Consider the following 72,089-nt stretch of genomic DNA (forward strand, 5'->3'; position numbering starts at 1 on the left):
AGGTGTATTATAATTTATTCTGTGAAAGCATATAATGTAAACAAATATATAGCAAGAGGCAATACTTTTTTACTATTATCTTTACTTATTTGCGCTTACAATTCTTTATTTTTCAGTTTTGCCTTTTTCTAGACAACAGCTGTTGTGTGGTTATTTCGATGTAACCACCCACTTTTGTGAGTAAAAATTATCCGGCTACTTTCGCAGGTAGAATACCAAAAGGGTGTAAAAGTTGCCACATGATTTCGTTACCGTGGTGAAGAATGTTGTTACCACACTAGAATCGGGGCGCAAATGCCATCTACCCGACAATGTTCTTGTAGGGTGCTCGTTGATTGTTTTCCGATTTCGAAATGTTTTTGATCAGCTGGCATTTAGTGATCATTTTTAAAACAAAAACACCTGTTTTCTGTTGTTTTTTGTTGAATGGTGGAATCACCATTTGTTGTTTTTGACTCTTTGATTTTTGTATCAACTGTTGATATATTTGGTCACTAAACAGCCGGTCAATTGTTTTTTGATTTCATTGCATAATGTTACAAATAAGACAAGCTATGTGTGCCCGGCTACTAACACCTTTAGCGAATTATACAACAATGCAACGCAATACGCACACCGAACGTAAAGTGGAAGTGAGGGGTGGCATTGCTCTTAATTACGTGCAAAGTGGCAGCGGTGACAAAACTGTATTATTAATGCCTGGTGCCCTGGGTTCTGCTTGGACCGACTTTAAGCCTCAAATTGAAAATTTGCCGCAGATGTTGCCTAACCACACAATCATCGCATGGGATCCACCGGGCTATGGAAACTCCAGACCACCAGCGAGACAATTTGGTTTAGATTTCTTTCAAAGAGATGCCCAACGCGCTGTAGATCTAATGCAAGCTTTGGGACGTTACAAATTTTCCATATTGGGATGGAGTGATGGTGGTATAACTGGGCTTATTGTAGCTGGTCGATTTGCTGAATGTGTTGAGAAGTTGGTAATATGGGGTGCAGGTGCCTATTTGAATGCTGACGAAGTAAAAGCTTTACAAGGCTAGTAAATAATCATGTACATTTAACTTACCATACCAGTAAAATGTAACGTTTTATAGCTATACGTGATGTGCAGAACTGGTCGCCTCGTATGCGAGAGCCAATGGAAAAGGTATATGGAATAGATGAGTTTGCTAAACTTTGGGCAGATTGGGTTGATGCCGCCGTTGCAATTTATAATGACGCCAAAGGAGATTTTTGCTGTACTGAAGTTAATCAAGTAAAAGCTCCAACTTTTATATTGCATGGGAAAAAGGATCCAATGATTGCTGCTGAACATATACCGTACTTGATAGAACACATACAAGGCTGCAAGTAAGAAACTAATTTAAGTACATAAGGGGTTACCAACGTTAGAAAACCAGTCACAGTGTACATCCAACTGACGACCAACATACGGCAGTGCTGAAAGTTGTTGCTAATGCAAAAGAGAGTCAGAAAAGGAGAATAATTAATATAATTGACCACCAGATAGCCATAAAAAAAAGTATTAAGAGATAGTATAAATAAGAAATAAACTCTAGGAAGCCACAAAAAGAAGTTTCAGAGCAGGTAACATGAAGACAAGTTTTAACAGCCATAATGCACGATACTTTGCGTACGCTTCCCAAGGCAGTCGGTTCTATGTACGGAGCGACTCGGGATTTTTCCCGACCAAGGACTGTCATTTCAGTGTGACCCCAACTAATTTGTTTCGTCCCTCCCACAAATTGTCATCTTCCCAGCAGCTCCTTGCAGCAGGACAGCTGCATATTCTCTTACTCCGGGAAGGCATCGAATTCACTCCGGGTCCGTCTCCTGACCCCGGTCCTGAGAAATGGGTTTGCTGCATCTGCCGGAAAAGAATCTTTTTAGGACGGTCATACTCTGTTCAGTGTGTCTCGTGCAAGGGATGGTTGCATCGGACAGGTTGTTCTGGGCTTGATCCCAAAACCCGACGACCACGTAACTTTTATAAATCTTTTGTGGCTCCTTGCTGTTCACGCCCAAGGGCGTCCCGTAGTCTACGTCTAAGCCCCCCCCCCCCCCCCCCACTACCTTCCAGCAGCCCTGCTGCTCAGCAAGCCACAACAAGTACCCGCTGCTGCTCGCGCCCCACGGCGCCAACAACTCAAACAGCTGCTACCACTCATAACTACAATCTTCGTAGTAGAGTCGGAAGCAATGCTGAGTAACAGCCCCTGCCCCCGTCTTCTCCCCCCTCTTCCGGCAGCAATCGTGTAGGTCAGGGAAACAGACTCTTAGTCCCTACCTCCGTTTGCACCGTTTGCCAGCACAGAATATATATGTTTGCGACATCAGCCCAATGCAGCTCCTGCCTTGGGTGGTGCCACTTCCCTAGATGTTCTGGTCTCCGCAACGGCAACCCCCCGACGGGTTTCATCGCGCCATGTTGCCAGGTCGCAAACCCAAATCATCCGGGTACCCCAATGCTTGCCCAAGGACGCCCAGTCCTAGGGCCACAACAGCAATTGCGTCCTGGCCTTCCCCAACCCAGGCGTAGTCACCCGTCACTTACCCCCAGAGTGGCGATGTCTCCCCTTATGCACTTCAGAATTCTGCAGTTAAACTGTAATGGACTAACTGGGAAGATTACGGAGATAGTCGATTTCATGAAGCGGCATAACATCCGCATTGCTGCGATTCAAGAGACTAAACTCACAGCAAGATCTGCATTGCAGACCTGCTCTGGGTATAACGTCCACAGGAAAGACCGCGAGAGCGGAAATGGAGGCGGTCTCGCGTTTATCATACACCACTCTGTGCAATATTGTATATTTGATCCTGGCATCGACCACAGGGACAATGTCTTAGAACGTCAAGGCCTATCTGTCCGGTCAGGCGATGCAAACCTAGAAATCACCAACTTCTACATCCCTCCTGCCACCTGTTGCCCCAGTGGATACCGCCCTAATATCAGGGCCTTACTCACTGGCAACAATCGCATTATCTTAGGCGATTTCAATGCTCACCATGATCTATGGCATTCAAACTTGCGGGCGGACAGTAGGGGTGAGATGTTGGCGGATCAAATAGAAGAAACGACGTTCTGCACAATAAACGGAGACGCCCCCACACGTATGGTAGGAAGCTGTCACAGCTCGCCAGATATCTCAATCGTGAGCGCAGAACTCGTAAACTGCGTCAACTGGCAGCCGATGGTAACATTGGCATCCGACCACCTGCCCATACTTATTTCGCGTGAGCGTAACGCCGACTTCATCGTCACTGAAAAACGCACTTTCATAAACTTCAAAAAAGGAAAGTGGGAAGCATATAAATCCTTTACAGACAGCCGCCTAGCTGCCCTCCCTATCCCGACTGATGCCCGCCAAGGGGAGCGTACCTTCCGTAGGGTCATCAAATCCGCCTCGGCACATTTCATACCCGCCGGGAGAATTTCCGAAATCCGGCCCCACTTCCCGGCGGAGGCCGCAAACTTAGCGAGAGAACGTGACCTTATAAGACAGCTTGACCCAGGCGACCCCCAAATAAGGGATATAAACCAACGCATCAGATTGCTTGTGGACGAACAAAAGCGGACGAAATGGGAAGAGCACCTAAGAGGTTGTAACCTCTCTACCGGTGTAGGTAAACTTTGGTCCACCGTAAAGTCCCTATCGAATCCGACTAAGCACAAAGACAAAGTTTCCATCGCCTTTGGCGATAAGGTGCTATCGGATGCGGAAAAATGCGCGAGCGCTTTCTGCCGACAATATATAATGCATCCTACGGTCGACAAAGATAGACGGAGAGCCAATAGACACGAACATAAACACAAATTCAGCGCGTCACCAATCACCATCACCGCTAGAGAGGTTGAGGACGCCATTGGTCGCGCTAAACCATCCAAAGCAGTGGGCCCAGACGGCATAGCCATGCCGATGCTTAAAAACCTAGGGAAAGAGGGTTTCAAATATTTAGCGCATGTCTTCAACCTGTCTCTCTCCACCTTTGCCATACCCGAGAAATGGAAAATGGCCAAGGTGGTCCCGCTACTAAAGCCTGGGAAACCAGCTAACGTAGGTGAGTCATATCGTCCGATATCTCTCCTATCGCCAGTGGCAAAGACGCTTGAAGCCATTTTGCTCCCTTATTTCCAAGCACATTTGCAGCTAGCCCCTCATCAGCATGACTTCAGAAAACTTTATAGCAATACCTCCGCGCTAAATGTCATTAGCACCCAGATAAATTGCGGTTTGAATCAATACCCCCACCATAGAACAGTACTCGTAGCGCTAGACCTATCAAAAGCCTTTGATACGGTCAACCATGGCTCATTACTGCAAGACCTGGAAGGGTCTACTCTTCCCTCATGTCTTAAAAGGTGGACCGCAAATTATCTGCGTGGTCGGCAGGCATCGGTGCAATTCAGAAACGAAACATCAAAACCAAGGAGAATTAAACAAGGGGTGCCACAGGGTGGTGTCCTCTCCCCACTTTTGTTTAATTTCTACATATCTAAGCTACCTTCACCACCGGAAGGAGTCACAATCGTTTCCTACGCCGATGACTGCACAATAATGGCCACAGGCCCAGGCCCAGAGATCGATGAGCTATGCAATAAAATAAACGGCTATCTCCCTGAACTATCCAGTTTTTTCGCCTCGCGAAACCTGGCATTGTAACCGACAAAATCTTCCGCGACCTTATTTACAACATGGACGCCCCAAATGCCGACGATATTGAACATCCACGTCGATGGCACTACGCTACCGACTGTGCTACACCCCAAAATCTTGGGTGTGACGTTTGATCAGGATCTACATTTTGGTGCGCACGCAACCGCAATTGTTCCGAGAATTCAGAGCCGTAATAAAATCCTCAAATCCCTTGCTGGCAGTACCTGGGGAAAAGATAAAGAAACGCTCATGACCACATACAAAGCAATTAGCCAGCCGATTACGTGCTACGCGTCACCCAAATGGTCGCCAAGCCTAAAAACTACCCACTGGAAGAAACTACAGGCCTGCCAAAATACTGCTCTCAGAATCGCCACGGGCTGTCTTCTTATGTCCCCAGAACACCATCTGCATAATGAGGCGAGAATAATCCCCATCAGGGAGAGAAATGAGATGCTGACCAAACAGTTTCTGTTGAATACCCAGAAACCTGGGCATCCCAACAGACATCTGATTGACGAACCAGCACCGCCTAGGGGCCTAAGGAGTCATCTCCGTAAGCATTTTGAGGAAATACGGCACCTGAGAACCCAGCCGTATGAAGCGAAAAAACACAAGCAGGTCCTTGGTGAACTCCATAGACAGGCGTCGGACCTTTATGTCGGGAATTGCCCGGTGAATCCAGTACTTGAAGAAAAATATCCAGAACTCGCGGAAGAGGAACGCATACTCCCCAGGGAAACGCGTGTCACTCTTGCTCAACTTCGTTCTGGATACTGTAACAGGTTAAACTCTTACCTTTCCAGAATCAACCCCGACATACAAAATGTATGCCCCGCTTACAATGTGTCCCCACATGACACCAACCATCTCTTTCATTGTAATGTGGAACGAACGCCTCTAACACCCCTTTCCTTATGGTCCACCCCTGTTGAAACGGCAAGTTTCCTTGGACTCCCGTTAGAGGATATTGATGACAATTTGTGATCGGTCGCGGCTATTAGGTGGGGCGAGCATTGCCACAACAACAACAACAACAAGCAGGTCCTTGGTGAACTCCATAAACAGGCGTCGGACCTTTATACCGGGAATTGCCCGGTGAATCCAGTACTTAACGAAAATTATCCAAAACTTGCGGAAGAGGAACGCATACTCCCCAGGGAAACGCGTGTCACTCTTGCTCAACTTCGTTCTGGATACTGTAACAGGTTAAACTCTTACCTATCCAGAATCAACCCCGACATACAAAATGTATGCCCCGCTTGCAATGTGTCCCCACATGACACCAACCATCTCTTCAATTGTAATGTGGAACCAACGCCTCTAACACCCCTTTCCTTATGGTCCACCCCTGTTGAAACGGCAAGTTTCCTTGGACTCCCGTTAGAGGATATTGATGACAATTTGTGATCGATCGCGGCTATTAGGTGGGACGAGCATTGCTACAACAACAACAACAACATACTTTGCGTAGTAGAATAACGTTTTAAATATTTTGAAACAGTAAATTGGGATGTTATTTCGAATTGAAACGAAAGAATGATTTTGTATACAACTTTTCGCTATCGACTTTTGAATTAGATTTAAAAAAGTCAAAGAAAACTATTAGGCAATTCACAATGTACTATGCTTTAATCAAATTTTATATTGCAAACAATGGATACAACTCAAATATTAAAATTGTACATGAATACGACACTCTTGTGAACTGCCCATCTATATTTTTTGTGACAAACGTTTTCTTGCTCTCCTAAAAAATGTAATTAATTAAAACGTTATTCACGATTAGTTGCTTTCGGAGGGCATCTAACTTTTATTATTTTCCTTTAGAAGTACTTCGACAGGGTAGTTGGAATCATTGGAAATCTAATTTTGCTAACACAGTTGATAACCTATAGACTACGAGTAATGGGCCGGTTTTTCAATGTCCTTATTAAAAAATAATAAAGATTATCATCTTCGATTATCTGTGAAGTGGGTTCCGGCAAGGAGCTTCTTAGGTCGCCTTTCCAATGTTTTTGTTGTTGTTGTAGCGATAAGGTCTCTCCCCGAAGGCCTCTTCTCTATTGCGTTGCAAACGAAGTAAGTCCACGTCAACCCCATTCACAACACTCACTATGAAGATGGACCCATCTTGATCTTTGTACGTCAATTGTCACGTTTTAACCGACTGTCGTCCTTACGTGATTCACCCGCAGGACTTGAACAAAAGTGCATAATTTACATACAACCTGATTTATGATCCACCTCTGATCTCTCATTATCAATCCTATACTTGCTTCATGTTTAGTGAAACTTAGAGCTCCAGGCACCTTTTTGAAGAAGAGACAAGCTTGGACGACCTTTTTTTATGACAAATTGTTCGGTCGACAGTGGGCATTCCTTAAAATACTTGGAACGTGTTTCAACTATGAGAACAACAACAAAAAACTTTCACTAACATATAATACTTTCATTCGCTATAAGCACTTTTTTAAATAAATTTTCTTTTGTCCTTTTCAGATATTACGAGTTTCCTAATGGCAAGCATAACATTCATTTACGTTACGCAGACGAATTCAATAAATTGGTAGCGGAATTCCTTTTACCAAAATCTTAAAGACTTTTATAAGACTAAGTGTAAGTGATCACGATTTTAGGAATAGTGTCATAGGTTTGTTGCCCATATTGACAAGCTACTCCAGCAACTCTCGCATTTAACTATCATAGCTGCATACAATTTTCTTTAAAAGCCAATCGCTGAATCTAACAAAAGTCTTTAAAGTATGTAATTAAGAATCGAGTTCATTTGGATGATATGACTATGTATATGTAGATAGAAAAGATTTACCGTTATTATGTAAGCGAATTGTGTATTACGTTTTGTAGAACTGCATCCACTTCCTAAATAAATTGTCTGTTTTTATAATAGTTTAAGCCGTTTCCCGGTTCGAAAAATTTACATGCATCTTTTGAATACTTATTCTTCGCCTCCAACATTTATAGGGAACTTATACAATGTAATTAGAATATTTTCCAAGTATGGTTTTCCAATGGTTCAAACTGATCACGTGCTGAGACCGCTGTAGTGTCCTAGATATGCCATCAGAATTTGGTCCAAATATTAACATGGCCATCCTCAGGTGGAAGCATATGCTTCTATGCAGGAAAGAAAGTGCGCACATTGCTGATGTTGGTCTCTGAGAGCAAGAATGGGTGAACATTGTACTAGAAAATCAGTCTGAGGGCGGAATATTTAAAGATCGAAGAAAAAAGAAAAACCGGGAAAACTTCTTACAGGACCAATAATGGCTCATGATAATCGATACATAGAACGTAATTAGACTTCACTAACTGGGACTATTAACATCAGAGCAGAATTATAGTCTCTAACAATTTAACATTGCATATTGTGGCATTTCTAACATCACTATGCCGTTAGTAAATAAACACGACGACAGTAAACCATTTACACACATGCATAGAAGACAACGAAGAATATTCCAAACCCATAATCAGCAGCTTGACGCAAAGAGAAACAATCATACATCACGTTAGCATCAGCTAAGAGCATAAGCTGTTACTCACCCACACACGCATATAGCTAGAGAAAAAAGTAAAGCTGCCTAAGTTCGGGTGTAAACGAACATTATATACTCAGCGTGAGCTTAATGCCCCTATTACCGTTTACAACTCAACTCTGGTTGGGTTGAAATTTCGCAATTTGGTATTACAGATTACAACTCAACCTGTCAAAAAAAATTTCGGTTGAGTTGTCTAGCCTTACAACTTTTTGTGGCATTGCCGTTTACAACCTTGTGTTGGTGTAGTTGTCAAAGACGTCAAAATCTTACAACTGCTTACTAGCAGTTGTCTCATACAATTTTGCAGTTGTTTTGAAAAAATGTTACGTTTTAGAAGACGGTTCACCACCTAATTTTTAACAAAAATTTTCAAAGTTGGTATCAAAAGACTCGTTTCGACCTCCGATTTAAGAATCCGAAAACAAAAATTGTAATTCTTTACGACAGCATGACACTGCTAATACGTGTCCAAAAATATCGAGAGAGGTGCCAAAAGACGCTATTAATCTCGAGAACAATTATCCGAAAGCGGAAAATAAACATTTTATCTCTGTCCGGAGATATTTTCAGTTGAAGTTGGCGATTTTCATGTGGTTGTTGTAATGTTGTTGTCTTTTTTCGGTTTGTGTTTAATATCTTTTGAACGAGTTAAAATTTGTATTTTCCGCCTTCGGATTATTAATACTGATGTCAAGACGCGTCGTTTAATACCTCTCTCGATATTTTTGGACACGTATTAGCAGTGTCATGCTGTCGTAAAGAATTACCACAAACATTAATTCTAATAAAATCTAATTTCATGTGGTTGTTGTATTTTGCCAGATTTTTTGTATACAGCAATGCAGAAAGGTCTTGGACCCAACCAGGATTATTTTTACGAATCGCGGCCAAAGGCTGCCAACGCAGAAAGATGTTCTTTGCAAAAAAACTGTGGACCGGGCCTCATATTTTGGACCCTCTCGGGCCATTTTGTGGGTCTTTGTAAATATCTTTCGAAAGAAATAAAATTTTTAATTTTCGCTTTCGAATCCTAAAAACGGAGATGGAAACCCGTCTTTTGATACCACCTTTGATAAGAGTTAGATGGTGCACGGGCTTATAAAACGTTACCAAAAAAAAAACAAAAAATTTAAAGCCGGTAGTTAAACCTTTTTTAATCAAACAATAATAAACAATTTTGTACACATTTCTAGAAAAACCAACGTTTAAACGAATTACATTGAATAACTTTTTGACTTTATTGATATTCCATAGTTGGACGAGGCTGGTCGCAGTTTGGATGCAGCCAAAATAGGTGAAATTATGCGAGTCCCATTGATACTAATCACTACTCCTGGGAATCCTATTTGAGTAAAATACAGTTTTTTCTGTTAGGGTTTTAAAGTACTTCGCACAAATACGCCTCTCAATTATATCTAATACCAGTCCAACACCAAAATCATTTCCACAGCATATTTGATAGCTGCCGTCAGCAAGGAATCGGAGTGTGGCGCATAATTTTAAAATACGAACGCGTATGCGGAAATGGTTCTTAATTTTGTTTAGTACTGATTAAAATGCTTCCTTTCCAATCTGCAAAATAACTTCATATGAAGCTCATTACTTGTCACTTAAACATTTTCTTACTTGGTGCTTGGTAGTTCCAAGGGATTGGAATGATCACGCAAATGTTTCCGTATTCGCGACATGTCAATCACCAACATTTTCGCCAGTTTAAAATAGATTTCATATAACATTAATAAAAAAATCACATTTGAAAATGCTTAAATTTCTGCCACAAATTGATCAGCTGTTCATTTATCTGTCAAATCATCACTTTCTTAGCTTGGCAGCACCAATTCAACTTCAACTGAAATAAGTTGTAATTCGTAATACCAAACAGGAGTTGAGTTGTCTGAAAGTTGAGTTGTTTTAATTACAACCCAACCAAGTTGAGTTGTGTACCGTAATAGGCCCTTAAATTGCACATTTCATTTCAGATAGACTACTTTTCTACATAACACGTGGCACCGCCCGTTTAAAAAAAATGTCTCCCCATTTCCTCTTACAATAAAACTTGATAAGTGAAATATCATTGATGCAAAACTTTCTTTTTATTATTCTAGTCTAAAACACTTTTAAAAATAAAGTGGGCGTGGTCTTTAACCGATCTCGTCCATTTTTCCAGCTATGGGGAAAATTTGTGTACCTAATTTTATTACGATCCGTTAATTTTTCTTCGAGTTATGGCTCCCGAAACAGAAAATTGCTTAGTCATGAAAGGGGCGGTGCCACGCCCATTTTTTAAAATGTGAAGCTTGACCTACTTATTATTATAAATCCACTTGGGAAATGAAATATCATTGATATAAAGCTCTTTTTTGCAAAGATATAGCTTATTTTATTTGTCCACGACCCTTTTAAAAATTTTTTATATAAAAGTGGGCGTGGTCCTTAACCGATTTCGTTAATTTTTCTTCAAAGCATTCCTTATAGTAAAGGCAACCTCTGATGAATTTTGTTACGAGTGGTTAAACGATTTTTGATTTATGATTAATAATATTTGTAAAAATGATTTTATCACAAATTTTTCACAAATTATTCACGTCAAATTTCAACATTCTAGGTGTATTATTTACTAAATAATCACGTTTTTTGTGTTTTCCAAAATGTTATATATATAAAAAGTGGGCGTGGTTGTCATCCGATTTCGCTCATTTTCAATACCAATCTATTCTGGATCCAGATAAGCTCGTGTGCCAAATTTGGTGAAGATATCTTAATAATTACCCAAGTTATCGTGTTAACGGACAGACGGACGGACGGACATGTCTCAATCAATTTTTTTTTTCGACACTGATGATTTTGATATCTGGAAGGAAGTCTATATCTCGATTCCTTTATACCTCTACAACCAACTGTTAGCCAATTAAAGTTAATATACTCTGTGTGCAAAGTACGCTGAGTATAATAAACTGCAGATATACGTGTAACTAAGTATGAGATACAACTGTTCCACAAGGCATGCTCGTGAAAGGTCTAGACCTTGGTGGAAATAGGTGAACGAGTCTAGAGTATAAAAGCAACGCTGTGCAAACGATAATCAATCAGTTTGATGTTAACACGCTTTTAGTGAAGTACGCGAGTAAATATTTTGTAAAGTAATATTACAAAAGTAGTATAAATAAAGCACAGTACCTGGGCGACCGAGCTTTGTTCGGCAATCTTCAAGTATGCCGCATAACATACTTTTGCCCCTATTACCGTTTACAACTCAACTCTGGTTGGGTTGAAATTTCGCAATTTGGTATTACAACCTGTCAAAAAAAAATTTCGGTTGAGTTGTCTAGTCTTAACAACTTTTTGTGGCATTACCGTTTACAACCTTGTGTTGGTGTAGTTGTCAAAGACGTCAAAATCTTACAACTGATTACTAGCAGTTGTCTCATACAATTTTGCAGCTGTTTTGAAAAAATGTAACGTTTTGAAGACGGTTCACCACCTAATTTTTAACAAAAATTTTCAAAGTTGGTTTCAAAAGACGCGTTTCGACCTCCGATTTAAGAAGTCGAAAACATTCATTTCATGCAGAAAGGTGTTGGACCCACCCAGAGTTATTTTTACAAATCGCGGCCAAAGGCCGCCAACGCAGAAAGGTATTATGTGCGCAAAAAACTATGGATCGGGCCTCATATTTCGGACCCTCGGGCCATTTTGTGGGTTTTTGTGAATATTTTTCGACAGAAATAAAATTTTTAATTTCCGCTTTCGAATCCTAAAAATGGAACGCGTCTTTTGATACCACCTTTGATAAGAGTTAGATGGTGCACGGGCTCATAAAACGTTACCAAAAAAAAAGCAAAAAAATTAAAGCTGGTAGTTTAACCTTTTCTAATCAAACAATAATCAACAATTTTGTAGACATTTATAGAAAAACAACGTTTAAACGAAGGATTACATTGAATCACTTTTTGACTTTATGGAGCGACATTCCGAAGTTGGACGAGGCTGGCCGCAGTTCGGATGCAGCCAAAATAGGTGGAATTATGCGAACGTGAGTCCCATTGGTACTAATCACTAATCCTGGGAATCCTGTTTTAGAGTAAAATACAATTTTTGCTGTTTGGGTTTTAATCCACCTCACACAAACATGCTCCTCAATAATATCTAAAACCAGTCCAACACCAAAATCATTTCCACAGCATTTTTGATAGCTGCCATCAGCAAGGAATCTGAGTGTGGCGTATAATTTTAAAATAGGGGTACAGCCTTTCCTCGAAAGCGTTTGCGGAAATGGTCCTTAATTTTGTTTAGTGTTGAGCAAAAAGCTTCATTTCAAATCTTCAAACTTCATTTGAAGCTCATCATTCGTCACTTAAACATTTTCTTACTTGCTGCTAGGAACTTCCAAGGGATTGGAATGATCACGCAAATATTTTCCGTATTCGCAACATGTTAATCACCAACATTTTCGCCATTATAAAATAGATTTCATTGTTATAACAAAATCACTTTTGCAAATGCTTAAATTTTCGCCACAAATTGATCAGCTGTTCAATTATCTGTCAAATCATCACTTTCTTAGGTTGGCAGCACCAATTCAACTTCAACTGAAATAAGTTGTAATTCGTAATACCAAACAGGAGTTGAGTTGTCTGAAAGTTGAGTTGTTTTAATTACAACCCAACTAAGTTGAGTTGTATACCGTAATAGGGGCATTTGTTCTACATGTCATCATTAATCAAACTCTATTTTTTTATGTACATATATTATATATTTTTACTTACCAATATTTGATTTCCTTAAAAGAGATTTTAAAAACATATCAAACACTAACCGCAAAATGAACTGGAATGAAAAATTTGAAATGGGTATTTCCAGCCTATAACAGTATAAGGGATTGTTATGACAATGAGTGAAATCGAAAACTAAGTTATTTAGGTCGAGTCACGCTGTGCCAGAAGCAAGTTTAATTGAAGGGTCAAAGCACAACCGATTTTCTCGTTGATTCTTATTTTATGGACCAAATTAAGTCAGAATCCAAAATTTAAGCTCCTTCCACCGAGCCGTTTTGAGAATATAGCAAAAAATCAGTACTAACTTTTTTGATATTTTTTGATTTGTGGTCCGATTTGGCTCATATTTGGAACACATAATACATACAAGAATAGAAATCGACCTGTGTAAAAAAATTGCCGCTAGGTGGCGCATGGATCGAGATATTCACAAAAATCGTATTTGTGGTCCGATTTGGCTCATATTTGGAATAAAATCGACTTATGAAAAAAATCACCGCTAGGTGGCGCAAGGATCGATATATTCACAAAAATCGTATGGAAAATTTTGAATATCTGGATCTTTGCGCCATCTAGCGGTAATTTTTTTCGCAGGCCGTTTTCTATTCATGTATGTATAATGTGTTCCAAATAGGAGCCAAATCGGACCACAAATACGATTTTTGTGAATATCTCCATCCATGCGCCACCTAGCGGCAATTTTTTTGCATAAGTCGGTTTCTATTCTTGTATGTATTATGTGTTCCAAATATGAGCCAAATCGGACCACAAATCAAAAAAGATCAAAAAAGTTAGAACTGATTTTTTGCTATTTTCAAATTTTAAATCGAATTTTCTCAAAAACGGCTCTGTAGAAAAAGCTTAAATTTTGGATTCTGACTTAATTTGGTCCAGAAAATAAGAATCCACGATCGGTTGTGCTTTGACCCTTCAATTAAACTTGCTTCAGGCACACCGTGGAGTATTTTCATGCGCCGAATTATTAATTTCAAACATTTTTTTCGTTATACACTATGAAAGTTTCACAATTTTATTACATTCCAAAAACTTGTTAATTTCACGAATGACAACTATCAGTTAGTTTAATTAAATGTCAACTTACTTCCCTAACCGTCATCTGTTGGTAAATAGTTCAATGGTTAGATGTCGTTTTCAAATTGAACATATGCCTCCAGTGTTCAACGGTAGCAAATTACCATGGTGAGATATCTTTTTGCTATGTGATAAAGCTTCTATTAGTAATCTGTAAGAATTTTGCAATTATTCATTTCATATTTGCCAAAAACATACATTTAAATATATTTAGCCACGGTGCCTTGATATTGCATTTCAATTTTATTAGCTGTGTGAAATTAAGAAAATTAAGTCGAATCATGTGTAAGATTTTTTTAAGAAGATTTTTAACTTTAATGTTCTCCTTTAAAGCTTTAATAGAATATGAGAAAGTAGCGTACTATTTCGTGTAACTACCCCACCCCTAAATGGCAACCCTACTCAAAAATGTCTCTATTGTAATGCGGAGTGAAATACCTTTCGTTTGATACCCATATCTGCACATCTCATGCAATTTTTTTTAAATTTCGAATAGGTGGCAACCCTACTCAAAATGGCCCTATTGTAATGCGGAGTGAAATACCTTTCTTTTGATAACCATATCGGCATATCTCATCCAATTTTTTTTAATTTGGAATAGGTGGCAACTCTAAATGGCAACCCTACTCAAAAATGTCCCTATTGTAATGCGAAGTGAAATACCTTTCGTTTGATACCCATACCTTATGCAATTTTTTTTTTAATTTCGAATAGTTGGCAACCTTGTGAAACATTCTGAATGGCAACACCTAGGTAGAAAGCCTTAGAAGGTGAAACATTATCTCTGTGCCAACTGTCATTTAAATCGGTTGAGCCGTTCGCGAGATCTTTCGGCTACACAAATATACAAGAAGTGTTCGTTTAAAGTTATAAGATTTGGCTATACTGAATATTTGAGTTATTTATCCGGCGGTACAGCGATTCGAACGTTAGCAGATTGTACATGCATAATTATCAGGAATTTCCCAAAATTCGTTACAATATGTAGATGGAAATAACACACCAAGCAAGAATGATCAGCATGTACTTTGTTCAATGCCAATGATATTAAATTGTCACCATGCACTGTGTATACATATGAATTAGAGGTTTACGCCGATCACTTTATCGGCGGCGGCGGCGTAGGCTCTATTATATACCGACAGCGCGCCGGCGTACGCCGGTAGTCTTACTTTAAAAAGCTTGATTTTTCGATTTAAAAAAATTATATTTAGGAAAGGTTTTTTTTGTATGTATTTAAGGAAATCAACGTTTTGGCCATTTTCGGTTTCCTCATTCGCATACTTCTAGGCGTTTCTTCTTCTAGAATTTACTACTTGTTTACCAGCTATAAAATCACCAGCTATAAACTACAGAGGCACGTTTACAGCTTCTCATATGCGCGTGTATATGTGAGTGATACTTCTACCGATGATTGCATACTTTTGTGAGTATCTCAGATGTATGCAAATGTTTGTGCATATCTCTCTGCTTCTTGTATGAACCTATGCGTAGACACAATTATTGATTTGTTTATGTCAATGGTTCCCAACCGGTGGTCCGCGGACCACCGGTGGTCCGCGGAAGCCAAAATATGGTCCGCGAATGATTTGAAATTTAACGGTTGGTAAACAAAAACTATCCACATATGGCAAAGTATTTTGTTTCTGTAATTTGAGCCTAATGCCAAATCGTATTACCAAAAAAGTTATTACGCCAAATTTCGCTGCTGTAGGACCCCCCTCCATAAAATAAGAATACATAAGTGAAATCGGAATAGCGATTGTGATTTTCTTAAAAAGTAACAGCTATTGAAGGTAGCAGTCACTCTCTTCACTGATACTGAAAAAACAGTGCGTCGCTCATAACTAACCCAGTCATTTGTTATATTTCAGTTTCTGTAATAGCATTTCGTATTACTTTACTGTGTGAGGAAGAGAATTGATCATTACTGATCGTTGTTCTTAACTTTATTTTTTGAATTTGTCCGTTAATGGTACAGGTAAGTAGACATTTTAATTAAATTGTTTTCGTTGGTCTAAAAAACTTCGATTTCTGGAATACCATGTACATTTTAAAAGCGTATATTTCTGTTTAAGTGAGCTCACGATTATGTGTAAATGGTGTTGAATCAGTGCATATCAAATTGCTGTTGTGATTTGTATATGATTTGATATGATATCGTAATTTTAATGAAACATCAATATAGGTATATGCATATGCACATGTGAAGTAACATGGTTCAATTACAAGGTTACCTATTCCATGCAAGGAAGAACAGCTGATGTTCCTTGTAAGAACACTATCGGTTAGATAACTAGAGGTCACGACTTTAAATGTTTATGAACTTCTAAAAGTCGAATTGATAATTCTAGTGCAAAGATTTGTTATTCGTGGGTTCGTAGTACATTTTTTTTTTGTTTTTGTGTATAAAAAATAAGCACCTCCCGTGACAAAACCAAAACAAGTAAGTATCGATTAGTTTTCCACCTGCTTACTTGGTTATGCATTTGTCACGAGAGAGCTACTTACTTGGATTTGTTGTGTCACGGGAGAAGCTAACTTAGGCTACGCGCACACTGCAACCGATTTTTGTAGTCCGGCACGGCCGGCAAATTCGAGCGCGTTCTATTTGCACGGACGAGCAAAAGTTTGTTTACATTCGGGTGAAATCGAATGAAACTTGCGAGCACATTTAAAACACATGTGTGCGGATGTGTGTTTGCTGATGGACGACAAAAGTCCGTTGCAGTGTGATCGTAGTGTAACACCAAGATAAATATTTTTTATAATGTCTGAACTTACGGTTTTTTTCCTAGTTTGTATTTAGCTCTATTTTTTTTTTAATTTTATTTTAAGGACAAGGCGCCCAAGAGAAAATACGACAATAACTACATAAAGTTTGGATTTACCTCGATAGAAAATAAGGGAGAAATAAAACCACAGTGTGTTATATGCTCAACTGTCCTCGCAAATGAAGCTTTAAAACCGGCGAAGTTAAAACGCCACTTAGACACGGTACATCCGAATTTGTCTGACCGTCCAGTAGAATTCTTTGAAGGAAAATTAGAAAACCTAAAAAAAATGAAACTCGGACCTAGTGGTACGAGATTTTCAGCATCACAAAAATCATTAGTAGCTTCGTTTGAGATTTCTAAATTGATAGCACAATCTAAAAAACCTCATACAATCGGGGAAACGCTTGTGAAACCCTGTATGATCAAAGCCGTCGAAGAAGTACTGGGATTAGAGGCCAAGAAAAAAATTCAGGATATACCTCTGTCCAATAACACCGTCAAGGCCCGAATTGAGCTAATGTCAAATGATATAGAGGAGCAACTTGTTTCAAAAATCCAAAAATCTCCATTTTTCGCTTTGCAGTGTGATGAATCGACCGATATTTCAAATTGTTGTCAACTACTGGTATTTGTTCGCTTTTTAGATGAAAACGTAATTAAAGAAGAATTATTGATTTCACGGGAGCTGGAAACAACATCGAAAGGTATGGACGTCATGAATTCAATAGCGGAATATTTTGGTAAGCATAATCTGATGTGGGATCACCTCGTTTCTCTCTGCACTGATGGTGCTCCAGCAATGTTAGGTTCACGTTCTGGTTTGTCGACTTTAGTTAAACAGAAAAATCCCAATGTAATAACGTCACATTGCTTAATTCATCGCCAGGCATTAGCTTCTAAGACTTTACCCGTATGCCTTAATGATACGTTGCAAATGGCCATAAAAGTTGTGAATGTAATTAAAAGCAGCGCATTAAATACACGCCTTTTCAAAAAGTTGTGCACTGATATGGAGTCTAACCATGAAGCACTTCTTTTTCACACAGAAGTTCGATGGCTTTCGAAAGGTAATATGTTGGCAAGATTGTACGAACTAAGGGCAGAGGTTGAGATATTTCTGGTTGATAAAAAATGAATGATATTTCAAAACAGTTTACTAATCCGACGTGTCAGCTAAATTTGGCTTATCTTGTGGACATTTTCGAACATTTGAATAAACTGAATATGCAACTGCAAGGTCCCGGAAATAAACAATTACAAAACGTCGGAAATATATTCATTTTTGAAGACAAACTTCGAGCTTTTATTTGCAAACTTCAGTTGTGGATAAGTAAACTTGAAGAAAAAAATTATTCTGCGTTTGCGACATTTAAAACTCTTGTGGAAGACAAAAAGTATGGCTCGAGTGTAGCAAATATCCAAAAAAACGTTAAAACTCATTTACAAATGTTGATTGATGAATTCAATCGTTACTTCCCAGAATATGCCGAAGAAGCTATAGTTTATCAAAAACTGATTCGTAGCCCTTTTACCATTAACGTAAGTGAAGTTGCTGAAGGAATCCAGGAAGAACTGATAGAACTCCAAAATGACAGAAACTGCAAGGATGCTTTTGAATCGAATTCAATAGAGTCGTTTTGGTGTAAAAAAGCTATTTTTTATAACAAACTTCGAGAAATTGCCTTGCGTTATTTGATATGTTTTTCAACGACTTATTTATGTGAGCAGGGATTTTCTGCTTTGTTGGTAATTAAAAACAAGGCAAGGAATCGTTTGGAAGTAAGTGATGATCTGCGTGTAGCTTTAAGCAACAGCATTAGTCCGAGGATCCACGAGCTCGTACAGAATATACAAGCTCAAAAATCACATTGATACAAAATTACCGAACATTTTTTAAATTTATTTTTGTGTACATAAATACCCATTGAGGTTTTAAATAAAGTTCGATTTGATTTTTAAATTTTTTTATTATACCTACTTAACTAGTGGTCCCTGGCACCAACAGAAAGGTAAAAGTGGTCCCTGGCCTAGAAAACGTTGGGAACCACTGGTTTATGTAGATACAAGTGACTGCCTAGTATCGGCTTAGAGATGATTTTATGCCTTAGTGTTGCTAATATTCGTCACACTGCCCTTCACCTAAGTCTGATCGTCCCGATCAGACAAATTTCCTGATCTAAACGCTGCTAGCATCTCCAAATGAACCACCCTTCTATTTCGTGGTTTCCCAATGGTTTGTATGCGGTAAAAGGTATCAGTGATCTTCTTCACAACTTTGTACGGGCTTTCCCAACTGCACCAAAATTTGGATGGTACACCTTTCCGCCGGTGAGGGTTATATAGCAGTACCAAATCTCCCTCCCGGAAACCTTCCGAATTATTGTTCTTGTCGTACCTGTGTTTCATCTTAGTACTCATTATCCTGATTCGTTCCCTCACACTCTGTTGTTTAGCCAATGAACTACTTCGTAGAGCTTGCGCTTGACGGATTGGCTTTGCATAATCAGTATCGTTCCCACGTTTCACAACAGTAGTGCGCCCTTGCTTGAAACTACCCTGGCATTCTTTCTGGGGAATTCTTTCCTTCGTTTTTGTGGGTCCATTTGGTTTTGTCAATGCCAGTGTTTCTCTCGCAGGTACCTTTGATTTCGTTTTATTTGGCCCATTCGATCCATCAACCTTTGCCCGATCTACTGCCTTTGACTTTGTTGGTATTTGTCCAATCGCCTCCACCAGTACTCGATTACTGCTGAACCCTTTCTCCAAACTGAAGTTAAGTGGTACATCCTGGTTCTTATAACGCATAATCCTTCTTCGCATGTCGATTCTTATGCCATGGTCAACTAAGAAGTCCACTCCCAATATGACTTCATCAACGATCTCCGCCACAACGAATTTATGTAGAACCATGACCTCCCCAATTAAGACTTCACATATCACTTCTCCCTGGACTTGGTTATACTCGCCAGTAACCGTACGCAACCTTGCTCCAGGTAATGGCTTTACTCTCCTGTTGGCCAAATCAGATCGGATTAAGGAATGAGATGCGCCCGTATCTACAGTCAGTACACGCTCCTTGCCATCCACATTTCCTTTGACGGTAAGACTGCTCGAGTTTCTTCCAATTTGCGAGATAGATATCGCAGGGAATTCAATAGCTGGGGCAAGTTTTCGATCTTTACATCGGACTCGCTCTTGCTTATCTCCTCCAGCTTTACGTTTACGACCAGCCAAGTTGGAACTACCAGGAACGGTGCTGCAATGACGTGCAATGTGCCCTGGCTTTCCACACTTAAAACATTTGATTGCAACATTATTCTTCTGTTGCGTTCCTTTTAAAGCTTCCAAAATTGCATCTACCCACTCTGGCCTTTCTACTTCCACACGGCGTGCTTTGAAAACTGGCTTACACAGAAGCGATGCTGTTTCCTGAATCAGAGCATGTGATACCGTTTCTGCGAATGTAGGTTTTGGGTTTGCGTATATCGCTCGCTTCGTTTCGACATCCCGTATTCCATTAATAAAGCCCTGGATTTTTACCTTTTCGGTGTATTCCACGGGTGCGTCCGCATTCGCTAAATGTGCCAGCCTTTCAACATCCGATGCAAACTCTTGCAATGTTTCACCAGCCCTCTGAAAGCGGTTCAGTAACTCCATTTGTTATATCTGTCTCCTATGCTCGGTTCCGTATCGTCTCTCTAGAGCAGCCCTCAACGCTTCATAGCTGTTCCGTTCGTACTCTGGAATAGTCTGTAAGATTTCGGCAGCTGGTCCTGTCAATGCTACGAAGAGTGCAGCAACTTTATCTTCAGCATTCCAGTTGTTCACTGCTGATGTCTTCTCAAATTGAAGCTTTAAGACCTGGAAAGGAACAGATCCGTCAAATAAGGGCTTTTTACCTTTGAATAACTCGCTGAAACTGCTGGGCGATTTAGTTGTAACTGCTCGATACGTGCTCTCAAAGCATCCACCTCGGCCCCGATTTTTTCCTCAAGCTGTAAAATTTTTGTACCCCGGGCCTCCAACTTCGATGATACCCTTATCTCCTGTGCCTCCAGCTGCGAGGCTGATTAATTCCTTCCATCTCCATAGCGTCTCGTAGCCGTGCTTGAAGTTCGATCTTATTGCCGGTTGTATTCAATCCACGCTTCTCCAACTCCTTTTTCAGTTGCTGGATCCTTAATTCACTTAACTTTGCCATGTCCTTGTTGTCCTCTGGAATTTATTCAACAATTCCTTTTCTGACACCAATTGTAACGAATTTAGGGAAATTCTGCTTAGTTGCAACTTCCTGCTTACGTTCGTATCGCTATACTGTTGAATAAATAACTCCAATATTCAATAATGCAAAATGGTCTTTATTAGAATACTTCACAATAACAGTTATACTTCGCAACCAATAGCGTGCTTAAATCAAACTGATTGCTCATGCATCAACTTATGCTGCTTTTATACTCTTCGGTTTCCTCGTTCGCATACTTCTAGGCGTTTCTTCTTCCTTACTTGTTTACCAGCTATGAACTCACCAGCTATAAACTACAGATGCACGTTTATAGCTTCACATAAGCGCGTGCATATGTGAGTGATACTTCTACCGATGATTGCATACTTTTGTGAGTATCTCAGATATATGCATGTGTTTGTGCATACCTCTCCGCTTCTTGTATGTACATATGTGTAGACATAATGATTGATTTGTTTATGTAGATACAAGTGACTGCTTAGTATTGGCTTAGAGATGATAGTATGGCTTAGTGTTGCTAATATTCTCGTGGCACAGGGCGCATCCAGTTTTTCGATATACAATTCCCGATGATTAAGGGCTACAATTCCCGATGTGCGAACAGTAGCAATCCCGACCACCAGTCGCTACCACGCCCCCTGACCCTCCCACTATATGCCAGCACAGAAGCTATAGGACTGCGACTTCGACCTCATATGTAACTTCGTCGACGTCATCTTCCTAGAAGCTCTAGGTGTAGTTCCGAAGACTTTCGAACTGATGTTTTTGTCGCGCTATGCTGCCGAGCTACACCAGGGAAACACCTTGAAAAGTTAAGGAGCGACTATTCGGTCAAGGATGCCGCCGTCGAAATCATAAGTAACCTAAGTGGATGTCATTGCGTAACTCATGGGTGAAAACCGTATAATCCTCGGCGCATCTACATAATTAAAATTTTACAAGGGCCCTGGATACAATTTTTAAAATGTTGACGAAAGTTTGCAGTCGTTTGTGTTCACAACATTGATTTCAATAGTCTTCATTAAATCAAAACCATATTTTATAATGAAATTCGACCGATTTTAAGTTGAAAGATGTTAAGGTTATACGCTCAGTCCAAACTGTTGTTTTCCCGCTCTTTGATACAAGAATTCATTATGAATAACCGCGTAGCTTCAGTTTTCAAACTAGTTCGACTGTCCACTGCGTTAGTCTAGTAGCACACCCGGCCATTTGTTCGACTGTCTGGGGAAAACTTTTGCTTCACCACTTTTAGTGTTCTTGCGAAGGACAAAGCCCCACCTGGTAAATATATGTATGTGCCTACGTATTCACATTTGTAAAAGGAGCCCTAACGTGTAGGTGATATTTAAACTTGGTTGATAGGCTATAATCAATGTGATTCACTCCAAGGGTCTAGTTTTGGATAGTGCCGTCAACTTTAGGAAATGTCAAACAGGGAGACTTGGGTATTGAAGGGTGAAGTGTGAAAATCAAAATTGACATTTCCGACGCTATTGTATAGTTTCGCAAATAAACAACAGGTATTTAAATGTAAGCCCAAGTGATTTTTCAAACCCTTCTCATACGTCTATATATCCTCAACTTAAGTATGAGGTAAGAATCATTTCAAAAGAGTGTTTATGCCCCTAGAACCTACCAAAGGAGTTTTCATCACTGATTTTGCTTATTCCTTCAGCCAATCGCAATGTAAATTTTTTTTAAATCGGCACCTTGTTTGGGTAATTTGCTTTTTTTTAACAACTTTATTATAAAACTTTCCTTTAGTGTTTTGTTTTAAGAACTTGGTGAACTGGGTGATGCAAAGTCCGTGTTAAGCTGACATCGAAAGGGCCCGTTTTTTTTAATAACTTTTGAACAGTTAGAAATAGTAAATTTTCGCAATTAGTTTCTTATAACTGGCAGTGATGCGCATGAACAATAAATGGCCTAAACAGTCTTAAACGAGTAGAAAATATAGTAACGCGCCGGACGCCGCCGCCGCCGCGCCGATATTTTTGACATTCGGTATATCTCGAATATGAATATCGTGGCTCCTTCGAAGTTTTCGATGCATAAACAATAACGGATTTGGATATATGTATCTCGAATGTGTACACATAAGTGGTCAAGAAGCTCACTAGTAGCATTTAGAATATCTCTTAGAAGCATGATGTTTGTAATGTATCGCAATTAGAATTTCAACTCTTGCTCATACAGTTAGATTGTAAATTGAAAGCACCTTTATGGTCTATTCCAAACCTATTCATCTGATGCGATTTCTTACCCCGATGTTGGAAAAGATTATTACATCATACGCCTAACCGTGGCGCCTTATTTTAGGCTTATTTATGCTACAAATAAGCCTTATCACTAAGGTAAACCAAACAAGTAAAGGTGTCTAAATTCGGGTGTAACCGAACATTATATACTCAGTGTGAGCTTCAATTGTACATTTCATTTCAGATAAATTACTTTTCTAGAAAACACGTGGCACCGCCCGTTTAAAAGAAAATGTCACCTCATTTCCTCTTACAATAAAACTTGATAAGTGAAATATCATTGATTCAAAACTATTTTTTGCTAAGTTATAGCTTATTATTCTAGTCTACGACCCTTTTAAAAATCTTTTATATAAAAGTGGGCGTGATCTTCAACCGTTCTCTTCCATTTTTTCGAGAAATATTTAAGGAGAATATGTGTACCCAATTTTGTTACGATATGTAAATTTTTCTTCGAGTTATGGCTCCCGAAACATAGAAAATTGCTTAGTCATAAAAGGGGCGATGCCACGCCCATTTTTTTTGAAGTTTTTCCTATTTATTGTTATAAATCCACTTGGGAAATTAAATACCATTGATATAAAGCTCTTTTTTGCAAAGATATTGCTTATTTTATTCGTCGACGACCCTTTTTAAAAATCGTTTATATAAAAGTGGGCGTGGTCCTTAACCGATTTCGTTAATTTATCTTCAAAGCAATCCTTATAGTAAAGGGAACCTCTGCCGAATTTTGTTACGATAGGTTGAACGATTTTTGATATATGATTAATAATATTTGTAAAATTGATTTTATTACAAGTGGGCGGTGCCTCGCCCATTAAAAAAAAATTTTAATTTTTATCCAAGAGCCCATGGCGTAACGGTACAAGGTGGCAGCATGGAGACATACTTACAAACATAAATAAAAATTTAATGTACTTTGTTTTTGTAAATTCGATGGACAAATGTCAAAATCGTACTGCGCCGGAAGTTGATGTATCAAATCAAATAAAAAAAGTTTATAATCAGCTGTCCCATGCTGCTACCTTGTATCGTTGCGCCATGCAAGAGTCTCAATATCAGTTCACACGTCAAATTTCAACATTCTAGGTGTATTATTTACTAAATAATCAGGTTTTTTGTGTTTTCAAAAATGATATATATCTAAAAAGTGGGCGTGGTTATCATCCGATTTCGCTCATTTTCAATACCAATCTATTCTGGGTCCAGATAAGCTCGTGTACCAAATTTGGTGAAGACAACTCAATATTTACTCAAATTATCGTGTTAACGTACAGACTGACAGACGGACGGACGGACATGGCTCAATAAAATTTTTTTTTCCACACTGATGATTTTGATATATGGAAGTCTATATTTTTCTCGATTCGTTTATACCTGTACAACCAACCGTTATCCAATCAAAGTTAATATACTCTGTGTGCAAAGCACGCTGAGTATAAAAATAAATGTTTCATAGACTGAAAGGATACACGATAAATAGAACCTTTCTTTAGTCGATAATTTTGGTAATATTTTTAGGAAACTGAATTTTCTTTTTACTAGGTCATAAGCCTTTTGGCCACATGAAGTAAGGCTTATATAAGGTTAAGTTTTGCTGGATAGTCTTAACAAAAGCGTTACGTTATCCGTACTTGAATTACTGTGGTGTTTATAATTGAATTTCGTTTAAAGAAAACAAACTCTTCTTTGAAGCTTCAATTAAGAAGATGACCATAGGACTAAAAGTGAACAACAGTATGATGTGTTGCATGATCATTTTTGTATATGTTTTTTCGCTCATTATTATATATGTATGTATGTATATATATAACACTCCATTGATCAAAACCTTCGTTATTTGAACTGTGCCTTTAATATTGGCACGTAGTCATCGTATTGCGCATAGTAAAAATTACCAGCAACAGCTGCTCCCAAATTATATTTTGCGATGTAATTTTTTGTCTTCACATTGATTCGGCCCTCACGCGACCTAGTATAAAATAAAAAAAAAAAAACACATAGTTAAATTAAGCATTTATGTACTAATTTTTTTAGGAAACAACATAATTACGTTTTCGATATAAATTTCGTTGTCTCAATCTTGCCCTCTTGCTGAAATACTAAAAAAATATAACGATGCAAACCCGTACCCTCTGGTGGACCACAACCGATTTATTGACCATTAGTAACGTTGTTTCCAGGCACATTAACTACAAGCCAATGTAAAATCTCCCCTGCCGTTGGCTCGGCTCGTGATGGTGCATCGGGGTCTACCATTATCAAGGTATATAGTGCATCGCTATCAGCTTTCCAAGTAACTTCAGGTTGATCCTTAACCTGTGTTGGCGTAAGCTCTTTGCCCGCTTCAACTTTTACGCCACTTGAATATGAAACCTGGTAAATAAAAGGAATGCAGTTAGCTTTGCGAAAAAAAAACTTTAAATTAAAAATGTTCACCTCCACCAAACCAGTTGGCCTCGTATCAATAACGTCTGGAATAATACTGGCAAAATCCATTGCTAGTTTGTTTCTATTGCTTTCAGTTCAGCACTGTATACCGGTTATGATAAATATATTCTTTTTATAGCTTAGTTGTTATCAATCAAAATGTAATGTACATACTAGAGGTTAACGCCGGTCAGTTAATCGGCGGCGGCGGCGTAGACTCTATTATATACCGGCGGCGGCGGCGTGACCGGCGCGTCGAAAAAGTGATCGGCGTAAACCTCTGACTTGAATGGCTGGACTTCAGAGTATCACATTGTCCACAACTAATGAATATGGAAACAAATTGCTGACGTCAATGGTATGTTTGACGATCTGGAACAATATCATTAACTTGCGGATGAGTATCTGGGAGGCTTGTAAAGCGAAAATTAAAAAAAAATAATATTTGGAAAGGTTTTGTTTATATGTATTTAAGGAAATCGACGTATCGGCCATTTCGGAAAGATCCGCGGTTTTTGCCTCCAAATCTCGCGGATCGTTCAAAACATTTCGGGAATAGAGAGGGAGAAATACTTAAAATGGTCAAACTTTTGTAGTTTAGTTTCACCGAAGGAGATGTTCTGCGCTAACTCTAATACCCTTCGTCGGCACGATTTCTTTAAATAATTTGTGGCTAAATGCTGGTCGCGTACAAAGGCGACTTACGGTTGCTATCAATTATCTACTAATAGTCATGACTCTAGTGACACAGTTTTAACGATTAGCGTCAATGCTGGCTTATCCTTGATCGCGCTTTCGGCTGTTTCTAGGAGCTACAATTCCCGATGTGCGAACTGTAGCAATCCCGACCACCAGTCGCTACAACGCATCCTGGCCCTTATACCATATGTCAGCACAAAAGCTATAGGGCTGCGACTTCGAACTCATACCTTCGTCGACGTCACTTTCCTAGAAGCTCTAGGTGTAGCTCCGAAGACTTTCTGTCGCGCTATGCTTCCGAGCTACACCAAAAAAACACCTTGAAACGTTAGGGAGTAACTATTCGGCCAAGGATGCCGCGCTCGAAATCATAAGCAGTCTAAGTGGATATCATTGCGTAACACATGGGTGAAAATCGTATAATCCTTGGCGCATATACATAATTTAAACTTTACAAGGACCGTGGATAAAAGTTTTAAAATGTGGACCAAATTCAATAGTCTCAGTTTTCGGCGTTATGATATAAGAGCTCATATGGATGACCGCCTTCAGTTTTTAGACTAGTTGGACTATCCCCTATGTTAGGGTAGTAGAACACCCGGTCATTTGTTCGACTGTATTGAGAAAGCGTTTGCTTCACCACTTTCAGTGTTCTTGCGAAGGACAAAGCCTAACCTGGTTAAAAAATGTGCCTACGTATTCATATTTGTAACAGGAGCCGTCACGTGTTGGTCATATTTAAACATGGCTGATAAGCTATATCCAATGTGATTTACTCCAAGGGACTAGTTGGGGATAGGGCCGCCAACTTTAGGAAATGTCAAACTGGGAGACTTGGGTGTTGAATGATGAAGTCTGAAAATCAAAATTAAGATTTCAGACGCTATTTTATAGTTAAGCAAATAAAGTGATTTTTCAAACCCTTCTCATACGTGTTGAAGATATATGCAACTTAAGTGTGAGCTGAGAATCATTTCAAAGGAGAATTTAAACCACTGGAGCCTACTAAAGGATTTTTGCATCACTGATTTCGGTTATTCTTTCAGCCACTCGGGATTTAAAATTCGGCACGTTTTTCGGGTAACTTGCTTTTTTAACAACTTGAGGACAATTTGAAAATATGTTCGATATTTTGGGACATTTTATTTAAATTCATTGTTCTTTATTCATTTTTTTAAAGAAATGTGCGAAGTGAGCATTTTAATTTATTATATAACTTGTCTTTAAGTGTTTTCTCAAATAACTTTTGAATGGTTAGAAAGTGTTAAATTTAGCAATTGGATTTTTATAACTGGCAGTGATGCGCATCCCTTGATACCCCTTTCGACCATATCGGACCAATTTTCGAGATGAACAATAAATGGCCTAGACAGTGGTAGTAAATATAGTAACGCGCCGAACGCCGCCGCCGCCGCGCCAATATTTTTGACATTCGGCGGCGTTTATCGGCGGCGTATATCTCTAGTACATACCCCTGACTCGCCTTGCTTTGCAAACGATTTGATAAATAAGCCGAAGCAGCACACTTAATACTTCAAATAAAAAACCTATACCAAGTAAAATTATAAGACTACCTTTATACAAACGAACCAAAAGCAGCAGTTATGATAGATTTTGATATTATGACGTTATGATGTTAAAATTCACCAATATCGCCCCTCTGTTTAAGGGAAAGTATGCAGCTGGTCTTTGGTTTTTATTAATTTGTGGCTAATATTAGCATTTCGGTTCAACACTATGCTATCACTAAATAAAGCAAGCAGCCACACTTATGTACATGTAAACATCAAAGTAACCCTGCAAACATCGTTGGATCATGTAGCCTGCAAAAATCGTTGGATCATGTGGTCCATTGGAGTACTTACTAGTATACTCCACTGTAATGCAGCAATGGACCAACTCTTGTTTCTGCACGAACATATTGTAAGCCGATCATTGCTCGTTTTTAACGATTGTAATCACTACACGATGTTTAGTGGACTGTGGGTACTCCAAGGATTACTCTGATGTAATGCTGAGCTGGAGTATATGGTCCAGTCCTAGGACATCGCAATGTTAATTGGACCATATTTTTTGTAAGAAGTGTGGTTAATTCTGGAGCACTCGGTTGGTCCATAGCGAGTACTCCATACATGCATGCATGGAGTACTCGCGATTTTTGCAGGGTAAGAGCAGAATTTATTCAACACACATATATACACACGCATATATTTAGAAGCTAAATACCAGATACATAAAAGAGAAAAGCATCTGTTCTAGAAGGCTGTTCGAGAAAAGTCTAGACCCTAGGAGAAGTATGCGAACGAGGCAACAGAGGGTATAAAAGCAGCGCAAGCTGAGAAAGAGTCAATCAGTTTATTTTCAACACGCTTTTAGTGAAGTACGCGAGAATTGTGAAGTACTACTGCTACAGTAGAGTTGTAAATAAAGGATATATTGCTATAATGAATATTTGAGTTATTTATTCGACAGTTCAGCGATTCGAACTATAACGGAAGCTGTAGAATAATCAGGAAATCCCCAAAATTCGTTACAATATTTTTATATTCTAGTTTTTTCTATGGCTTATTTAAGTTCTGTATATGAGTTGAATCGGACCATAAATATGTATTTCCCCACAAATAATCCAATATAGAATGCATTTTCTAAATATCTTGATAAGTCATAGGATTCTGAAACTCCCTAATTCTGCACTGAATATAGGAGTACTAATTGGAAAGTGGCGACCACCGTGGTGTGATGGTAGCGTGCTCCGCCTACCACACCGTATGCCCTGGGTTCAAACCCCAGGCAAAGCAACATCAAAATTTTAGAAATAAGATTTTTCAATTAGAAGAAAATTTTTTTAAGCGGAGTCGCCCCTCGGCAGTGTTTGGCAAGCGCTCCGGTTGTATTTCTGCCATGAAAAGCTGTCAGTGAAAACTCATCTGCATTGCAGATGCCGTTCGGAGTCCCGTCCGGCCAATTTGTAGGGAAAATCAAGAGGAGCACGCGCAAATTGGAAGAGAAGCTCGGCCTTAGATCTCTTCGCAGGTTATCGCGCCTTACATTTATTTTTTTTTTAATTAGAAAGTGACTTAATATAGAGGTAGTAATAACAAAAAAATGTAGCAGTAGCAATAAAGAAAAGCACACATTAAGTGCTTATTTATCAGCTCACTCTGCACAAACTTATCGATATCAAATCGAACTGATAATCCGACGAATTACTGTTCCTATAGGGATACTTATAAGTATAATATTTCTATACATGTCCAAAATTAAACGATATTTTGTAGTCAATTGTACTTAAGAGCCATTCTATACTAACTTTGATGCATTTTCGCTGAAAAGCTTTTCATAGCAGAGATACAATCGAAGTCTTTGCCAAATCACTGCCGAGAGGCGAACTTGTTTGGAAAAACTTTTTAAAATATTTGATGTTGCTTTTCCCGGCAATATATGTAATTCAGAACCTTTGGTGCATAAATCAAAAAAATGTTAGACTAGTAATCTGCCACCTAAATGACCTCGCTTTATACCACATTAAACTTTGTATATGTCCCGTCATATAGGCATTTATAGTAAACTAGTCTACCCGGCAATCTTTGTCCTGCCCGAAAATTTATTCTTCATTTTTTATACCCAGCTGTACTTGTACCTAGAGTATTATAACTTTGATTGGATAATGGTTGGTTGTACAGGTATTAGGGAATCGAGATAGATATAGACTTCCATAAATCAAAATCATCAGTATCGAAAAAAATTATTTAGCCATGTCCGTCAATCCGTTAACACGATAATTTGAGCAAGTATTGAGATATATTCACCAAATTTGGTATAAGGGCTTATATTGACCCAGAAGAGACTGGTATTGAAAATGGCCGAAATCGGACGATAACCACGCCCACTTTTTCGATATCGAAAATTTAGAAAAATGCAAAAAATTAGATAATTCAAAAACGAATACCTCTTAGCTAATGAAATTTGGTAACATTTAAAAAATAAAATTTGGAAGTTTAACTAGCTATAAATCAAAAGCCGTTAAAGATATTACATTGAAGTTTGCCAGAGACACTATCCTTGCCAAATTATGTAGACTGAGTGAAGATAATCAAAATCGGTTTAAGACCAAGCCCACTTTTCCTAAAGGTCTACCCTTAGCAAAGTTTGCAATAACTATGTGGAATTTAAATACATTTGACAGATATTCTACCTGAGTATAGTTGAGCTGTTGAGCTAAGAACAAAACTTAAACAAATTTTGCAAATGGGCGTGACCCACGCCTTTCTTGTTACTCTTTCCAAAATACTTTTAATGCCATAAGTCGAACAAAAATCTTCCAATCCGAGCGAAATTTGGCATAAACATTTTTTTCATAGCTACAACTTCATAGCTACTGAAACCGAAAGAGGCCAAATTTTGGTTTTGAAGGAACAAAATTTAAAATTAGTGAAATTCCAAAAAACATTGATCGGAGTTGCAGTGGCGTAGTGAGGTTTTCTTGCGCCCGGGACAAATATTTTTTGGCGCCTTCGCCCTCCCCCCTTATATTAAAAAAAAATTTTATTTAAAGTCGTAGGCTGAATATATCATCTATAATAGACTCAAATACATATTTAATAATAATATGATTATAATACATTAGTAAACCTAATATCTATGTGCAAAGTTTCCTTTCCTTTGAGGAAAAAAATTACTTACTTTTTATACTCAGTTGAGCAGAGCTCAGAGAGTATATTAACTTTGATTGGATAACGGTTGGTTGTACAGGTATAAAGGAATCGAGATAGATATAGACTTCCATATATCAAAATCATCAGGATCGAAAAAAAATTTGATTGAGCCATGTCCGTCCGTCCGTCCGTCTGTCCGTTAACACGATAACTTGAGCAAATTTTGAGGTATCTTGATGAAATTTGGTATGTAGGTTCCTGAGCACTCATCTCAGATCGATATTTAAAATACAACAATATCGGACTATAACCACGCCCACTTTTTCGATATCGAAAATTTCGAAAAAACCGAAAAAGTGCGATAATTCATTACCAAAGACGGATAAAGCGATGAAACTTGGTAGCTGAGTTGGACTGATGACGCAGAATAGAAAATTAGCAAAATTTTGGCCAATGGGCGTGGCACCGCCCACTTTTAAAAGAAGGTAATTTAAAATTTTGCAAGCTGTAATTTGGCAGTCGTTGAAGATATCATGATGAAATTTGGCAGGAACGTTACTCCTATTACTGTATGTATGCTTAATAAAAATTAGCAAAATCGGAGAACGACCACGCCCACTCTTAAAAAAAAAAATTTTTAAGTCAAATTTTAACAAAAAATTTAATACCTTTACAGTATATAAGTAAATTATGTCAACATTCAACTCCAGTAATGATATGGTGCAACAAAATGCAAAAATAAAAGAAAATTTCAAAATGGGCGTGGCTCCGCCCTTTTTCATTTAACTTGTCAAGGATACTTTTAATGCCATAAGTCGAACAAAAACTTACCAATCCTTGTGAGGTAGGGGCTTAGATTCTGGAGCAATAACTTATTTCTGTGAAAAAGGGCGAAATCGGTTGAAGCCACGCCCAGTTTTTATACACAGTCGACCGTCTGTCCTTCCGCTCGGCCGTTAACACGATAACTTGAGTAAAAATCGATATATCTTTACTAAACTCAGTTCACGTACTTACCTGAACTCACTTTGTATTGGTATAAAAAATGGCCAACATCCGACTATGACCGCGCCCCCTTTTTCGATATCGAAAATTACGAAAAACGAAAAAAATGCCATAGTTATATACCAAATACCAAACAAGGGATGAAACATGGTATTTGGATTGGTTTATTGACGCAAAATATAACTTTAGAAAAAACTCTGTAAAATTGGTGTGACACCTACCATATTAAGTAGAATGATATGAAAAAGTTCTGCAGGCCGAATTAAAAAACCCTTGAAATCTTGGCAGGAATACTGTTCGTTGTATTACATATATAAATAAATTGGCGGTATCCAACAGACGATGTTCTGGGTCACCCTGGTCCACATTTTGGTCGATATCTGGAACACGCCTTCACATATACAACTACCACACTCACATATACATCTACACACACTTTTAAAAGCCTCATTAATACCTTTAATTTGATACCCGTATCGTAAAAACAAATTCTAGAGTCACCCCTGGTCCACCTTTATGCCGATATCTCGAAAAGGCGACCACCTATACAACTACCACCACTCCCTTTTAAAACCTTCATTAATACCTTTAATCTGATACCCATATCGTACAAACACATTCTAGAGTCACCCCTGGTCCACCTTTATGGCGATATCTCGAAAAGGCGTCCACCTATAGAACTAAGGCCCACTCCCTTTTAAAATGCTCATTAACCCCTTTCATTTGATACCCATATCGTACAAACAAATTCTAGGGTCACCCCTGGTCCACCTTTATGGCGATATCTCGAAACGGCGTCCACCTATGGAACTAAGGATGACTCCTTTTTAAATACTCATTAACCCCTTTCATTTGATACCCATATCGTACAAACAAATTCTAGGGTCACCCCTGGTCCACCTTTATGGCGATATCTCGAAAAGGTGACCACCTATACAACTACCACCACTCCCTTTTAAAACCCTCATTAATACCTTTAATTTGATACCCATATCGTACAAACACATTCTAGAGTCACCCATGGCCCACCTTTATGGCAATATCTCGAAAACTATAGAACTAAGGCCCACTCCCTTTTAAAATCTATATATTAATACGCTAACAAAATTTCCATACAATCAATTGACAGGCTGTTCGGCATTCTTAACATACGTAAAATCATATAAAAGTTATATGAATCGATTCGTATTGATCAGCCGCAGTGCATATGCCTATTTTTGTTAACAAGTCTATTTGTTTATAATTAATAGAAAAAGTTTTTTGTAAATTCGAACAATTCATACAAATATCGTAATTCATTATCGTGCACAAGCGCGCCATCTTTGGGAACAATTATCTAAGTTGGCTAATGCGAATTTGAAAGACCTAAACCTTTATGCACAAGCGCGCCGTCTTTGGGAACAATTATCTAAGTGTTTAATGTGAATTTCAAATTTTATGTTTCCCCGCTAAATTCGAAGGCACAAATGTTTCACCTGCATACAAATATGGTTTCCCATTGTTGCCGCTTACCTATAATAGCTTCTACCAAAATCCTAAAAAATTGTTCCAAAATAATTTATAGCGTACCAAAAATCTTAAATAGAATTAATTTTTGACCGGCCCATTTTTTGTGGCAAATTTTACCTACACGTAAATACATAAGTCTTTATTTAACAGATTCTTGGTTTTTTATTTTAGTTGTTTTCAAAAAAAACATGAAATCACAAATAATGAGTTAACTTTTGTTGAAACTAACTAATTTATGCGGCCACCGTGGTGTGATGGTAGCGTGCTCCGCCTATCACACCGTATGCCCTAGGTTCGCACCCCGGGCAAAGCAACATCAAAATTTTAGAAATAAGGGTTTTCAATTAGAACAAAATTTTTCTAAGCGGGGTCGCACCTCGGCAGTGTTTGGCAAGCGCTCCGGGTGTATTTCTGCCATGAAAAGCTCTAAGTGAAAACTCATCTGCCTTGCAGATGCCGTTCGGAGTCGGCATAAAATATGTAGGTCCCGTCCGGCCAATATGTAGGGAAAATCAAGAGGAGCACGACGCAAATTGGAAGAGAAGCTCGGCCTTAGATCTCTTCGGAGGTTATCGCGCCTTACATAATTTTTTTTTTTTTTTTAACTTATTTATTTATAAGAATTAATGGCAAATTTGCTCGAAAATGTTGTTGCATTTGCAGATTTAATCCTCATTTTAGATAAAGTACGTCTTATACTGAACAAAAAAGAAAAAGCTACAAAAATATAACATTACATTTTTTATATTGCCTTTTATGCTAATTAAAAAAAAAAAATTTATTTAAGGCGCGATAACCTCCGAAGAGATCTAAGGCCGAGCTTCTCTTCCAATTTGCGTCGTGCTCCTCTTGATTTTCCCTACAAATTGGCCGGACGGGACCTACATGTTTTATGCCGACTCCGAACGGCATCTGCAAGGCAGATGAGTTTTCACTGAGAGCTTTTCATGGCAGAAATACACCCGGAGCGCTTGCCAAACACTGCCGAGGGGCGACCCCGCTTGGAAAAATTGTCTTCTAATTGAAAAACCTTTTTTATAAAATTTTGATGTTGCTTTGCCAGGGGTGTGAACCCAGGGCATACGGTGTGGTAGGCGGAGCACGCTACCATCACACCACGGTGGCCGCAGATAAGTACCGTACGTAGATAAAGTACGTCTTATACTGAACAAAAAAGAAAAAGTTACAAAAATATAACATTACATTTTTATATTGCCTTTTATGCTAATTACGAAACAAAAAAACGTCCCAAAAACTTTTTTGATTTTAGGTCAGAGCGGCAACCGGCATCATAGCGGCCGTCTTGCATAGGCAGTATATTACCCACTATATTTATTATTAGGCTAACTAATTGGTTATGTCGCTTAAAGTTATGAAATCAATTTTATTTTAGTAAATATGATTGCGTGAATAATTTCAATGTTTTTGTTTGTTTTTCCTTTCTTCCTAATTTATTCTGCTCTGTTATATCTTAGTATTATATTGTTCACAAACGATATTTTATGGTAGATATGGTCATATATATTCATGAAATGGAGTGTTTACAAATTTAATACAAATTAATTACGTACATAGGATTCCAAAATTAAATATCCGAATATTAGAATCTTCATATTTCCACAAAGATCACATTAAAACCCGGAAAAAAAGTATAAGTGCACTTATTGCGTTTTTATATGGAACTGTTTGTTCACTTCACTTAATTTTTCGCAATTTAAGTACTTTATTTTTTTTCTTTAATTTTTTAGTAAACTCTGCCTTCTTTCTCATTACAGAATTTTTTTATATTTTTATTTTATTTTTTATGAAGGTATCCTCTATTTTACTCGAAATTTTTGTTTTACATATTAGATATGTATTTATACCAACTTCAACGGGTGGCGTGAAATAGGCTAAATTCCTTCAGCAAATTTCTTAATTTTTAACTAAAAGTTCGTGTTTTTTGAATTATGACACTATTGACGTAAATGGGCGATATGTGTATATGGGTGATATAGGCCTACTGGGAACCGTGCTCCCAAAACTAACTTCGGTAGCGCGCCAACGGGGACCTTCCGGGTGGTGTGGAAAAACCTATTTTTCAATTCAATTTCAAGTAATTTCACCATAATTCTATGTCAATTTCATATGATTTTACATAATTTTTATATTTTTGTTTAAGGAGCTCCATACCAAAACGTTATAATTACATGTGAAAAGTTTGTAGAAAATTTAAGAAGATACAATCAAAAAGTACGAAGTCTTAGATCAAATTCAAAATTTTAAAGAAAAAGTTAAGTAAGTTAGACCAGTTTTCTATATTTCCAACACTTGATGCATAGACTGAGTTGAAAAAAACACACGTTGGTCGAATTTCGACCACAGGCGATACTAGTACTCATTAACACCTTTCGTTTGATACCCATATTGTACAAACGCATTCTAGAGTCACCCCTGGTCCACCTTTATGGCGATATATAGAAAAGGCGACCACCTATACAACTACCACCACTCCCTTTTAAAACCTTCATTAATACCTTTAATCTGATACCCATATCGTACAAACACATTCTAGAGTCACCCCTGGTCCACCTTTATGGCGATATCTCGAAAAGGCGTCCACCTATAGAACTAAGGCCCACTCCCTTTTAAAATGCTCATTAACCCCTTTCATTTGATACCCATATCGTACAAACAAATTCTAGGGTCACCCCTGGTCCACCTTTATGGCGATATCTCGAAACGGCGTCCACCTATGGAACTAAGGATGACTCCTTTTTAAATACTCATTAACCCCTTTCGTTTGATACCCATATTGTACAAACGCATTCTAGAGTCACCCCTGGTCCACCTTTATGGCGATATATAGAAAAGGCGACCACCTATACAACTACCACCACTCCCTTTTAAAACCCTCACTAATACCTTTAATTTGATACCCATATCGTACAAACACATTCTAGAGTCACCCCTGGTCCACCTTTATGACGATATCTCGAAAAGGCGTCCACCTATAGAACTAAGGCCCACTCCCTTATAAAATATTCTTTAACACCTTTCTTTTGATACCCATATCGTACAAACAAATTCTAGGGTCACCCCTGGTCCACCTTTATGGCGATACCTCGAAACGGCATTTACCTATGGAACTAAGGATCACTCCCTTTTAAAATACTCATTAAAACCTTTCATTTGATACCCATATCGTACAAACAAATTCTAGAGTCAACCCTGATCCACCTTTATGGCGATATCCCTAAATGGCGTCCACCTATAGAACTATGGCCCACTCCCTCATAAAATACTCTTTAATACCTTTCATTTGATACACATATCATACAAATACATTCCAGGATTACCCTTGGTTCATTTTCCTACATGGTTATTTTCCCTTATGTTGTCACCATAGCTCTCAACTGAGTATGTAATGTTCGGCTACACCCGAACTTAACCTTCCTTACTTGTTTTATTATACCTTTCATGAACATGAAATGGTATATTAACTCTGGTCCGATGTTTGTAACGTTGAGAAATATAGAAGGTAGACTCACCATTAAGTATACCGAATTGATCAGGGCGACGAACTGAGTTGATATAGCCATGTCCGTCTGTCCGTCCGTCTGTCTGTTTGAACGCAAACTAGTCCCTCAAATTTTGAGATATCTCAATGAAATTTGGCACAAGGATGTATTTTTGTATTATATTAGACATTTGTCGGATCCGGTAGGATCGGGCCACTGTAACATATACATCCCATACAACCGATCGTTCAGATAAGACGATTTTGGTCATTCCTGCCGCAATTTAGAAAGTATAAACGTGAAACTCTTTGATATATATTCTAATATATCATAGAAGATATCCTGAAAAAATCACTTTGATCGGAGCTATATATAGTATATATCACATACAACCGATCGTTCAGATAGAAAGATTTTTGGCAATTTCTCCCTTAATTTCCAATATAAAAACGTTAAACTTGGTGATATTTATTCTAATATATCATAGAAGATTTCTTGAAAAATCATTTCGATCGGAGCTATATATAATATATATCCCATACAACCGATCGTTCAGATAGAAAGATTTTTGGCAATTTCTCCCTTAATTTCCAATATAAAAACGTTAAACTTGGTGATATTTATTCTTACATATCATAGAAGATTTCATCAAAAAATCATATCGATCGGAGCTATATATAATATATATCCCATACAACCGATCGTTCAGATAGAAAGATTTTTAGCCATTTCTCCCTTAATTTCCAATATAAAAACGTTAAACTTGGTGATATTTATTCTAATATATCATAGAAGATTTCTTGAAAAATCATTTCGATCGGAGCTATATATAATATATATCCCATACAACCGATCGTTCAGATAGAAAGATTTTTGGCAATTTCTCCCTTAATTTCCAATATAAAAACGTTAAACTAGGTGATATTTATTCTAATATATCATAGAAGTTTTCATGAAAAAATCATTTCGATCGGAGCTATATATAATATATATCCCATACAACCGACCGTTCAGATAGAAAGATTTTTAGCAATTTCTCCCTTAATTTCCAATATAAAAACGTTAAACTTGGTGATATATATTCTTCTATATCACAGAAGATTTCATGAAAAAATCATATCGATCGGAGCTATATATAATATATATCCCATACAACCGATCGTTCAGATAGAAAGATTTTTAGCCATTTCTCCCTTAATTTCCAATATAAAAACGTTAAACTTGGTGATATTTATTCTAATATATCATAGAAGATTTCATGAAAAAATCATTTTGATCGGAGCTATATATAATATATATCCCATACAACCGATCGTTCAGATAGAAAGATTTTTAGAAATTTCTCCCTTAATTTCCAATATAAAAACGTTAAACTTGGTGATATTTATTCTAACATATCATAGAAGTTTTCATGAAAAATTCAATTCAATCGGAGCTATATATAGTATACATCACATACAACCGATCGTTCAGATAGAAAGATTTTTGGCAATTTCTCCCTTAATTTCCAATATAAAAACGTTAAACTTGGTGATATTTATTCTAATATATCATAGAAGTTTTCATGAAAAAATCATTTCGATCGGAACTATATATAATATATATCTCATACGACCGATCGTTCTGATAGAACGATTTTTAGCAATTTCTCCCTTAATTTCCAATATAAAAACGTTAAACTTGGTGACATTTATTCTAATATATCATAGAAGATTTCATGAAAAAATCATTTCAATCGGAGCTATATATAGTATATATCACATACAACCGATCGTTCAGATAGAAAGATTTTTGGCAATTTCTCCCTTAATTTCCAATATAAAAACGTTAAACTTGGTGATATTTATTCTAATATATCATAGAAGTTTTCATGAAAAAATCATTTCGATCGGAGCTATATATAATATATATCCCATACAACCGATCGTTCAGATAGAAAGATTTTTAGCAATTTCTCCCTTAATTTCCAATATAAAAACGTTAAACCTGGTGATATATATTCTAATATATCATAGAAGATTTCATGAAAAAATCATTTCGATCGGAGCTATATATAATATATATCCCATTCAACCGATCGTTCAGATAGAAAGATTTTTAGTAATTTCTGCCTTAATTTCCAATATAAAAACGTTAAACTTGGTGATATTTATTCTAATATATCATAGAAGATTTCATGAAAAAATCATTTTGATCGGAGCTATATATAATATATATCCCATACAACCGATCGTTCAGATAGAAAGATTTTTAACAATTTCTGCCTTAATTTCCAATATAAAAACTTTAAACTTGGTGATATTTATTCTAATATATCATAGAAGATTTCATGAAAAAATCATTTTGATCGGAGCTATATATAATATATATCCCATACAACCGATCGTTCAGATAGAAAGATTTTTAGCAATTTCTCCCTTAATTTCCAATATAAAAACGTTAAACTTGGTGATATTTATTCTAATATATCATAGAAGATTTCATGAAAAAATCATTTTGATCGGAGCTATATATAATATATATCCCATACAACCGATCGTTCAGATAGAAAGATTTTTAACAATTTCTGCCTTAATTTCCAATATAAAAACTTTAAACTTGGTGATATTTATTCTAATATATCATAGAAGATTTCATGAAAAAATCATTTTGATCGGAGCTATATATAATATATATCCCATACAACCGATCGTTCAGATAGAAAGATTTTTAGCAATTTCTGCCTTAATTTCCAATATAAAAACGTTAAACTTGGTGATATTTATTCTAATATATCATAGAAGATTTCATGAAAAAATCATTTTGATCGGAGCTATATATAATATATATCCCATACAACCGATCGTTCAGATAGAAAGATTTTTAACAATTTCTGCCTTAATTTCCAATATAAAAACTTTAAACTTGGTGATATTTATTCTAATATATCATAGAAGATTTCATGAAAAAATCATTTTGATCGGAGCTATATATAATATATATCCCATACAACCGATCGTTCAGATAGAAAGATTTTTGGCAATTTCTCCCTTAATTTCCAATATAAAAACGTTAAACTTGGTGATATTTATTCTAATATATCATAGAAGTTTTCATGAAAAAATCATTTCGATCGGAGCTATATATAATATATATCCCATACAACCGATCGTTCAGATAGAAAGATTTTTAGCAATTTCTCCCTTAATTTGCAATATAAAAACGTTAAACTTGGTGATATTTATTCTAATATATAATAGAAGATTTCATGAAAAAATCATTTCGATCGGAGCTATATATAATATATATTCCACACAAACGATCGTTCAGATAAGGGGTTTTTGCCATTTTTTATTTTATATTTATCTTAAAAATTGTTTAGGTATGTACATCTGTTCACTAAATATTTCCTATCTTATACATCCGATTATTTGGAGATTACGAACGGGATAAGATTATTGTTCAGCCCCATTCATGAAAGGTATGAAGTCTTCGGCTGTGCCGTCCTTACTTGTTTTTTATTTATTTTATTTTTCTGTACTTAATAATGTTAGCTCAATTAGATGACCTTGCCCCTCGTTGATCGCAAATATGTCAAAATCAGTTTTAATTTGCTGAATGAACGTTCGCAGCTAGCAATTGATACTGAGATAGTCAAGAATATTTGAAGTACCATTCGCCTACCACACCGAAGATCCTGGGTTCACGCCCCCGGAAAAGCAACATCAAAAAAAAAACTTTAGAAAAAGTTTTTTTCAATTAGAAGACAATTTTTCTAAGCGGGGTCGCCCCTCGACAGTGTTTGGCAAGCACGCCGAGTGTATTTCTGCCAAGAAAAGCTCTCAGTGAAAACTCATCTGCCTTGCAGATGCCGTTCGGAGTCGGCATAAAACAAGTAGGTCCCATTGCGCCAATTTGTAGGAAAAAAAATAGAAGCACGACGCAAATTGGAAGAGAAGCTCGGCCTCAGATCTTTACAGAGGATAAGGCGCCTTCCATTTTTTTTAACTTCTAACGGAGTTTTAAGTTAAATTTCTTTTCTACTGCGAAGTAATATTTTGCAGGCACATATTTCGATAAAAATTAAGGTCATTTAGTTGTGTAAATCTTGTACGTATTTCTTGTTAGATACGATCGAGAACACTTTTCTTAACGCGAGAAATTTCACATTCTGCGCAAAGACCAACACCTCTTGCCGATTCTCCGGGCATTTTGAGGCGCCTTCTTACACATTTTACTATATCAATGTCCCATTTTACACAAAGAGACTTCGCTTTTTCTATTGCATCTTCACAGATAGTGTCCCGAATTTCGGATAGTTCAGTCGCTAATGATTGAAGATGCTTCTCTTCTCTTCTCTTCACTCCCCTTCTCTTCACTCCTCTTCTCTTCTCTTCTCTTCTCTTCTCTTCTCTTCTCTTCACACGATCAATCCTTCTTAAGATTTCATACCAGAAATGAACTAATGTTATGAAATTAAAATTTAGTATAATTTGCAACAGAACTGTAGCTTCGCTTTTGGTGTCACTCTTGGTGTTAGTGTCCTCTGCTAATTGTTCTAAGTATTCTACTACATTCTCTAGCCCATCCAGGATAATGCTAACCGCTTGTATTCTGGCGCTCCATCGTTTTTCAGATTCATGTTTGACAGTTTTTGTTAAAGCATTTTTTAATAATTCCCAGCATAACGTTGAACGTGAGAAAAAAGATATATGCTTTCAAGTATTCCGCAACCTGTCGTGCTCCGGATATATGCGTGCATTTTTTAGTATAAAAACCTTTTTCCAGAAATCAGTTATAATAAAAAGTCAAATAATTCAGGAAGTTCTGCTTTGCGAACCATTTGGAACTCTCCAGTGAGTAGTGTCCGGGGCAATATGCCTTCCCCTCACTACGCCACTGCTCCTCATGGAACATGGGGGTGGGGAGGGAGGGATGGCCTGAAGGTTTAATGTGGCCACATAAATCGTCCCCGAGATGGTCGGGCCAGCACCCTAATGGTGCTGTGTTACCGGAGCGTACCGGATCTGTATCCGGCAAAGGACCAATCACATCGATAACACTCCCCAAAGCCTTCGGGGAGTAACCTTATCGTTACAACAACAACAACAACAGGGCAAGCGTAAGCAAATCAACGATATGGATGGTTCTCCAAGAAGCTCAAAATATTTGACACCAATTATTGGAGACTGCTCCTTCGCCAAGAAACATATGAAAATGGACCGGTCTCAAGTAGGGAAGTTTAATTGCTTTTTTGAACTCATATTTATGTCTCGCCTTTTGTTTCAGGTTATATTTTCAGATGAAAGAAAATGGAACTTAGATGGCCTGGGAGAAAATAGAGATATTGTGGAGATTTTAAGGAGCCCCAAATTTTTTCAAAGAGGAATTTTGGAGTTGGGTCGTTAATGGTTTGGGGAACAGTTAGAGGCGACGCCGTACTAGAGATGCAGTTTGTGAGCTCAAAAATTAAGAGTTCACAATACTTCAATGCAGTCTTCGTACCATTTTAGGAACAAATAGCAAACGGTGGACTTTTCAGCAGGACAGTGCACCCATACATGTCAGTCGCGAGACAAAAAAATTGATTTCTGAAAATAGAGTTAATGTTTTGGATTGGCCAGCTTGTTTGCCCGATCGTTATCCCATGGAAAATATATTGGGACTATTAGCGCGTAGACTCTATCCCGAAAACCATTAATATAGCTCCACAAACGAACGGAAGTGTGTCATTGTGGATAAATGGGAGCACCTGGAGGATAATTTACTATTAAATTTAAAAAATTCTATGTATAATAGTTTTTAAATGTATTCAACAAAATTGAAATCTAATGAATTGAAGGTATCAATCAAAAAACTCGAATTTTAGACAATTCTTGAAATGTGCTATAGTTATGAAACTATTTCCTTGTAGCAGTGCTTCGCCCCATCCAATAGGTGTGACCGATCACAAATTGTCATCAATATCCTCTAACGGGAGTTCAAGGAAACTTGCTGTTTCAACAGGGGTGGACCATAATGAGAGGGGTGTTAAAGGCGTTGATTCCACATTACAATTAAAGAGATAGTTGGTGTCATGTGGGGAGACATTGCAAGCGGGGCATACATTTTGTATGTCGGGGTTGATTCTGGATAGGTAAGAGTTTAACCTGTTACAGTATGCAGATCAAAGTTGAGCTAGAGTAACACGTGTTTCCCTAGGGAGTGTGCGTTCCTCTTCTGCAAGTTTAGGGTATTGTTCTTTGAGTACATGATTCACCGGGCAATTCCTGGCATAGAGGTCCGACACCTGTTTCTGAAGTTTACTGAGGACCCTCTTGTGGTTTTTGGCTTCATACGGCTGTGTTCTCAGGTGCCGTATTTTCTCATAATTCTTACGGAGGTGACTCCTTAAGCCCCTGGGCGCAGTTGGCTCATCAATCAGATATCTATAGGGATTCCCAGGTTTCTGGGTATTCAACAGGAACTGTTTGGTTTGCATTTCATTTCTCTTCCTAATGGGGAGTATTCTCGCCTCATTATGTAGATGGTGTTCTGGGGACATAAGAAGACAACCCGTGGCGGTTCTGAGGGCAGTATTTTGGAAGGCCTGTAGCTTCTTCCAGTGAGTAGTCTTTAGGCTTGCCGACCATATCGGGGACGCGTAGCATGCAATCGGCTGGCCAATTGCTTTGTAGGTGGTAATGGGCGTTTCTTTATCTTTTCCCCAAGTACTTCCAGCAAGAGATTTGAAGATTTTGTTACGGCTCTAGATTTTCGGTACAATTGCGGCTGCATGCTCACCAAAATGTAGATCCTGATCAAACGTCACACCAAGATTCTGGGGTGTAAGACAGTAGGTAGCGTAGTGCCATTGACGTGGATCTTCAAAACTGTCGACATTTGGGATGGCCATGTTGTAAATAAGGTCGCCGACGAGTTAGTCGGTGATAATGTCAGATTTCGCGAGGTGAAAAAACTGGACAGATCAGGGAGGTAGCCGTTTATTTTGTTGCAAAGCTCATCGATCTATGGGCCTGGGCCTGTGGCCATTATTGTGCTGTCATCGGCGTAGGAAAGGATAGTAACTCCTTCTGGTGGCGAAGGTAGCTTTGATATGTAGAAGTTAAACAAAAGTGGGGATAGGACAGCACCCTGTGGCACCCTTGTTTAATTCTTCTTGGTTTACGAAAAGTTTCTTATCTGAACAATCGGTTGTGGGGGATATATACTATATATACGACCGATCTCATCAATTTTTTCAGACAACAATATGTGCAATATATGAAAGTATATGGTGAAGTTTGAAGCTTCAATCTGTTAAATTGAGGAAGATATGAAAAAATCCTCTTTTTCTGAAAAATCGGTTGTATGGAGGATATATGCTATAGTGGTCCGAACTGGCCGGTTCTGACAAATGTCTAATCGGACACCCAAATACACCCGCTCACCAAATTTGATTAAGATATCTCAAAAATTGAGGGACTAGTTTGCATACAAACAGACAGACGGACATGGCTAAATCAACTCAGCTCTCCATCCTGATTATTTCGGTATACTTAATGGTGGGTCTATCTATTTTCCTTTACGGACTTACAATTTTGGGTTTCGTGAAGAAATTAATATACCATTTCATTTTCATGAAAGTTATAATTATTATTTAGATACATTTCCTCATGGAAAAGAAAAACGAAAACATTTTAATAGAAATATATCAGCATTTTATTTATAACAACAATTCATTCCTTCTCATTACATCTTTTATAAAATAAAAAGCAGGAGTTCCAGGAGATAAATCTATATAAAACGGTGCAGACGAACCGATATAATTTGATGCCACAGCACAAAGTCCTCCCTCCACAACGCCCGGTGCTCCAGAATCTACTTCACTTGTTGCAGCATATCCAGAAATATGTGTTATTTCGTCATAGAAATAACAAGAAAAGAAGCTCCTTTCTGGTAGAATTTCGACAGTAGAACGGATTTCATTACTAAGTCGTGAACACCATCCACTAACATGCATTTCCATGCCCGGGTTTAATTTAGTTCCGCAAAGTTGTATTGTTCCTACTGTATCTCGGTTAAACGGGGGGAACACTTGAATTATACCTATATATACATCGTTCTCTCTCTTGTCTTCTTTACAAATAGTAATATAGCGAACTAGCCCTTGCTTCGTTTGAGATAAACTGTTTACACCAGCCTTAACTGCGGTGTACCCTTCTCTCTTCAGGCATTCTAAAGCTGTAATCACGTATTCGAAAGTGATCAATGATCCAACGCAAACATATTCAAAGTCTTTATATATTGCCACCACATGCGATTTATCCTTTGTATTCACAGAACTGCTACCTCCGCCGCGAAATTCCGCATTCGTGTAGGTGAAAGGGACGCTAAGCGCGAGCAACAAGAGCCCGAAATTATTTCTCAAATTCATTTTAAATTATAACTAGTTCAGACGTTTGTTAAATATTAAATAAATCAAGATAAGTTTTGTGGGCGTATTTATACATTATTGGACTGTGTGAATAAAAAACAAGTAGAAACTTCCAGACATCAGGAAATGGGCACAAAGAAAATATTTGGCTGTTTTCAAAAGAAAATTTCCTTGCGGTTGCTTTCTATATTTGCACAGCTTAATTGTGCTATTGAATTGAGAAAATCTATGTGATATAATGTTTGTATTTTTAATGAATAAACACAGAAAAGTACAAAAGGTACACTAATTAGTTTTATCTGTTTCCAAACTGCTAATATTCCTAGTTTATACCGCCACAAAACCAGAGTTGGGAGCAGTGCACCTTGTTTTGAGCAGCACCATTGTTCCAAGTTAAGTGGTCTGACATAATCAAGATCCTGTGTTAGGTGTTAATGAGACGGTAATTGTTTGTGGACTTAAGCGTCTTTTCTTCTTTCCCATATTCGTAAAATTTGGTGATTTCTATAGGCTCATTCCATTTCAAGACAATCGGTACGCGCAGGACATGATTTTTGATTTCGATAAATTTTAATAAGTTGTTCTTTGGTCAAAATAATGAACACGTGGTTTTTTTTTTGCCTCAAAAAAATTTTTTTCCGATTTATCGGCAATTGAATTTCATAAAATGCAATCGGTGTTTTATTCACCTATTTTTTCAACAGTCAATAACTTTGTCAAAAATTAACTGATTCTCATGATTTTTTCTTTGAAACGTTCGTTATTACTTTTAATTTTATATAAATTTATAAACAATTGCATATAGTTAAAAAAAATTACTTTTTTATTATTTAGTAAAAATTTATGACTTTTTTTTAAATTAATGTTTCAAAAAAGCGGTTATTGTTTTTTGTTTAAGCTTTTTCTATATCGAGTGAGCAGTTTATGTTTCAACTTGGGTAAATATCCATTAGCAAAATCTCGTTGTTTTCGAAATATGAATTTTTGAATATTAAACTTTTTTTCGTCATATATTGATGCATTACATATCAGCATACAAGGCGATCAATGCCAAATGATTAAAATTAATTAAAATGTCACATTTATTATTGAAAACATTCATTTCTTATTATTTTTCAGAATTACAGTGATTTTTTACCAGGACATGGCAAAGGCTCTTGTGACGGTATTGGAGGTTTAGTGAAATATTTTGCCATATTCCGAAAAATAATAACAAACGAATGTTTTCAATAATAAATGTGATATTTTAATTAAGTTCAAGCATTTGGCATTGACCGCCTTGTATGCTGATATGTAATGCATCAATATATGACGAAAAAAAGTTTAATATTCAAAAATTTTGTTTTAAACTATATGCTATTTTTTATAAATTTATAGAGAAGCAAATGTCATAACGAACATTTTAAAGAAAAAATCATGAGAATCGGGTAATTTTTGACGAAGTTATTGACAGTTGCAGAAATAGGTGAATAAAAAATTGATTGTATTTTATCGAATTCAATTGACGATAAATCGGAAAAAAAATTTTTTTTTGAGGCAAAAAAAAAAACCACGTGTTTCATTATTTTGACCAAAGAACAACATATTAAAATTTCATCGAAATCAAATCCGAGTGTCTTGAAATGGAATGAGCATATAATAATTTCACACAGAAGGTTAATGAAATAATTAGACAAGTTTTCCACACTAAAGCGCTTAATAAACCCAATGTTCCATACAAAATACAAATTCTTAATTATCTCATTATTGTTTTATTGAGTGCCCAATGGAGTCAAAAATCTAGACGGTTTTGTGGGCGTTATTTATACGTTAGTGGATTGTGTGAATAAAAAACAAGTAGAAAATTGTACGTATCAGGAAATGGGCACAAAGAAAATATTTGGCTGTATTCAAAAAAAAAATGCCGTGGGATTTGTTTATATATTTGCACAGCTTAATTGTGCTATTGACTTGAGAAAGGCTATGTGATATAATGTTTGTATTTTTAATGAATAAACACAGAAAACTACAAGAGGTACAGTAATTAGTTTTATCTGTTGCCAGATTGCTAATATGCCTAGTTTATACCGCCACAAAACCAGAGTTGGTAGCAGTGCACCTAGTTTTGCGCAGCAACATATCTCGAATTAACGTGGGCTGACTTCTTTCCCATAACGCGTGGTTTAAAATTAAATAAAACTTTGTGGTGAAATTAAAGCTAAACTATTTTTTGGTTATTTAAAATCTACACGTAAATATATTAATTTGCAAGTGTTCAAAAGTTTTTTGGTGCAGTATTTTTATACTCAGCGTGCTTTGCACACAGAGTATATTAACTTTGATTGGATAACGGTTGGTTGTGCAGGTATAAAGGAATCGAAATAGATATAGACTTCCATATAACAAAATCATCAGTATCGAAAAAAAATTTGATTGAGCCATGTACGTCCGTCCGTCTGTTTGTTAACACGATAACTTGAGTAAATTTTGAGGTATCTTGATGAAATTTGGTTTGTAAGTTCCTGGGTACTCATCTCAGATTTAAAATTAACCACGCCCACTTTTTCGATATCGAAAATTTCGAAAAACCGAAAAAGCGTCATTACCAAGACGGATAAAGCAATGAAACTTGGTAGGTGGGTTGAACTTATGACGCTGAACAGAAAATTAGTAAAACTTTGGACAATGGGCGTGGCGCCGCACACTTTTAAAAGAAGGTAATTATAAAGTTTTACAAGCTGTAATTTGGCAGTCTTTGAAGATATCATGATGAAATTTGGCAGGAACGTTACTACTATTACTATATATGTGCTAAATAAAAATTAGCAAAATGGGTTGAAGAACACGCCCACTTTAAAAAAAAATTGTAAGTCAAATTTTAACAAAAAATGTAATATAAGTAAATTATGACAACATTCAACTCCAGTAATGATATAATAAATAAAAAAGAAATAATAAAAAAAATTTCAAAAAATAAGCCGAACTTAGCCTTCCTTACTGGTTTTTATTGGTAAATTTAATAGCTGGTTTTTACTAAATTATGAGTTTTTTAAAGTGTGTTATTTTTGTGCTAGAAATATATAAAACCGTGAAAAGAAAAGCCTGCCAAAAGTTTGGACCACGTTGTACCACAATAATTTTTAAATTTCTACAATAATTCAATATTATTACATATAACTCAAATGATTCTTCATCCCCGTAGGTCACTGTTTTGATATAATAACGATAACAAAGAGGAAGTTGTATGAGGTGTGGGTTGCAGAACGTGGCAAAAAGCAAAAGGATAAAGCCGTTTTAGATCACGTGTGTACTATTTTAAGTTTGCTCTATAGTTAGAATTTTTTTATCAAATCTTCGTATGAGATAGATTCAAGTGAATTACACTAAAGAGAATTTTCTCGCAAAGTTTGCTTCATGGCTTGAAGAAGCTATGGATTTTCCAGAGCAGCCAATTCCGAAATACCCAGGTAGGCCGAGGAAAAGCTTCAATGATCTCTCCCATTCAGCGAAACGAAAGAGGGTAGCACATTTGGTATGTACTTATACTTACGCAGAGCTTGCTTTTGTTACCAAAATGAGCTTAAATGCTTCTGGACTGGGAGATGTTGCAAACGTGGTTAAAGAAGTTACTGAATCTTTACCTGTAAAGGCTAACGAACTAAAAAAAAAATATTATTAACCCTTTAGCTGATCAATCCAGGTAATATACAGGCGAAGAAGCATTGTTCCATATACGCGCATTTATCAAAGTATTCTTTTATGCTAGTGCAACAAGGGGCCAAAGAAAAGAATGCAAATATCTACCAACCGTACAAAACACTCATCTTAGCCAAAAAAAAGTGCTATCCAGAGTGAATTCTGCAAGCGGAAAGTAGTGTTTTAGAGCGAAACATAGACCAGGTAAAGCAAGGTCTAACTCTCTTAGTTAAATGGTGATGTGACGAAACTTCTGATGACTATGCATATAATCAATGATTTGAAGATGAAAATCGAGACTTTAGTGACAGAAGTTTGTACGTTATTTGCTTGGTTCCACTTCAGCTAAGAGCAAAGGAAGGCAACGCAATCATTTGGAACAATGACAAACCATCTTCTACCCGACTTTGTCGCCCTATAAAGCTTTTATTTGAAAGCGAAACATATGAAATTATTAACAGAACTCATGCAAATGCAAGAAAAAATGACATGAAAGTAACCATGATAGATGGAAAGACGTTTATTAGTGTCGTTAGTGATACATCAGTACAGACATGTCCAATCTGCAAAGCAACACCTAAAAAATGAATAACTTAAATAAAGTTTTCAAAAATCGTGCCGATGAATCATACTACCAATATGGTTTGTCAACTTTGCATTCGTACATACGACGTATATTACGTTTCGTCTCAAAGTAAAAGTGTGGCGAGTTACTTCTAAGGAACATAAGAAAATATTTAAAACGAAAAACGTTAGATTAAAAAAAAAAATAAGAATTGCTTCATCTAATTGTAGATATGCCAAAACACGGCTGCTAGTCGTTTTTTTGAGCAGTATACCTTAGCTGCTGAAGCAACTGGCATTGATGAAGAACTTATCCGTCGATTTGGCATAATACTGAATTGTATGTCTAGTGGGTTTGAAATTTCGTATGATAAGTTCGAAAAGTACTGCAAAGAGACAGCTCATCAACCTTTATGGATGGTATCCTATGCCATCTAACGTGCACAGAATATTAATTCATGCAGCAGAAATTATAAAATCTTGTCCGTTACCAATCGGCATGATGTCGGAAGAAGCTTTAGAGGTTCGCAATAAAGATATTCGTAGGTATCAAGAATTTAATACAAGAAAAAGTTCACCCTGTAATACAATTGAGACTTAATACACACGTTATTATTTACTTAGGATCAAATTATAACATTTTTATCAAAACCTCGTAAACGAGAATTCGAAAGCGTAATTGATACAAACGAAGAAATGCGTTCGCTCCTTCAAGAGCCTTATATTGTGTGTTGACTTCATTTTAAATACATAATTGCTATACTTAACTTTTGCGTTGATTGCTTGTTTTTATTATGTCACAAGGGGGGAGTGGTCCTATATTAATTCCAACAAAGTTTGATATATATCCAGAGAAATTATATTAACATACAAACTTACTTTGAAAGAAATTTATTCCCTTTTTGTGGAATTAATTGATCGCCTCTAGATTACACACAAGTAAGATCTAAACAGTTTTAAGTGTACATTTTAAAACTCACAGTTACTGAATAGGGCCTCAGGTATTTGATCCAGAATAGCTGCATTTATACCATTGACGTCTTTATTTTCCCAGCTAAAATTGCTCTATCGCTGAGCCAATCATAGTTTTTGTAATGTTGAACTATGTTTGAAAATACACTGTGTATCAATCCCTCTTTAGACTGTGCAAAATGCAGAAATTGTTAGGCAATGTAATCATTCCTGTTGGATCGACAGACATTTGGCTATTTCCGATTTTCAGTAATTGCTGTGAAAATTCAGCTGATGACGTATCGTTTTGTAGTTGAACACGTACGTTTGTAGTAAGTGTAAACGTGTTTACATGTCTCCATAAATACGACTATTTTAAACATGTATTGATTTCATCTGCAGCAGCGGGTTGTGGGATCACAGGTAATGTTTGTCTGAAATCTCCAGCCAATAAAATCATTTCACCTCAAAAGACTGTTTGGCTTCCTCGTAGATCTTTCAAAGTTCTATCAAGTGCTTCCAATGATTTCTTGTGTGCCATAGTACACTCGTCCCATACTTACATACTTTAACAACTTTTGCCATTCCAGGTGATTTCCAAATATTACATGTTGGTGTTTCATTTACCTGCATATTCAAAGGCAACTTCAATGCAGAATGTGCTGTGCGACCGCCTTCCAGTAATGTAGCCGCAATTTCGGAAGAAGCGAGTGCCAATGCAACGTTATTATCTGATCGAATTTTTGCTAATATCAATGAAATCAAAAAGATCCTGCCTGTTCCCCCAGAAGCATACAAGAAAAACAATCCACCAGTTCCATGGCTAACATTATTCATGATTGTATCATAAACATTTTGCGGCTGGTCATTCAATTTCATTAAATTTGATGTTACAAATGTGTTTAGTTCATTACAATCATAATGGTATTCACGCTCCAGTTCTCGATTGAACATATCATGCATTGGACGATTTGCTGCTGGCATGCCCAATTGTACTAACGATTTGTTTGGCATCGACAAACAAATGTCGTCAATACTTATCAATGCTTCATTGTAAATTTCCAATATGAATTCCAACTAATAATTTGCAGTATTTCGCCGCATTTGATTTAAAATATCATCTGCCATATAATCTTTGAAATTATTCCATAATGTTCGTATTTGATGTGAACTGGCTATTACAGCTGAAACGGCAAGCGTATCTTCCCAATGCTTATCAATTGTATCATCAAGTTATCATCCTCCAACAAATTTAATTGTTAACATGCTTAACGATATGTAGCGCACAATTCACCATTAATTTTTCTTAAAGCTTGGAATGATGTTGGGCCACGAACATTAATTAACAACGAACGCAAGTAAAACCACTCAGCATTATTTGGATGAACTGCATAAATGCGTCCTTATGCATCCGTTGAGAACACATTAGGATGACCTTGAACTGGTTTTCCTTGTCTTCGCCTTCGTTTTCCTGGATTTATTAATATTGTGGCACTTCTGCATAAAGCAATGTTCGTGCAAAATCGTCCGATTGACATAAATGAAAAAAGGCAGTAAAAGTTGTAGACGGTGCACTTGTTGCTCTAAGCGCTGCATTTTCAGGAGAAAAATAAACGCGTTGGCCATTTTCAAGGTTAACCGCTAAATAAACGACTGTTGGATGTCTTTCGTGTCTTGGGAATGAAAAAATTCGCCATATCGCTTCGTTACTGCTTATATAACGCCCCATTTGATATTCTTTAATCTCGTCATTGTCATTTTGGACTGCCATATCGCTTCCTTTATTTACATATTTGCATATGTATTTAATTGATTTAACGGAATTACAGTAATCCACGTTAATATGCGCTTTGAATGTTTTGGACAACAATGGACAAAATGGAACAATCCAACGATTGTCAACTTCAACATTTCGATTTCCCATCTTAATTATCGTTGATTTACCATTGTCATCAGTGGATCGACGACGATATGTCGGATATCCATCGTCACCTGTGACTGTATTCGAAATTAATGCTCGTGGGTATCGCTTCGAACATTTTCCATCAATCATGCACGGAGAGTTCACATTCAATGCACCGCAAGGTCCATGTATCATATTTTTTGTGAAGACTTCGAACAAATCTGGATCAATCGTTTGATCCGGTATTTCAGCTGATATCACACTATCAATTTGATCCGGTGTAATTTTATCAACCAACCAAATCAAAATGTGTGCGTGCGGTAATCCCCGCTTTTGCCATTCAACGGAATACATATAACAATGCACCTCTCCAAACACTCTATGTTTGACAATAGGGTCCAAAAGTGATTTTAGTTTTAGTTTGAAAATACGTGCAGTTATGTCGTGTCGATCAATTGAGGATTGGCCAGGAAACAAATGGTCTTTGATTTCACTCCATTGCGGATTACATGTAAAAGTAATAAACAGATCCGGCCGTCCATAAGCGGGAACATACGCCATGGCATCCTGTGCATATTCATGCATGTGTCGCGGGCTAGCAGTATATGTTGCTGGTAATATGATCATTCTACCGATGTCATTCTATTTCCATCGTTATTCACTGCATCCCGTAAGTGAATGTATTCCTCGGACCGTAACTTAGTCTGGTTGAATTTGAAATAGTTTAAGCGCTCGGTCTCAATTTTTGCATACATATCCACGACAAATTGGTGGAACAATCTTCTGCATTTCATAATGTGAGATTCTTCATTTTCACGAATTATTAATCGATATGAATAATAATTCATAGCGCTAACTTTTTAAAAAAATCACATTTGTGAGATTATTATTATCATATGTGAATATTTTTGATGCGTAAGCATCTTTCCTCACGGTATGACGGAATTTGAATATAAGATGTAAGTGTAAGATGTAAGGTATGGGTGGGTATGGCTATGTATATGTAGGATGGTATGGATATGGGATTCTTCATTGGCACGAATCATTAATCGATATGAATAATTGTAGGGTGTAAGATGTAGGATGTAAGATGTAAGATGTGTGGTGTATGATGTAAGATGTAAAATGTAAGATGTACGATGTAAGACGTAAGATGTAAGATGTACGATGTAAGGTATTGGTTGGTATGGGTATGTATATGGAGGATGGTATGGATGTGGGGGATGTAAGATGTAGGGTGTAAGAAGTATGATGAAAGATGTAAGATGTGTGATGCATGATGTAAGATGTGAAATGTAAGATGTAAGATGTACGATGTAAGATGTAAGATGTAAGATGTGAGATGTAAAATATAGGGTATGGATGGGTACGGGTAATAATGTCTGCAACGATTTTGTTATCGATTCGATAGCGATAACGATTTCGATAGTGATAACGTTTTGGGCAATATCTCGAGACCCTAGTCACCCAGAATATGATAATTACCCTCTGCTAAAGAACTCATAAACAGCTTTCATTTGATATCCATATTGTATAAACACATTCTAGGGGTATCTGGGTCCACGTTTTGGCCTAGGTTAGGTTAGGTTAGGTTAGAGTGGCTGCCTCCGCTGTCCGAGCGGAGACTCACGTAGGCCGTGTGGCCCGTTGTGCTACCACGCGGGGGGCCCCTATTTCCTATTACCCTACTTTCGAAGAAGAGGAGAGTTTAGACCCCAGTGAGGCTAAACCAGCGCGTTTGCCTAATGAAACGCAAGATATCGTTTGGGTTTATAGATTCAAGCTCCGCAAGGCACCCAAAAGAGTGTCTGTGGAGGTATTGGTACCTGGTTTTTGACAGTGAGGGACAGTGGCACAGATAGTGCTCAACGCTTTCTATCTCCTCCTCGTCCCTACAGCTGCGGCAGAAGTCATTTGTCTGCAGGCCCATATAGGCACCGTGAGTGCCCATGAGACAGTGACCTGTAAGAAGGCCCACTAGTGGGCTTATAGAGATACGGTTTAACAATATCACCGATCGCGATCTCTTTTCATCCAGCTTAGGCCAGATTTGCTTGGATATACTACATGTAGGTTCCCTCGCCCATCTGGCGTTTGCCTGATCCGTTAAAAGAGATCGCAGGTGGTATTTGCAAGTGTTTAGAGGAGGGCTGGCCCAACCAGCGGAGGTTGTTGTTTGCAAGCTGGTGCCTTCCCTAGCTAGCTCATCCGCAGCGCAGTTTCCTGAGATATCACAGTGGCCAGGAACCCATATTATGCTTAGGTTGCAATTTTCAGCTAGTTTGTTGAGGGTTTCTCTGCACTTCAATGCCACTAGTGACGAGGTGTTACTGCATTGCAGGGATTTTATGGCAGCTTGGCTGTCAGAGAAAATTGAAATAGAATTGGTTACCTGCAGGTTAGCAAGATAGCGGGCTACTTCCCAGATAGCTATGAGTTCAGCCTGAAAAACACTGCAGTGATCAGGTAGGCGAAAGCTCTCGCTTAGATTGAGCTTTTCCGAGAATATCCCGCTGCCGGCTCTGTTGTTTAGTTTAGAGCCATCTGTAAAAACGGAGATTTCGTGTGATCCCGGCTCCACGCCGTTTGCCCACTCGTTCCTCTCTGGGATTCTTGTGGAAAATTTGTTGTCCCAGCAAGGGGGCGGTGTTGTATGATCCAATTTCAAGAAGGTTTCGGGGACTTGCTTCAGGATCCCGGTGTGACCAAACCTGCAATCCCTCCATGGTTCGATAGCGTTGAGTCTCGCCGCATTGCAGGAGGCACAGTATCTACCATATAGATCAGTTGGGAGAAGGAATAATATGGTTTCAAGAGCTTTGATGGGAGTGGAGGGAAGGGCACCGCTGGTGAGCATTGCCGCCATCCTCTGCACTCTCGTTACTTTACTCTTGTTAGATTCGATATCGAGTGCCGTCCACCATACGGTGACGGCGTAGAAGAGTATGGGTCTCACCACTGCCGTATAGATCCAATGGACTATGCGTGGCTGGAGACCCCACCTTTTTCCGATTGCCGAATTACAAGCGTAGAGAGCCATTGTGGCTTTCCTGGATCGTTCCTCCACATTTCGCTTCCAGTCAAGCTTCCTGTCTAGAATAACTCCGAGATATTTAACCTCGGTAGAGAGTTTGATTTCCTTCCCGTTTAGGGACGGGAGGGTAAATTCCGGTATACTGCATTTGCGGGTAAAAAGCACCATCTCAGTTTTTTCACTGCTGATGCTGAGTCCGCATTCCATAGACCATGTGTTTGTTAGATTAAGAGCATTTTGCAAGAGTTCGCCAAGCACCGGAAGGTGTTTGCCGGTAACTGTCAAGGCTATGTCGTCGGCATATGCAATGACTTGGCATCCGGTGGGCTGTAGTATAGATAACAGAGCGTTCACCGTCAGGCTCCATAGTAGAGGAGAAAGAACGCCCCCCTGGGGGGTTCCTCTGTTGGTATACCTTATTAACGATGAGCTGCCCAGCTCAGAGATAATGATTCTCTTGTATAGAAGGAGCTCGACGAATTTCACAAGAGGCTCTTCCACCCCTAAAGAACGTAGAGATTTTGTGACCGCTGCTGGGAGAACGTTGTTGAAGGCTCCTTCTATGTCGAGAAAGATACCGAGCGTAAATTCTTTAAAGGCAAGACCCTTCTCTATCTTAGTAGTGATAGCATGTAGAGCTGTCTCTACGGATTTGCCCTTGGAGTAGGCGTGTTGGTTGTTGGAGATTAGTGCCTTATTTGCCGATCGTCTAATGTAGGCGTCCAGCAATCGTTCTAGAACTTTTAGGAGGAAGGAGGTCAGACTTATTGGTCTGAAATCCTTTGGACTCTTGCCCGATATCCTGCCTCCTTTGGGTATGAAGACTACCTTTGCCTTGGTCCATTCCGTGGGGATATAGACCAGGTTGAGGCAAGCCTTGTATATTTTAGCTAGCAGCGGGCTTATAAGATCGCTTGCAGCTTGCAATTCCGCGGGAAATATTCCATCCGTTCCCGGAGATTTGAAGGGTTTAAAGGTCTTGATTGCCCAGATAACTCCTTTTTCGCTTACAATGTGGTCCAGGGGTTGAAATGGCCCTGGGTTAGATTGCGTGTTTAAGATGTATGGTTGAGATCTGCAGCCCGGAAAGTGAGTGCTGATCAGGGTTTCGAGAATTTCCGTACTAGAAGTGGCCCATTCTCCGCTCGTTGTGCGAATGCAGCTTGGAGGTATGGCGTTTTTGGAGAGGACCCTTCGTAGGCGATTGGCCTCTGAGACTTCTTCGATGTCATTAGTGAAGTTCTTCCAGGAGTCCCTTTTGGCCTTCTGGATTAACTTCTTAAAAGATTTTAAGGCGTCCCTATAATGGGACCAGATTCCCGTGCGCTTAGCCTCGTTAAAGAGTTTTCTGCTGTTTTTCCTCTGCTCGGAGATTTCTTGGTTCCACCAATAGGGTTTCTTTTTACCCCTCATCTTAATCTCTGGGCAGGCTACTGTGAAGGCAGCGTTACAAGATTTGGTGATAAGATCTACTGCTTCTTCTATTTTTGACGATGAGTCTAGCTCACCGAGAGAAGTAAATGTTGTGTCTAAAGGAGGCGCTTCATCAGTTGTTAGCGGTAGGCTCGGCCTACCGTGAGAAGCGTTCTTTAGGAGAGTAGAGGATAGGATTTTTTATAAAGGTTCCAGTCCGTACGTCTCCTATTCCTGTAAGCCACCCTAGGCGGTGTACGCAAGAGCAGAGTGAAAATGATATACATATGATCAGAGTAGGAGTTTTCGTTGGAAGCTCTCCAATTTTTGACAAGTTCAGAGAATGCCCCAGAAACTAGAGTAACATCTAGAACCTCCTTCCTGTTTGAGGTGATAAAAGTTGGTTTGTCTCCAGAGTTGCATATACTTAGATTGTTACTTATAATAGAATCAAAAAGAGACTCACCCCTACTGTTAATGTCGGTAGAGCCCCAAGCAGTGTGATGTGCATTGGCATCGGCCCCAATTATTATCGGGAACCCTTTACTGTGGGCCTCCCGTACCGCTTTGCAGAGCCAGTCCTGCACAGAAGTTGGGCGATCGTGCGATAGATATGCGGACATCAGCCAGATTGTTTGCCCCTGTAGCTCGAGGCTAATACAGGTAAAGTCCTCGTCGCTTAAAAGAGATAGTAAAATAAAATACTAGATTTTTCTTTACTAGAATACAAGATCTGATTCTACCTGTCACGGGCGGTGTCACCAGTCGGTAGTCCTTAGAAAAGAGTCCACAGACCTTGCTGCCATCGACCCAAGGCTCCTGGACTAGAACGACGTCCTCATACGTAGTGCTGAGGCGTAAGATTAGGGCAGCCGAGGCTGCCTTAGAATGGTGCAGGTTTATCTGCAGTACCTGCGCGCCCGTTACGGTTCGTTTGCGGCATCGACGTCCATCCTCTGCTGATCCGCATCGTCGGATGCCTTCTCTACGATAGTGTCGTCAAATTCGGCTTCCGACGGGTCGGATTCCAGCAAAAGCTGCTCGTCCATGCCCGTAAAGAAGTGGCCCGCAAACTCAGATACCGAGAGTGTATCGCTCTCGGCATCCGGAGTGCTGCGTGCCAGTTCGATATCGGCCCCATGTCCACTCAAGGTGTTGCATGCGTCCGTGAGATTCATTGTGGCGGTTGCGGATTCGCTCAAGGTGGTATCCCCGATCACCAGATCCTCCGGCGCGGTGGCGGTCCCTTTCCCAGTGCCATGGGCAGCAGATCCACTCGGGGTGTTTCTGTCTGACCCCTCGCCCTGAGGTACAGGCTCACCCTCATCCGGTGTTTCCTCCTTCGCACCATCCCGTCGAATTTTCAACGTGATGGAGTAGAAGCCGTAGCTTAATACTCCACCACATTCGTCAAGCCAAGGGAGAGAAGCCTCGTTTATGATGAAACCAACATAACGCTGCTTCGCCCTTGTCTCGCCGACCCGGACTATCCTCCAATCGCTCGAAGGTAGCCCCGGATTCGACTCCGCGATGGTATCCAGGATCTCGCCAGGATCCGCTATGGCGTCTGGGACCCAGGCCCAAACTCACGGTCTGTTCGGAATTTCTTCCACACCGACCGCATCCAACCTGGCCCCAGGACACAGCTGCCCTAGCGAAGCTATGGAGAGTTTTTAGAGCTTGCACGAGCGCTCATCGGCGCAGGAAACAAGCTTGACCCTACCCTGGTACCAGCCGGCATCACGGATAGTGGGAGCCGGCCCCGGATGCTTGGTGATGATGTCCTTAAAGATCTTGATAAGGCCGTTAAGGACATCCTTCCAGTTATCCGGGGTCATGTTCCCATCCGGGTGACCGCGGTTCAAAACCGCCAGCGTAAAGTTGGCCTTAGCCGCCTCGCTGAAGGTTTTGGTCAGGGCAGGGGGAGTAGAGGTCGAAGGCCGGTGCCTTTTGGGATCACTCGAGGCATTTCCTATAGACCTTTGTCTCTTAAGGGCCGGCATCTTCGGGTCAGAAGTTAGTTTGGTGGCAGCAATAATCTTCCTGGCCCAGGCCAGAGAATTTTTTGCTCTGCCGTCAACTATTCGCTAGAAGAGTTGCCAAGTTTCTCAACGATTTTGACGGCGGAATGTTTCGCTGGTTGCGGACCGAAGTCGGGATTCGCTTATTTGCCTTGGAACCCTCAAGGGGTTCAGCCGGCTTGCGAGGTAGCTTTGCAGCGGTGGAGGCAGTACTTTTGTCCGTGGAGGATTTAGTGCTGTTACCAGCCACCTGCTGACAAGAGGTGCCCGGTACGGGCGTGGGACGGGCCTCCTGTGCTTGCTCAGTCGGACGTTGCTTTCTCTCTTTGGGGCTAGCTTTGCCGGCTGCTGCGGAATTGGACTTGCCCTCAAGGGGTTTAGTTCTTCCGCTAGCTTGCACAGGTGGCCGAAAATTTTGTTGTTGCCGTGAAGGCCTGGTCGGCGCCGTCTGTGCGGTTCCCGACGAATTGTGGACTTTTTTAATGCCTAGTCCAAGGGCGGCATCTTTACCCGTGCAGGGATCCAAGGCCAGGTTTTTGTTGCTCATTTCAAATCTTGTTCGTTAGCTGCCTACTAAGGTGAGACCGTTCGGCAGCCTGAAGTTAAAGGGATAGGGGAAACAATGCGGTATGCCTAAGCTATTAAGGAGCTTTAGCTATTTCTGAAACGCGTTATATGGTTTTTTTTTTTAACCTATGTGAAATCGCATGTTTTAACGTGAATATTTTAAGTTTTAAGACAACTGAATAGAGTAATTGTGATGGATTCTGATATTGCATGTAAATACTAACATTATTAATGGTGTTTTTGATTTCTAAAAGTTATAAATTGATAAAGAACCTATTTTATTTAGGATGTTAAAATTTTTTTTTTTTTTTTTTTTTTTTGGTGTTCAAGACCAGTTTTGTTATGTTTCCAAGTCCGTCCAAGTGGAAATTATTTTTGAAAATTGTACTTGGCACAATTAGCTTGCCAACTGCATTAAATTTAGCTGCAGATACTTGCAGATAGGGGGTTAGATAGAGGGTTTGATACACCCTTGTTGCTGTACAACAAGAAAAATAGCCTCACTGCGCAGAAATTTTTTAGTGTTACACAGTGTAATATCTATTTTTTTAATATAACCGATTAATTAAACAAATTTTTATAATTTTTCATTTATTAAACAGTTTTAAGAAGATATAGGCAATAAAATATTTTTGGCCGCCTAAAACTTGAAAATCTGCCTATGTGCTGTGTAAATAAAAAACAAGTAGAAACTTCCAGATATCAAGAAATGGCCACAAAGAAAATATTTGGCTGTTTTCAAATTTGTTTTTATATTTGCACAGCTTAATTGCGCTATTGAATTGAGAAAGACTATGTGATATAATGTTTGTATTTTTAATGAGTAAGCACAGAAAAGTACAAGAGGTACCCTAATTAGTTTTATCTCTTGCCAGATTGTTAATTTGGCTATTCTTAAGCATCTGTTCATCCTTCCCATATTCGTAAAATTTGGTGATTTCTATAGTAATTTCACGCAGAGGGTTAACGAAATAATTAGACAAGTTGTCTACACTAAAGCCCTTAATAAACCCAATGTTCCATACAAAATACAAATTCTTAATTATCTCATTATTGCTTTATTGTGCCGAAAATCTAGACGGTTTTGTGGGCGTTATTTTTAACTTAGTGGACTGTGTGAATAAAAAACAAGTAGAAACTTCCAGATATCCGGAAATGCGCACAAAGAAAATATATGGCTGTTTAAAAAAAAAATTCCTTGTGATTTATTTATATACTAGCCTCTACCCGCGGCCCCGTCCGCAAGGAGAAAATAAAATATATGGGCTATTTACGTTATCTTGCTTATCAAGTTAAAAAAAAAATAACTAAATGAGCTGAAACCCTGAATGGCATGCTTAGGTGAATAGTAAAATACCGCTTTTTCAAATTAAAAAAAATACATTTTGTTTCTAAGTTAAATTATTAAGTTATATTTGTTCGAAAACTAATTATGTGATCTATTGTATACTACCATAAGACCAGATTAATTTGTTGCGTTCCTCTCAGCAGCTCTTTGCAACGGGACTGCTCCATATTCTCGTGCTCCGGGAAGGTATCGAACCCAATCCAGGTCCGTCTCCTGACCCCGTTCCTGAGAAATGGGTTTGCTGCGTTTGCCGGAAAAGAATCTTTTTAGGACGGTCATACTCTTGTCAGTGTGTCTCGTGCAAGGGATGTTTGCATCGGACAGGTTGCGCTGGGCTTAATCCCAAAACCCGACGTCCACATAAATTTTATAAATCTTTTATGGCTCCGTGCTGTTCACGCCCAAGGGCGTCCCGTAGTCTACGCCTTAGCGCCCCCACACTACCTTCCAGCAGCCCCCTGCTCAGCAGACCACAACAATTACCCGCTGCTGCTCGCGCCCCACGGCGCCACCAACTCATACGGTCGCTCCCACTCATAACTACTATCTCCGTAGTAGAGTCGGTAGCAATGCCGAGCATCAGCCCCTGCCCCCGTCTTCTTCCCCCCTCTTTTCCGGCAGCAATAGTGTAGGTCAGTAAAACAGCCTCTTAGTCCCTACCTCCTTTTGTACCGTTTGCCAGCACAGAATATATATGTTTGCGACATCCGCCCAATGCAGCTCCTGCCTTGTACGGTGCCACTTTCCTAGATGTTCTTGTCTCCGCGAAGGCAACTCCCCTACGGGTTTCATTGTGCTATGTTGCCAGGCCGCAAACCCAAATACAACGGGTACCCCAATGCTTACCCAGAGACGTCCAGTTCCAGGGCCACAATAATAGTTGAGTCCTAGCCTTTCACAACCCAGGCATAGTCATCCGTCATTTACTCCCAGAGTGACGACGTCTCCCCCGTTGCACTTCAGAATTCTGCAGTTAAACTGTAATGGATTAACTGGAAAGATCACAGAGATAGTCGTTTTCATGAAGCGGCACAACATCCGCATTGCTCCGATTCAAGAGACTAAGCTCACAGAAAGATCTTCTCTGCAGACCTTTTCTTATCATACACCACTCAGTGCAATATCATATATTTGATACCGACATCGGCCGCAGGGACAGTGTCTTAGAACGGTCAGGCGATGCAAACCTATAAATCATCAATATCTACATCCCTCCTGCCACCTGTAGCCCCAGTAGATACCACCCTAATATCAGTGCCTTACTCACTGACAATAATCGCATTATCTTAGGCGATTTCAATGCTCATCATGATCTATGGCATTCAAACTTGCAGGTAGACAGAAGGGGTGAGATGTTGGCGGATCAAATAGAAGAAACGGCGTTCTGCACAGTAAACGGAGACGCACCCACACGTATGGTATGAAGCTGTCACAGTTCGCCGGATATATCAATCGTGAGCGCAGGACTCGTAAACTGCGTCAACTGGCAGCCGATGGTAACATTGGCATCCTACCACCTGCCCATACTTATTTCGCTGAAGTGTTCGCCGACTTCATCGTCACAGAAAAACGCACTTTCATAAACTTAAAAAAAAGTGGGACGAATACAAATCCTTTACAGACAACCGCCATGCTGCCCTCCCTATCCCGACTGATGCTCGCCAAGGGGAGCGTGCTTTCCGCAAGGTCATCGAATCCGCCTCGGCGCGCTTCATTCCCGCCGGCAGCATTCCCGAAATTTGGTCTCACTTTCCGGCGGAGGCCGCAAATTTAGCGAGAGAACGAAACCTTATAAGAGAGCTCGATACCGGCGACCCCCAAATAAGGGACATAAAGCAACACATCAGATTGCTTGTGGATGAACACAAGCGGGTGAAATGGGAGGAGCGCCTAAGCGGTTGTAACCTCTCTGCTGCTGTAGGTAAGCTTTGGTACACCGTAAAGTCCCTATCGAATCCGTCTAAGCACAATGACAAAATTTCCATCGCCTTTGGCGATAAAGTGCTGTCGGATGCGAAAAAATGCGCGACCGCTTTCAGCCGACAATATGTAATGCATTCTACGGTCGACAAAGATAGATGGAGGGCCAACAGACACACACATAAACATAAATTCAGCGCGTAACCAATTACCATCACCGCCAGAGAGGTTGAGGATGCCATCGATCCTGCTAAACCATCCAAAGCAGTGGGCCCAGATGGCATAGCCATGCCGATGCTTAAAATACTAGGGAAAGAGGGTTTCAAATATTTAATATTTAGCACATGTCTTCAACCTGTGCCTTTCCACCTTTGTCTTACCCGAAAAATGGAAAATCGCCAAGGTGGTTCCGCTACTGAAGCCTGGAAAACCAGCTAATATAGGAGAGTCATATCGCCCGATATCTCTCCTATCGCCAGTAGCCAAGACGTTTGAAGCCATTTTGCTCCACTACTTCAAACAAAATTTGCAGCTAGCCTGTCATCAGCTTGGCTTTAGAAAACTCCACAGCACCACCACCGCGCTAAATTCCATTGGAACCCACCAAAACCTCCACCATAGAAGAGTACTCGTTGCGCTAGACCTACCAAAAGCTTTTGATACCATGGCACGTTACTGCAAAACCTGGAAGGGTCTACCCTTCCCCCATGTCTTAAAAGGTGGACCGTCAATTATCTAGGCAGGCATCGGTGCAATTCATAAACGAAACATCAAAACCAATCAGAATTAAACAATGGGTGCCACAGGGTGGTGTCCTATCCCCACTTTTGTTTAACTTCTACATATCAAAACTACCTTCGCCACCAGAAGGAGTTACTATCGTTTCCTACGCCGATGACTGCACAATAATGGCCACAGGCCAGGGCCCACAGATCGATGAGCTTTGCAACAGAATAAACGGCTACCTCCCTGATATCTCCAGTTTTTTCGCCTCGCGAAACCTGGCATTATCACCGACTAAATCCTCCGCGACCTTATTTACAACATGGACGTCGCAAATGTCGACCATTTTGAACTTCCACGTCGATGGCACTACGCTACCGACTGTCCTACACCCCAAAATCTTGGGTGTGACGTTTGATAAGGATCTACATTTTGGGGAGCATGCAGCCACAATTGTACGGAAAATTCAGAGCCGTAATAAAATCCTTAAATCTCTTGCTGGCAGTACTTGGGGAAAAGATAAAGAAATGCTCATTACTACTTACAAAGCAATTGGCCAACCGATTGCATGCTACACTTTCCCTATATGGTCGCCAAGCCTAAAAACTACTCACTGGAGGAAGCTACAGGCCTGCCAAAATACTGATCTCAGAACCGCCACGGGCTTGTCTTCTTATGTCCCCAAAACACCATATACATAATGAGGCGAAAATACTCCACATTAGGGAGAGAAATGAGATGCTAACCAAACAGATCCTGTTGAATACCCAGAAACATGGGCATGCCAACAGACATCTGGTTGATGAGACAACACCGCCCAGGGGCTTAAGCAGTCATCTCCGTAAGCATTATGAGGAAATACGGCACCTGAGAACACAGCCGTACGAAGCCAAAAAACACAAGCAGGTCCTCAGTGAACTCCACAAACAGGCGTCGGACCTCTGTATCAAGAATTGCCCGGTGAATCCAGTACTCAAAGAACAGTACCCAAAACTTGCGGAAGAGGAACGCACACTCTCCAGGGAAACACGAGTCACTCTAGCTCAACTTCGATCTGGATACTGTAACAAGTTGAACTCTTACCTATCCCGAATCAACCCCGACATACAAAATGTATGCCCTGCCTGCAATGTGTCCCCACATGACACCAACCATCTATTTAATTGTAATGTGGAACCAACGCCTTTAACACCCATCTCATTATGGTCCACCCCTGTTGAATCAGCAAGTTTCCTTGGACTCCCGTTGGAGGATATTGATGAAAATTTGTGATCGGTTGCAATTGATTTTGGTAGTGGTCTAACTGTATCAATTGTTACTATGTCAAATGCTCTCGGAGGTGTCTCCGTTAAAGCCATTGGCTCTTTTATGTGTTTGTTAACTTCGTTTTTCTTACAGTGGATGCAATTTTTTATATAGGTTTTTATGTCACTTCTCATATTTTTCCAGGTGTATTTTTGCTTGATCTTATTTGTCATACGATTTATTCCTGGGTGGCCACCACATATAGGATCGTCATGATACTTGTGAAGAAGTTCTTTGATTTCCGCGGGATATGTCACATTCCTAACCTCTGGGGTTTGTGCTATTGTTAGGTTTTTGAGAACTTTGGTACATATTTCCTTAAATTTGCGTACTCGAGTATAATTATCTTTAAACAATTTGTCCCCTAAGGACAACTTTATCTTTACAAGACCTAAATTACCGGCTTCTTTTGTAAACCCGATAAAGAATTGTCCTAAGTCAATTTTATCCTTAATAATTAGGTTACTTGCATCTATTGTGCTACAAATTTTCTTTCCCTTTTTGAAATATAATTTCGGGGGATCGAACGAGCTCGACATGTCTTTTTACTTCAAATTTATTCAGCACTTCATATATTATAGGGTTCTCTATGTGACTTTTATTTTCTTCATTTATATTATTGCTGGCTGGTTTTTTGGTCTCGGATCTTGTAGTGACTTTTAGTATTTTACTTGCTTCCACTGACATGTCTTTTAAATTCCTAATCCTTATTCTGGATAATACGTTGGCTACGTAATTTTCTTTTCCAGCTATTTACTCCACCTCAAAGTCATATTCCTCCAAATCCTATCTTACTCTAGTTAATTTTGATGAAGGATTTTTCATTAAAAACAGGTATGCTAAAGGTCGAAGGTCAGTTTTAATCAGAAATTTTTTACCATATACGTATGGTCTGAAGTAAGTGATAGCCCAGTGAATGGCTGCTAATTCTTTTGCAATTGTCGCTTCATTTATCTCTCCTTTTGTTAAAGATCTTGATGCATAGGCAATTGGTAAATGTTTTCCCTCATATTCTTGGCTAAGGACTGCGCCACAGGCATAGCCACTGGCGTCTATTGTTATACAAAATTCTTTATCTAAATCGGGGTATTGTAAGATATTTGGACTAAGTAGTGCTTTCTTCAAGTAATCAAAAGATCTTTCACATTCCTTCGTCCAATCGAAGGAAACGTTCTTTCTGCAGAGTCGTGTCAAAACTCTAGAGTATTCTGCGAAATTTGGTACGAATCTTCTGTAGTAGTTGCAAAAGGCAATGAATTGTTTGACTTTATCAGCCATTTTGTGTGTTGGGTAGTTCTGAACAATTTCAAATATATTTGGGTCGGGTATGATTCCTTTGCTAGTGCATTTATGTCCTAACCTCTTGACTAAAGTATACGCACTTATCGGGGTGTAATTTTAAATTATATTTCCTGCAAGTTGAAAATACACCATGTTAACATGTGCTTCTCGGAGCATCCTAACACTACCAGGTCGTCCATATTTAAGCATGCTTGTGTGTGTATCAGCCCTGCGAATGCTAAGGTCATCAATCTTTGGAATGAGTTTGGTGCAACTTTCAAGCCATAGGGGAGTCGTTTGAAAGGGTAAGTGCCATTATCTGCCGTAAATGAAGTAAAATCTCTAGAATTTTGGTCTACACTATTTCCAGTTTTAAATTAGAAAGCGTCATTTGGAAATGAGAATAGTTACTTTAAAAGGGGAAAGCGTCATCTGGAAATGCGAATAGTTTCTTGTAAATGAGAAAGCGTAATTTGAAAATGAGATTTATAAATTGTAAATGAGATTAGTTAGTTGTAAATTAGAAAGCGTCAAATGCAAATGCGAAAGCGTTATATGGAATTGAGAATAGTCAATTGTATCTTCGAAAACATCACTTCGATATAAGTATAGTCACTTGTAAATAAGAATAGTCAATTTTAAATGCGAAAGCGTGATTTTTCATTGAGAATAGTGAATTATAAATGCGAAAGCGTAATTTGGAAATGATATTAGCCAATTGTAAATGCGAAAGCGTCACATGGAAATGAGAACACATACTTGTAAATGAGAAAGCGTCATTTGAAAATTAGAAAGCGTCAATTGTAATTGAAAATAATCACTTGTATATGAGAATAGTCAATCGTAAATGCGAAAGCGTTATATGTAAATGAGAAGTCGCGTTTTCCTTCCTGACGCTATAACTCCAGAACGCACAAACCGATTTCCACGGTTTTGCATTCGTTGGAAAGGTCTCGGGCTCCGTGCGGTTTATAGTAAAGAAAATTCAGGATCGACGCACAGGGTCTCGAGATATAGGCCAAAACGTGGACCCAGGTACCCCTGGAATTGGTTTATAGAATATGGATAACAAATGAAAGCTGTTGATGAGTGCTTTAGTAGGGGGTAATTTTCATACCCCTGGGTGACTAGGGTCTCGAGATATAGGCCAAAACGTGGACCCGTGAAAGCCTAGATAGTGTTTTTACATTATGGGTATCAAATTGAAGCTGTTGATGAGTACTTTAGTGCAGGGTAGTTGCCATACCTATTGGTGACTAGAGTCTCGAGATATTGGCCAAAACGTGGACCCGGGTACCCCTAGAATGTGTTTTTAGGATATGGATATCAAATGAAACCTGTTGATGAGTGCTTTAGTAGAGGGTAATTTTCATACCCCTGGGTGACTGGGGTCTCCAGATATAGGCCAAAACGTAGACCCGGGTAGCCCTATAATGTGTTTATAGAATATGGATAACAAATAAAAGCTGTTGATGAGTGCTTTAGTAGGGGGTAATTTTCATACCCCTGGGTGACTAGGGTCTCGAGATATAGGCCAAAACATGGACCTGAATGCCTAGATAGTCCTTTTACATTATGGGTAACAAATTGAAGCTGTTGATGAGTGCTCTAGTACAGGGTAGTTTTCATACCTATTGATGACTAGGGTCTCGAGATATAGGCTAAAACGTGGATCAGGGTAACACTAGGATGTGTTTTTACATTATGGATGTCAAATTGAAGCTGTTGATGTGTGCTTTAGTACAGAGTAAGTTTTACACCGCTGTGTGACTAGGGTCTAGAGATATAGGCCAAAACATGGGCCCAGATACACCTAGAATGTGTGTTTTACATTATGGGTATCAAATTGAAGCTGTTGATGTGTGCTTTAGTACAGAGTAAGTTTTACACCGCTGGGTGACTAGGGTCTCGAGATATAGGCCAAAACATGGACCCGGATACCCCTAGAATGTATGTGTATTATGGATATCAAATGAAAGCTGTTGCTGAGAGCTTTAAAGTAATTTTCATTGTGCTATTCGATGTAGCCGCATCAACCTGGCAAAACTGATAAATATGCATGCGAAGCCGATATAAAGACATTAATTAATAATACCTACAAACCTATTTACATACGTCCCATTCGATTTGCCTGAAATTTGGTATATAAATTTGCCTATATTAGTATTTACGATGCTTTTTTCCGGGAAGTAGAACAGAGACGAACTGTGACTGGGCTTAGTACTAGGACTGGGACCGAGACTGAGACTGAGACTCGGAGTGGGACTGGGACTGAGACTCGGAATGGGACTGGAACAAAATATATACCACCCTCTGAGGCTGACAATAAGATATGAAGAAGAATGAGAAAAACTTGGGAGAAGAGAAAAGAGAGAAGGAGATTGAGAAAGAGACAGAATGAGACGAAGATGGAGATAGATGAAGCAAAAAATACGGAGGGAGAAGTCAATACAAAGATTAGGAAAAAGTGTAGAGGGGCGAAGGCAGAGTTGGACGCAAAAAGCTTATTAAAATTTATGCAGATAGACCAAATTTAGGTCAGAACAACGTCTGCCGGGTCTGCTAGATAAGAATAAAATTTGTAAATTTTATGTAAAAGTATAATGTAATGGTTCCCTCTCATTACCCATTTCCCACCACTGTACAAGAATTGGACTTCTCACCCCAGCGGGTTAGGGGGCTTAGAATATACCCGCGGTAGGTATGCCTGTCGTAAGAGGCGACTAAAATACCAAATTGATTCAATGGGTTGCCACCACAATGTATAGCTTCTCTAACCCAATTGCCAGTCTCACCTACCCGTGGCGGATACTGTTTAATTAACAGCCCAGGCTCTGGCGACTCCGAACTTCCTCCAAAAGTATCATGAGTTTCAGGTCTAAGTATAATAAGAATCAGGTAAAATAACAGTTGCAATAAATATTGAAAGTGCTATAACTTCTTTGATTATTATTTTAGTAATAGGGTTTAAAAGCAACATTTTCTTGAATTTTTAAGCACAACTTTGTTAGCTGACCTAATCATGTGAAAACGACTTCATAGCTTAAAAAGACATTAAACGGAAATGTGAAGCTTCTCAAGGCCAAAATAATTACATATCAATTTTAAAAATCGGACGTCAAATAACCAAGTTACAACGAAAAAACCTTTTCGGGTGTATTTCGAAGTATCAAAAAAAAAATAAAAATTTTCCGAAACCCTCTCAACATAATCTTTAAACTTAGGGGCGGACATTAGCAACTTTTTTTTCGACCCAGTCTAGTGTATTGGTCTTAGAATTAATATGTCTTCATTTTTCCGATGAACTAAAATGCAATTATATTTTTTAATAAAGTCCAGTCCTAGGATTCCATCGCATGGAATTGGAAAATTATCATCTACTATGTGGAATTTGTGTGCTATTAAAAGATCATCTCCTATTAGGCCTGCTTTAACAGTACATAGTGTGTTCGTTACTCCCTATCCAATGCCCTTTAGATCTGTTATTTGAGAATTATTTATTGCGACATTATTATCAATTTGACCCTTTTTTATAATTTATACATCTGCTCCTGTATCTACTAGAAGAGTTGAAAGTGAATTATTTAGACTAGTTCTGGAGGATATGTAGCTGTTTGAGTGTAGATTAAGTATACACACTTTGTTGTTATCTACCGTTGAGATGGAGTGTTCTGGTTTTCACGCTGGGTGCTATTACGTACGTTGTCAGTATTATTTCTTGTTTGGTTGAAATTTCTATTTCTGTTTTGAGGACTACCGGTTTGTCCACTTCCTAAACTATTATTATGTCTAAAGTTGTTGAATCGGTTTTGTGGTCTAAATCTTCTATTCCGATAATTTCCGTAGTTGTTATTTCTGTAACCTGCACGGAAGCCACTACGATTTTGGTTTTGTTGCCTTATGTTCATAATTGTATTTGAGCTGACTATTATTTCTGTGCAAGTATTGGTGAATTTGGCAATGGCATCGTTCATTGATGTGAACGTTCCGGCTTGCATTATCATCTTGACTTTATCGTTGGAGCAGTTCTTGCACATAGCTTTGACTGCTGTTTGTGTAAAATATATGTTTGCTAAGTCTGGGTTTAATCCATCAGATATGTAAGCTCCTTCCAGTGCCTTTGTGATTTTTTCTATTTCCTCAGTATACTGGTTTGCAGTTTTGCTGCGCTGTTGAATGTTCAGGAGTTTTGCTGCCAAAACTTCTACTGATTCACCCTATTCGCAAACTAATTACGTGATCTATTGTATACCAGATTAAATACGGAAAAGCATACATACCCCACTAATTAAGTTATATTTGTTCGCAATCTAAATATGTGATCTATATTATACTGCCGAAAAACCAGATTAAATACGGAAAAGCATACATACCCCACTAATTAAGTTATATTTGTTCGCAAACTAATTTTGTGATCTATTGTATACTACCATAAGCCCAGATTAAATACGGAAAAGCATACATACCCCACTAATTAAGTTATATTTGTTCGCAAACTAATTATGTGATAATTTTATACTGCCATAAAACCAGATTAAATACGGAAAAGCATACATACCCCACTAATTAAGTTATATTTGTTCGCAATCTAATTATGTGATCTATTTTATACTACCATAAAACCAGATTAAATACGGAACCTGGGGGTTGTTTCCCCACCCTTCGCAAACTAAGAACACAAAACTGAAAGTTAAACATCAACAGCATAAAAGGGTTTTAGTTCCTCACCTTTTTTTTCAAATTATGAGCTTAATAATATTTATTTACGTAAATTTATTAATAATTACATACACACACATAATACTTACCTATTCTTACTAATAAAGTAACTAAAATGATAAATAACTTTAAATAAGATGAAGCTGAGTATTAAAGACATTGAAAGCAGGGTTTTTTTATAATTCATACGGTATCGATAATGAACTGGAATTGTGATACAGGGCTTGCCAAAATCAGGGACCAACAGATCTTGTATGTGCCTTCGAGAAGACATCATTCCATCCAAAAATAAGAGAAGCACTTGAAATTCTGCTTGCAATGCCCTGCACAACCGCAACTGTGGAACGCTCCTTCAGCACTCTAAGGAGGATAAAGGCGTGGTCGAGAACAACAATAGCAGATTCTCGCCTTAATGGTAAATAAAGTTTTTTTTAAATATATCCATTGTATTTTTTTTTTTTCAAAGTTTTATGTATGCTAAGTGCTCACAGAAAATTGGTAGCGGAAAATGATACGGAGTTAAAAGAACTAATTTTAGATGAATTTACATTAAATCCTCAAGAATAATAATTAGCAGGTTTTCTAACACTCAGAGAATTAGTAATGCAATTTAAAATACATCTCTGTAACTAAATAAAGTATGTGGAAAAATACAATTTTGTTGAATCTGAAACTCACTTGGGGGATAACATTTCTAAAGTAATTACGCCTTGTAGTGACTATTAAATTAATCTATCTAATTTTACAAAATTTTGGGTTACCCAAAAAAAGTACCCGCTGCCCCTTTGGCGAAAGGCTGGATACGCCCTTGGTCATCCCTCCAATCCGATTGATATCTAGCTTTTTTCTTTCAGTAAGCTTATCAATAAATTAGGAAATTCTAACAACTACAGACACACACAGAAATTATCAGTTTTTTCGTACCGTAAAGTAAATCTGTGTTTAAAAATAAAACAATATTTAATTTCCAAAGTATTCCTTTTGTATTAGTATTATATCAACGAAAATATATAACGGGTCGATATCAATTTAATTTCAAATCACACTGATACACCCTTTATATACGTTTCGCATAAACAAATGTTCGTTCAATATTTTTT

The 72,089-nt window shown here is 38.5% G+C and overlaps 3 protein-coding genes and 1 long non-coding RNA gene across 5 annotated transcripts; 2 read left to right on the plus strand and 2 right to left on the minus strand.

The window, feature by feature from the left end:
* The first annotated feature begins 348 nt into the window (after positions 1–348).
* LOC137237958 (valacyclovir hydrolase) lies at positions 349–7,602 on the plus strand. The gene is made up of 3 exons (XM_067762419.1): positions 349–1,038; positions 1,098–1,353; positions 7,164–7,602. Exons 1-3 carry the CDS (start codon positions 534–536, stop codon positions 7,258–7,260), a joined length of 858 nt encoding a protein of 285 aa, XP_067618520.1. The 5' UTR covers positions 349–533; the 3' UTR covers positions 7,261–7,602.
* A 1,756-nt stretch (positions 7,603–9,358) lies between these two features.
* On the minus strand, positions 9,359–10,179 carry LOC137237959 (uncharacterized). The gene is made up of 2 exons (XR_010949064.1): positions 9,851–10,179; positions 9,359–9,796 (listed from the first exon to the last, which is right to left on the minus strand). It is a non-coding gene; the product is annotated as an uncharacterized lncRNA (long non-coding RNA).
* A 4,724-nt stretch (positions 10,180–14,903) lies between these two features.
* On the plus strand, positions 14,904–18,813 carry LOC137244530 (SCAN domain-containing protein 3-like). 2 transcript variants are annotated; one of them, XM_067773610.1, is made up of 3 exons: positions 14,904–15,019; positions 15,966–16,072; positions 16,930–18,813. In XM_067773610.1, the coding sequence occupies exons 2-3, from the start codon at positions 16,064–16,066 to the stop codon at positions 18,001–18,003; spliced, it is 1,083 nt and encodes a 360-aa protein (XP_067629711.1). In that variant the 5' UTR covers positions 14,904–15,019; positions 15,966–16,063; the 3' UTR covers positions 18,004–18,813. The 2 variants fall into 2 exon arrangements, with proteins under 2 accessions (XP_067629711.1, XP_067629722.1); XM_067773621.1 differs by having other exon boundaries at positions 14,968–15,003.
* Positions 18,814–24,904: 6,091 nt separating this feature from the next.
* Pebp1 (Phosphatidylethanolamine-binding protein 1) lies at positions 24,905–25,897 on the minus strand. The gene is made up of 3 exons (XM_067773635.1): positions 25,812–25,897; positions 25,426–25,748; positions 24,905–25,344 (listed from the first exon to the last, which is right to left on the minus strand). Exons 1-2 carry the CDS (start codon positions 25,869–25,871, stop codon positions 25,527–25,529), a joined length of 282 nt encoding a protein of 93 aa, XP_067629736.1. The 5' UTR covers positions 25,872–25,897; the 3' UTR covers positions 24,905–25,344; positions 25,426–25,526.
* Positions 25,898–72,089: the final 46,192 nt, after the last annotated feature.

The sequence above is a fragment of the Eurosta solidaginis genome, chromosome 1 (genome assembly GCF_040869045.1).
Source record: "Eurosta solidaginis isolate ZX-2024a chromosome 1, ASM4086904v1, whole genome shotgun sequence".
Taxonomy (NCBI): Eukaryota; Metazoa; Arthropoda; class Insecta; order Diptera; family Tephritidae; genus Eurosta; species Eurosta solidaginis.

Bases quoted from the DNA above. Each gene is read 5' to 3' on its own strand.
- LOC137237958 (XM_067762419.1), top strand. From the start codon at position 534: ATGTTACAAATAAGACAAGCTATGTGTGCCCGGCTACTAACACCTTTA. The intron at 1,039-1,097 runs GCTAGTAAATAA...AACGTTTTATAG, and splicing joins CGAAGTAAAAGCTTTACAAG to CTATACGTGATGTGCAGAAC. The intron at 1,354-7,163 runs GTAAGAAACTAA...TGTCCTTTTCAG, and splicing joins GAACACATACAAGGCTGCAA to ATATTACGAGTTTCCTAATG.
- Pebp1 (XM_067773635.1), bottom strand. From the start codon at position 25,871: ATGGATTTTGCCAGTATTATTCCAGACGTTATTGATACGAGGCCAACT. The intron at 25,749-25,811 runs GTGAACATTTTT...TTTATTTACCAG, and splicing joins GGCCAACTGGTTTGGTGGAG to GTTTCATATTCAAGTGGCGT.